The sequence below is a fragment of the Mauremys reevesii genome, linkage group 14 (genome assembly GCF_016161935.1).
Source record: "Mauremys reevesii isolate NIE-2019 linkage group 14, ASM1616193v1, whole genome shotgun sequence".
Classification (NCBI taxonomy): domain Eukaryota; kingdom Metazoa; phylum Chordata; order Testudines; family Geoemydidae; genus Mauremys; species Mauremys reevesii.
Window position 1 is genome coordinate 43,215,702 of NC_052636.1, and position 60,948 is coordinate 43,276,649.

The window sequence follows — 60,948 nt, forward strand, 5'->3', positions numbered from 1 at the left end:
GGTTCACCAAGCAGTGACAATCCAAGGAGATTCCCTGAGTCAGTCTCACTCCTGAGGAGATTCTGCACCAAAAAAATTCTGTGCACAATATTTTAAAATTCTGCAAATTTTATTTGTCAATAAATAAATGTGGAGGCTCCAGCATTGAGGGGGGAGCACAGGCTGCTGGATGCACAGAGGTGGGAGATCACCCTGCAGCCCCCACTCTCCTCCAGTGAAACAGACTTGGTGGTGGGGCTGCACCTCTCTGCTGCCTACTTTAGGAGCCCCAAAAAGAGTCCCCAGAACTGCTCATGAGGGACACATGTGCCTTCCCTTTGCTTCCCCATCAGAAAGTCAGAAAGCCTGAGCAGCAAGCAGGAGCCCCTGGGCCCGGGCAATTTGAAAGGGCCCGGGGCTCCTGCCACCACTATCGGCAGCAAAGTGGGACTAAAGTGGATTCCTGCCCACCCTCGCTCCGCACGGCGCACCACTCCCAGAAGCATCTGGCACATCCCTGCAGCCCCCATGGGGTGTGTCTCTTGCACGCTGCTCCCAACCCAAGTGCCAACTCTGCCATTGGAACTGCAGCAATGGGAGCTGCAGGGGTGGTGCCAGCGGGCAGTGGTGCTAGGAGACCCACGCCCCCCGGGCCTCCTCCATGTAGGAGCTGCTCCCAGATGGGGGTGTGGGTCACTTTCGGGAGCTGCCCAAGATAGGTGCCACACCCCAGCCCTCTGCCACAGCCCAGATCCCACACCCCGCCCACACCCAAACTCCCTCCCAGAGCCCACCACTGCCCCCCAACTCCCTGCCCCAGCCCAGAGCCCACATCCAAACTCCCTCCCAGGGTCCACTCCCTCCCACCGCTTTGGGGAGGAAGGACAGGCAGGACTTGGACCAGTTCTGGGCATCACCAAAAGTTATATAATCCTGGTGACGCTGAGCTGGAGCCCTAGTCACTGCACATCTCTCTCCTTACGGGGGGGACTCTGTGGGGCAGGGCGCTGCTGGGGATTTATTCCTTCCTTTAATGGCTGTGGAAGGGGGAACAGGGAGAGAATTTGCTCCTCTGTTCTCTGCGGAACACGTGCAGGCAGCGGGATTATTTCCAGGGCTGTAACAAAACACAAGCTAGCAGAGGAGGAAGGGATTTCCTGCATGATCTATTCCCAGTGCAGCTCCCAAGCTGTGCCCTGGTGAGCTGTGCCCAGGGATTTAGATGCTTTATGTAAGGGGACTGTTGCCCCTTACTAACATTCAGTGGGGTGTTTGGTTGCTAGCTCCCAGCACTAAAAAGGAGGGTCGATGGGAAATCAGGAGCCTGAGACTGACAGTCCCCAGGAACAATGTGGAGAGGCCAGTGCTCCAGGGCAGCCTGATTGACAGGGCGGGCAGGCTATTCAAGGAGTCAGGAGGCCAGGGGGGTCCCGTCCTACCTGTGAGCTGGAATTGTCTGAGTCACATGGAGTGGGGCCGAGCTAAGGAGAGAGCAGGGGACCCAAGCTGAGCTGATGGTAGCAGAGCTGCAGCCCCAAAGTCAGAGCACAGCCCAGAGAGAGCAGACCTGCCCTGGGAGCAGAGCTGTAACAACTGGAGCCAGAGAGGCCAGACAAGCAGCCCAGGGAGCTGAAGGCAGAGCAGCAGCAGCAGCCGTGCTGAGGCAGAGCGGAGCTGGAGCAGTCCAGAGCTGGGTGCGGTGAGCAGCTGGGGAGAGCGAGGGGGACCCTGGGCAGTGGGCCCAGCACAGGGAGACGCCTCAGCCAAGAGGCCCTGCAGGCCAGACTTGGAGGGGGATCGTAACTCTGACAGGGCGGGGGTGATGCTGGGGAGAAGGGTCCTGCCACCCAGAGCCTGAGAGTGTGTGGCCACCGCCAGAGCAAGTGTCCAACCTGCAGCGTCCCTGCAGCACAGCCAGGGCCTGAGGAGGCGGCCTGGGACCTACAAGGAACAGACTGTGAAGTGCCCTGATGTCCAGAGACACTTTTTGTGCTGGTCCCTGCCACAGAGCAGGGTGATGTGTTTTCCTTTAACCTTTCCCATTTTTTCTTATTTTTTAAATTTTATTGTTAATTAAATAACTTGTATTTGCTTTAAATTGTATGGTGTTATCAGTGGGTCAGGGAGGTGCGCAGTGCAAAGAGAGGGACACCCTAGCCCCTGTCCTAGGTGACCACAGCAGGGTTGGGGGGGGGTTGAGTCCCCCAGGAATCCTGGGTCCAGCCTTGTTGGGGTTACGAGGACTCTGCCAGACAGGAGAGTGGCAGGGGAGTCCTCAAGGGCAGGGAGGCCTCTGGGTAAAGGAAGTGGGAGCGAGGACTCAGATCCTTTTGCCAGCCCACTTCTCCGGGGTAGTGCAGAAGCCAGGAAAGTTCCCCACAATAGCAGGACCATTCCCCCACTTACATCTAGATACAGCACCAGGCATGTAGGAGGATTTCCCCTTCTGAGTCATGGAAGCAGAAATTCACTTTTCCTTTCCAAATTTAGCTAATGTTCAGAAAGAGACTCTAACACCTGCCTTCCAGATCTGAACACCTCAAAATTCAGGAGTGCTCGAGCTCAATTTGGGCAGCTGTTACTTCATTTCTCCCAAATCAAATATACTGATCCACTGTTATTTGCTGTACAAAAAGTAGGATAAAATTGAGCAAGAAATGCTTCCCAGGGGTTATTAGGACTGGAATTGCTATTTTCAACAGCCATTGCCATTTTTTTTCTAGTTTTGTTTGTTTGAAAGGAAGACAGTGATATTGCAGTGGCAAATTCCCCATAGAAACAAAGAATAATAAAGGCACCTCAACTTTTCCTCATTTATGGAGGACAATCTTATAATATGCATCCAGGTATCCTCCAATCACACAAGCTGAAAATTGTTCCATTTTAATGCAGTTCTGTAACCATATGGGAACCAGTCCTGTCTGTGTTCTGTGCACATCCAAAATTCCTGCTGAATGACCCATCCTGGGAGCAAGTTACCAGTGACCCAGGGCTGGGGTGGAAGGAGGGTGCAGGTGGGGGCGGGGAGCACCCAGGCCTGGGGTGGCAGGGGGTGTGTGGGTTGGGGAGCATTGGTCGGGGGGACGGGGAGAGCCCAGATCTGGGGCAGCACAGGATGTGAGGGGAGCCCAGGGCTGGAATGGCAGGGGGTGTGGCTTGGGGAAGAGCTCAGGGGTGGGGTGGCAGGGGGGTGCAGGTGAGCAGAGGCCCAGAGCTGCGGCGGCAGCGGGTGCAGGTTGGGGGGAGCCCAGGGCTCAGGCAGCAGGAGGGTGTGAGGGGGAGCCCAGGGCTGGGATGGGGGCAGCCAAATTTTTTTTTGTATGGGCGGCAAAAAACCTAGAGCCAACCCTGCCTCCATGCACTGTGAAGTAGGTAGGAGCGGATCATTATTATCCCTACTTGAAAGAGGGAGAAGCTGAGGCTGAGAAAGGAGAATTGACTTGTCTTAGGTCACACAGCCAGTCAGTGGCAGAGTTGGGAATAGGACCCAAGAGCCCTGATTTTCAAACTAACCATCGGATCTTGAATGTCAGACACTGAATGACCTGAATAAAGTGCTCTCAGATGAGCTCCAGACCAATAACAGTGACAGTAATTATTCAGCGAGTATTTGAGGAGAACTGCAATGTTAGAGAGAATCATGAACTGCTCAGAGACAATTAATGCAGAGAAGCAGCAAAATTCATCAAACATAGAACTGGTTCTGACTTATTTCCTTGGTCTTAAAAGAGACCAACAAGGACCTGAGTCTCCTCCCTGTCAATAACCCCCTGCTCAGCCAAGCAGGGTAGAGACTGAGGACGGGAGGCTGAGGGTTCTCACCAGAGAGCCCAAAGGATGGCCCAGGTCACTGGTGGGGGTCACTGCCCGAGCACTATTTCAGCTCCACATTTTTGGGTGGACCTCCCACAGTGAGAGCTGCAGAGCACTCCCCTGCAACACACACAAACACACACACACCCCTCTCCCATAGGCGGCAGGTTTGTATAATTTTTGGTGGGGCCCAAAATGGTGGTGCCCCCCGGCTCCCGCCCTGTAAGCCGATATAAAATGAAGCTACAACGCGTCAGTGCCACAAGATTAGAAAGGTCAATTAAAAGTGGAAAGTCAGAAGCAGCACTTGCCTGCTTCAATATACAGTATTATATTTTGTTGCACCTGTTGTGATGAAGTGGGAATGTCCTTAATATTTTCTCTGAATACTGTATGGGTGCCTCAGTTTCCCCTGCAAGATGCCAACTGAAGGTGTTGGGGACAAAGATCAGGTGGCCTCCTTGACCGGAAGAGACACAGAGGCCAGAGGAGGGAGTGTCAGTTTGGAGCTGGCTGGGGAAATGGGGAGAGACCCAGAACTTGGTTCTGGGCGCCCCACCCCCCAAGATGGACCTGACAGAGGGGTTCTGTTTTCTGTACCTACAAGCTCTGTTTAAACTGTGTTCCTGTCATCTAATAAACCTTCTGTTTTACTGTCTGGCTGAGAGTCACATCTGACTGCGGAGTTGGGGTGCAGGGACCTCTGGTTGCCCCAGGACCAGCCTGGGCAGACTCGCTGTGGAAAGTGCATGATGTGGAAGGGCATGCTGAATGCTCCGAGGTCAGACCCAGGAAGGTGTAAGCTTCTTGCCCTGGAGACAGTCTGCTCCGAGAGAGGAGGCTCCCCCAGAGTCCTGACCAGCTTTGTATGGAGTTGTTCCAAAGCATCACAGCATCCCCTTCCACACCGTGCACTTCCCAGAAGTCCGCACAGGCACTGACACTCCCTCCTCCTGCCTTTGTCTCTTTTCCAGGCATTAGGAGGCCACCCGATCTCTCTGTTCTCCAACACCTTCAGTTGGCACCTTGCAGGGGAAACTGATTTGGGAGAAATGAAGTAAAAGCTGCCCAAACCGAGCTTGAGCACTCCTGAATTTTGAGGTGTTCAAATCTGGAAGGCAGGTGCTGGGGGTGGGAGAGGGCTGTGGGGTCCATGGGGGAGCATGGCAGCAACTGTCTGGAGCTGCAGGAGCCAGACACGCTGGTCTGAGTGGCACAGTAAGCGGTTTGGGGGTTGGAGAAGGGGTAGGGAGTTCCGGGGGGCAGTCAAGGGACAAGGAGCAGGGGGGGTTGGATTTGGGGACAAGGAGCAGGGGGGGTTGGATGGGGCAGAGGTTCGACGGGGCAGTCAGGGGACAGGCAGCAATTGGATAGGCATGGGAGTCCAGGAGGTTTATCAGAGGACTGGTCGAGGGGTTCTGTGGGGATGTTGGGTGGGGTCTCAGGAGGGGGCAGTTGGGGACAAGGAGAAGGGAGGCTTAGATAGGTGCTGGGGTCCCAAGGGGCAGTTAGGGGCAGGGGTCTCGGGAGGGGGTAATCGGGGGACAAGGACAAGAGGTGCTTAGATAGGGGGGGGAGGTTCTGGGGGGCAGTTGGGGCAAGGGTCTGGGGAGGGGGCAATCAGCGGCCAGGGGCTGGGATTCAAAGGACTCTGGGCTGCTGGCAGCTGCGGGGAGCCCTGAGCCCTTTAAATCCCAGCCGCCTCCCTGGCTGGGATTCAAAGGGCTCTAGGCTCCCTGCCCTTGGGGCAGTGCAGAGCCCTCTGACTCCCGGCCGCGGCTGGGATTTAAAGGGTGCTGGGCTCCCCGCACTTGCAGGCAGCCCAGAGCCCTCTGACTCCCGGCCACGGCTGGGATTTAAAAGTCTCTGAGCTCCCCGCGCTTGCAGGCAGCCCAGAGCCCTCTGACTCCCGGCCGCGGCTGGGATTTAAAAGGCTCTGGGCTCCCCCCGCTTGCAGGCAGCCCAGAGCCCTCTGACTCCCGGCCGCGGCTGGGATTTAAAAGGCTCTGGGCTCCCCGCGCTTGCAGGCAGCCCAGAGCCCTCTGACTCCCGGCCGCGGCTGGGATTTAAAGGGCTCTGGGCTCCCCACGCTTGCAGGCAGCCCAGAGCCTCTGACTCCCGGCCGCGGCTGGTATTTAAAAGGCTCTGGGCTCCCCACGCTTGCAGGCAGCCCAGAGCCCTCTGACTCCCGGCCGCAGCTGGGATTTAAAGGGCTCTGGGCTCCCCGCGCTTGCAGGCAGCCCAGAGCCTCTGACTCCCGGCCGCGGCTGGGATTTAAAAGGCTCTGGGCTCCCCGCGCTTGCAGGCAGCCCAGAGCCCTCTGAGTCCCGGCCGCGGCTGGGATTTAAAAGACTCTCGGCTCCCCGCACTTGCAGGCAGCCCAGAGCCTCTGACTCCCGGCCGCGGCTGGGATTTAAAAGGCTCTGGGCTCCCCGCGCTTGCAGGCAGCCCAGAGCCCTCTGACTCCTGGCCACGGCTGGGATTTAAAAGGCTCTGGGCTCCCCACGCTTGCAGGCAGCCCAGAGCCACTGACTCCCGGCCACGGCTGGGATTTAAAGGGCTCTGGGCTCCCCGCGCTTGCAGGCAGCCCAGAGCCCTCTGATTCCCGGCCACGGCTGGGATTTAAAAGGCTCTGGGCTCCCCGCGGCTGCAGGCAGCGTAGAGCCCTCTGACTCCCTGCCACGGCTGGGATTTAAAAGGGGCGAAACCTAGCTCCAACTATTGGTGGAGCAGAGCCCCTGACTGTAAATATTCCTGGGGCTAAAGCCCCAGGAGCCCATATAAGTCGGCTCCCATGCCCTCTCCTGCTGTTGGGAGGGGAACAGGAGAAAGGACAAAAGCAAAAGACAAAGAGAAAGGAGGGAGGGATGGATGGAGGAAAAGATGAAAAAAAAGGACAAACCCCAATGTCCCCAGTGATTCTAAGGGACAGAATCCCAGGTGCACAATAAAATTCTGCCTCCTTAAGCTCGAGTTTTCCATGCCCAGAATTCAACTGTCACCAGATGGATCAGACTGAACAGGTTTCAAACCTCCAGGAGGCTCTTACCTTTTAAACAGGGACGGCTGTTTTCTAGTAAAATCACTAAAAGGGAAGGAGAAAACTTGAAAGAGGTTCCTCCTGGCGCTCACGTCCGTGAACCCGAATACTCCCTCAGTCCTCAAAGAGAGACCTGGAGAAGGAGACTTGCTGGAGCAAAGCCACAGGGGTCTCTGAGGTTTCCCTGGCCCCTTGCCCCTGTCCTGCCTGGCTGATGTCAGCATCTCTCTGTGAGGTCACCACCTCCCCACCACCTTTGACCAATAGTCTGAGGTCCTGCAAAAGGCCTTTGTGATGTCACTGCCACACCCCTCCCTCGCTGTGCCAATGTCCTGCCCCTGGCCAGGCACTTTGCAGGTTTGAGCTACTCCCTGTGGATCACCCCACTCAAGGAGCGTTCGTTCTAGGCAGCAAGCCGGCTAGACAGGGAAACATCAGATGCTGCTCCCAATGCTACACTCAGTTTTTCAGAAATTAGTCGACTTTATGGCCAGAAGAGACCATTAGAGCATCTAATCTGACCCCCTGCGTATCACAGGCCTCCTGTATGACACAATAGTGAGTTTATTACGCAGGGTCCACCCTTCCCTCACTGTGACTAGTACATGAACCAGCCTCGTAATGGAGCTGAGATTTCCCAAGAACTTCAAGCAAAATACACCAGTTTCATAAAACAGATTTATTAACTACAGAAAGATGGAGTTTTAAGGATTTTAAGTGGTAAGCATAAAAGATCAAAGTAAATTACCATGGAAATAAGATAAATTCACAATCTAAACTTTACCCCTTATTACACTAGGCCGTAGTTCGGTTATGCCACAGGAAGGCTTAATGCTTGAGCTGCAGTGCATGCTGGGCAGGCTTAAGGCCGGGCTCCCCATGGCAGGAGAGAAGAAGACGACTCGGCCCCTGGAGGGGCAGGCTGGGGCTTCCTGGATCCCATTTGCTCACAGCCAGCGCCCTGCCCCCACTCCCAAGTCATTAATGGCTCCCCCGGGTCAGCCAGAATGGAGCAGCAGTTTTCACTCCACCAAGTCCACTTATGGCTTATAGGCAACTCCCAAACCCACCACAGCCCACCATTTCGGCCAGAAAGGAGCCCAATCCGCCTCGCCATTGCTGCTTTTCTGTCCCCCTAGAACCCTGCTGCTCCTGGGCTGCAAGGAGCCGCCCCTGGGAAGCCAAGAGGCAGGCACAGGATTCTGCCTTCCAGCAGCCAAACACACCTCCTCAGGCTTTGCAGAACGAATGGTGACGCTCTACTAACCCCACTTAGCCGCACTGAGGTGCTTAGCTTCTGCCCTGCCTTTCTCAGCTCGACTTTCCTCTTTTGCCCCATTCCTGCCTCACTTCCTCCTTTGGCAAGTCACACAGAGGAGGCCAGCAGGAAGAGCCGGCCTCCACCGGCCAACCTCCAACAGCAGAGGAGGCCAAGCCACAAGCCTCCAAAAGGTGACACGCCGCACTCCTCTAGGTTCTCCAGCCTGACGCCAAGGTGCTTTCTCCACTGCTGTCAGCACCCTCTGTCATGCAGGGGTTGGAGTTATCCCAGGGACAGGCCAATAGGAGAAGGAGGAGGCCTTCCTGAACAGCAAGGGGATCTGGGAAAAAGAAGCCAGCATGTTTCTGCCTGGTTTTGAACCAGGGACCTTTTGCGTGTTAGGCAAACGTGATAACCACTACACTACAGAAACTCCATCTGCTTGGCTGTTGCTTACCTTGGCACAGACCGATGGACAAACCTGGAGAAAGTGGTGGCAGCCCTTCAATGGGCCAGCAGGCAGAGCAGAAGACTGGAGCCGGGCTCAGGAAGTCGTCCCACGTCGCCCTTGTGACTCCAGCTTGAGGGAGAGCTTCTTTTCTTCCCCTTGCTGACAAAGAGCAAGAGAAGAATGAAAGGTCAGGTGGGCCAACTCGCTGCAGAAGCCCATGCTGCCTTTTCCTGCTGCATAGCCTGAAATGAGGGACTTGTGGCAGTTAAAGGAACTGCTGCACTTTCAGAAAACATCCCACCCGTGCACAAAGGGGGATAGAAGAGCCTGTTAGTCTAGCATGCTCCCAACTGAACTACTTCAGCAGCTGCTCGGTTTCTTTTTGGCCTCCTGCTTTTCTGTCTGGGATGTTGTTGTCAGCTGTGGCACAGAGAAAGGACGTCATTGCGAGCGGCCCATGAAGACAAGATTCACTTTTGCCTTCCTTGCTCAGCTTTACTTGCTTCCTCGCCCTATTCCTGCCTCAGTTCCTGGGTTACCTGAAGGTGACGGGGGGCCAGCAGTACCAGGAGGAAGTTGGGCAGCTAGACCCTGGTGGCAAAAGTTCTGCCGCCACTTGCCACCCCACTCTCTTCTCCCAGCGTCACATACTGGCCACCAGGGACTTGGGGCCCAGCAGCGCAACGGAAGGCAGTGGACAGAGCCACCCTCGCCTTGGAGCTCCGGCTCATTAAACCACATCTTCAGTCGCTGATGGCTAATGAGAGACAGACATCGCTTGCTATTTTAGCACTTGGAAATGCCATTGGTCAGTCACTGGATCTCTGTAATGCTGTTACAGAACAAAGGAAAATAGAATCTCAGTGTGACATTCTATACCTTTGGGGGAGCGGCTGTAACCCCCATAATCCTCATTTTCATATCATCGTGATCTTACATATAGAGCATGACTTGTAAGGTATCAGGGAAAGGATATGATCTGCTGAAAGTCATTTCTCTACCCATAGATGTATACCATTCATGCATATGAAGTTATGAGAATTGTGCAGTGTGGTTGTCACTGTGCTGTAAGGTGGGGGAGTCAGCCAAATATTAGCTCCCCAGTGGCAACAGCAAGGAAAGTAACCAACACCCGGACAGGGTGTCAAACAACCCATCGACAGCCATTGTCCAGCAAGGGAGCTACAATGCAATGACTCACCTGCATGAGGACACCCCAGGGGAATTGCTCAGACTTGCTTGGAGAGACGCAGTGATGATCACCTGACTCTGAAGGGGGGGGGAAGCCATGAGGGAAGAAAGGACATGATAAAAGGAGAGACATTTGCCAGGCTTTATCTCTCTCTGTCACCTACATCTACAGACACCCCCACACCAAGCAACTGAAGCGCTGATGAAAGGGGAGAGCCTGGCTGAAAAGCCACCAGCCAGCCTGTGGTGAGAAGCATCTAAGTTTGTAAGGGTACTGAAAGGGTTAAGATCAGCTTGGAATTAAAAGCAATGAGGAGTCCGGTGGCACCTTAAGGACTAACAGATTTATTTGGGCATAAGCGTTCGTGGGTAAAAAGCCCACTTCTTCAGATGCATGGAGTGAAAATTGCAGATAGAGGCATAAATATAGATTGGAACATGAAGAGACGGGAGTTACCGTACAAGGGGAGAACCAGTGTTGAAGGCTAATTCAGTCAGGGTGGATGTGGTCCTCTCCCCATAATTGATGGGGAGGTGTCAATACCAAGAGAGGGAAAATTGCTTTTGTCATGAGCCAGCTACTCCCAGTCCTCATTCAAGCTCAAATTAATGATGTTAAGTTTGCAAATCAATTGTAACTCTGCAATTTCTCTTTGAAGTCTGTTTTTGAAGTCTGTTTTTGAAGGGCTACTTTGAATTATTGGGTGTGAATGTGTAAAGGTGCTATTGACTATACAAATCCCATATGGTCTTGTGATCTGAATTCCTGGTTTTCACCCCGGCGGCCTGGGTTCAATTCCCAGTGTGGGAACAATGCAGAGCTTTTGCTCAGAGGGGAGGCAGGAAATGAAAGGAATGGGAAGGGGAGTTGGACAGTGTTGGAAGGGGATCCCAGAAGTGGGGGTGGGGCAGTGGTCCTGGGGGGAGATGAGGGAAGGATCCTAGCTCTGTGGGAAGTTGATATTCTGGAGAGCACAGGCCTGGCATGGGGGGTGGGAAGAGTGAGTGTGTCCCTCTAAACTCACCACCAGGAGACTAGGAAGAATTACGTATTTGTTGGTAAATGTCAATTTCTGTGTAAACACACAACCCAATGGCAAAATCTTTCCATCGATAATCATCAAAACTAACAGATGGGCAAAGTAAGAAACATGTTGCTTGAGAGCTTATCCTGTTCTAATCCTCTAGGGTTCCCTTTGCCTTAGGCACCACCACGTGGGCATTTCATATCCCTCCTCATTTTCACACAGACACACAATTTCCTTTGCACAGATCCATGAACAGCAAAACCTCCCTGTGTCTATTGTCTGAGCCAGGGCATTCGATTCCACTGAAACCTTCTCTCCTGCAATGGCAATGGTCAGACAGAGGGGATGCGTCCACCTTCCCCCTGGCAGTTGAGATATTCACTCTCCTCTTCATGCTGCTGTTGTTATTCCATGAGTCATCAAGGATGGAATAAAAGCTGAGTTTACTCAGGGTGAGGAAAGAAAGGAGCCACCAACGCCCTCAAAAATCTCAGTGCCCAGAGAAAACCTGCCTCTGTTACTGGACTCCCAGAGGTGCTGGCAATACAATGGGAAAAGGGACTGTCTGAATTGCCAAGGCAGGGAATGAACAATCTACAGCAACATCATTAACCACAAACACACTCTAGCCGTGCTCCAGCCACTGGGGAAATGGGCAGGAACTCTGGCTGTTCAGCCATGGCCACACGTACAGAGCTGCACAGCAGTGAGTGTGCTGGGGAAGCTGGTCTGAGCAAACAATTTGTAATGACCCTTCAGTGAGAACAGAACCAGAGTGTAGAAAGGCCTCTGTGTTAAGTGGTTGTGGCTGAGGCCTTAGGGAGCTGGGATAGAAAACCATGGGTGCCTTTCTGTGAAAGTTTGATCCTTGCCAACTAGGCAAGGCTGGTGTGGTGTCTCCATGGCTGTACTTTCAGGGTCTGATCACAACAGTGCCAGAGGAGCCAAGCCTAGACATATTCAGAGGCTAAGGCCAGGTCAATATTTCAAACAGTGAGTCTATGCTGCTGCAGCTCAGTAATGGAGATGCTCTGTGCCAGGGTTTCTCAAACGTCCTTTCACTGCAACCTCCTTCTGCCAAAATAACTTAATACGTAGCCCTGGAAAGACGGACCAAGCCCCTCCACGCGGGGGGAGGAGTGCCAAAGACTGAGCCCCAGTGGGGGGAGGGCAAAACCAAAGCCTGAGGGATTCAGCCCTGGGTTGGGGGGCTCAGACTTTTGGCTTCAGCCTCAGGACCCAACAAGTCTAATACCAGCCCTGGTGACCCCATTAAAACAGGGTCATGACCCACTTTGCAGTCCTGACCCATAGCTTAAGAACCACTGCTCCATGCTGAGGGGGGAGAGTTTTCCTGTTGGTGTAGTCAATCCACTACCCCAGGAGGTGGCAGCTCTGCCATGGGGAGAAGCTATATCAGTGGGTGTGCAAGCTGTAGTGTTGACCACATTTAAGAAGTTTAATCAAACCCCATTTTTAAAACCACCTGTGGTCTGGGAATGGCAAAGGAGCTCGATGAAGCAGGGTCTATCCTTCAAAATCCTGGAGATCATGATTCCATACTCCTGTTGTAATGGGGGTATAGCTCAGGGGTAGAGTGTTTGATTGCAGATCAAGTGGTCCTTTGTTCAAACCCAGTTGCCCTCTTGAAAAAAATTTATTTCCATTCTCCATTATGTTCAGGAGCTCCACCATACAAGGATGCTTGAAATGAATATGAACACTCAACATTTTGCTATCCAAATGCATAAAAACCTAGCACACCTGTCCATTAGCTGAAATCAGTTCCAATCCTCTAAGTGTCTAGTTTATGTTTTCATCAATTAAACAAAGGTATCATTCCCTGAAGCAGAGCACAAGTTTGAAATACAGGCAGCATAGAGCTAATATTCATAATGTCAACTACCAAAAAAATGATACACATCTAGAGATAGCAGCATTATAATCAGCCAATCAGAACCTCTCCATAGACCCCTTACACGACCACTTCTCTGTAATATTGGCTGCAAATATAGAACAGTGGTCGCAATGGTGATCTATACAGTTACAGATTATGTCAATAACGTCACAGGAGGTGACACAGAATCCGTGAGATTGATACTGGAATACTGCCTCCAGTTTTGGTGTCTTGTTTGAAAAAGATGATGGGAAATTGGAGCTGGGGCAGCAAAGAGCCACCTAATGTTCTGAGGACTGGAAAAAATACCTTCTAGTGAGCTACTGAAAGAGCTCAACCTGATTAGCTTATCCAAAGAAGATTGAAAGGTGACCTAATTGAAGTGCCTTAATGGAGAGAAAAGATTGGGTATTTAAGGGCTCTTTAATCGAGCAGAGAAAGGCATAAGAAGACCCAATGGCTGGAAGGTGAAGAAAGACAAATTCATATTACAACTAAGGCACAAAAATTCAAACTGCGAGGATGATTCACCACAAGAACAAGCTACCAAGGAAAGTGGGGAATTCTCCATCTCCTGATGTAATTTAATGAAGACAAGATGCCTTTCTGGAATGTGTTTGTCTCAAAAGTAGCTCTTGTGTCCTACAGGAGGCCTGTGATACGCAGGGGGTCAGATTAGATGCTCTAATGGTCTCTTCTGGCCATAAAGTTGACTAATTTCTGAAAAACCGAGTGTAGCATTGGGAGCAGCGTCTGATGTTTCCCTGTCTAGTCGGCTTGCTGCCTAGAACGAACGCTCCTTGAGTGGGGTGATCCACAGGGAGTAGCTCAAACCTGCAAAGTGCCTGGCCAGGGCAGGACATTGGCACAGCAAGGGAGGGGTGCAGCAGTGACATCACAAAGGCCTTTTGCAGGACCTCAGCCTATTGGTCAGAGGTGGTGACCTCACAGAGAGATGCTGACATCAGACAGGCAGGACAGGGGCGAGGGGCCAGGGAGACCTCAGAGACCCCTGTGGCTTTGCTTCAGCAAGTCTCCTCCTCCAGGTCTCTCTTTGAGGACTGAGAGAGTATTCGAGTTCACGGACGTGAGCACCAGGAGGAACCTCTTTCGAGTTTTCTCCTTCCCTTTTAGTGATTTTACTAGAAAACAGCCGTCCCTGTTTAGAAGGTAAGAGCCTCCTGGAGGTTTGAAACCTGTTCAGTCTGATCCATCTGGTGACAGTTGAATTCTAGGCATGGAAGACACGAGCTTAAGGAGGCAGAACTTTATTCTGCACCTGTGATTTTGTCCCTTAGAATCACTGGGGACATTAGGGTTTCTTCTTTTTGCTTCCAATCTTCCTCCCTCCTCTTTTTCTCTTGCTTCCTTTGTCCTTTTACCTGTTCCCCTCCCAACACCAGGAGAGGGGTGTGTGTGTGTGTGTGTGTGTTGCGGGGGAGTGCTCTGCAGCTCCCAGTGTGGGAGGTCAACCCAAAAATATGGGGCTGAAATAGTGCTTGGGCAGTGATCCCATCAGTGACCTGGGCCATCCTTTGGGCTCTCTGGTGAGAACCCTCAGCCTCCCGTCGTCAGTCTGTATCCCTGATTGGCTGAGCAGGGGGTTATTGACAGGGACGAGATTCTGGTCCTTGGTGTTCTCTTTTAAGAACAAGTAAATAAGTCAGAACCAGTTCTATGTTTGATGAATTTTGCTGCTACTCTGCATTAATGGTCTCTGAGCAGTTCATGATACTCTCTAACATTGCAGTTCTCCTCAAATACTTGCTGAATAATTACTGTCACTGTTGTTGGTCTGGAGCTTATCAGAGCATTTTGTTCAGGTCATTCAATGTATGAAATTCAATATCCCATGGTTAGTTTGAAAATCACGGCTCTTGAGTCCTATTCCCAACTCTGCCACTGACTGGCCGTGTGACCTAAGACAAATCAATTCTCCTTTCTCCGCCTTAGCTTCTCCCTCTTTCAAGTAGGGATAATAATGATCCGCTCCTACCTACCTCACAGTGCGTGGAGGCAGGGTCGGCACTAGGATTTTTGCCGCCCCAAGCAAAAAAAATTTTGGATGCCCCCACCTCAGCCCTGGGGTCCCCCGCCACATGCTCCTGCTGACCGCGCCCTGGGCGGCCCCCCACCCACAGCCCCCTGCCAGCCCAGCCCTGGGCTCTTCCCCCCCCCCCCATACACCCCGTGCCAACAATATAGGTTTGTTCTCCCCAGTCCGCCCAGGCTGAGCTGCTCCCATTTATACTCCGTCTCCAGTCGGAGCATGCCCAGAGAGGGTGAGGGGGTGTGGCCTCTTCAGCCCACATGGCGCAGTTAAACTTATCAGTGCCTGTGCAGGGTGGATGCACCCCAACACAGACCGCAATTCCCAAATTTTGTGATTAGGTGGAGATCTCTTCAAGAGTAACTTCCTGTAGGGACTGGGTCACAAACACCTTGGGAACCAAATACCTGGGCGTTTTCCTAGTTCCAAATCACTTGCTGTGGAATTCTATCCCTGGATCATCTAAGACAATATTGACTTAAACAACTGAACTACTCTGTGACCATGTGCACTAACTTCGGTCAGTTGCACCCATTTGGGGTCTGCTGCTGTTCACCTTTTCAGAGTGGAGATTTAAACATACGACTGTTTCTTTGATAATATGTCCAACAGCTTGGAGTATTCTCTCCTGCTGACTGAACTGCATTTGAATTTTCTCCATGTCATCATGCAGGGATAGGGGGAAAAACAAACCTGAAGTAAAAAAAATGGTAATTTGTCTGAAATTTCCCAAAAAATCTGAGCTACATTCTGTCAAACAAAACTAACATGCAGTTATATGACCAAGGAGCCTTCATGAAAGATAGAAAACCCATCTCACAGAGAGGTAGAAGACACTTTCATTTTAATTTAAAGTGAAATTCCAGACTAGGTTACATCTGATGTCTCAGAATCAGGATGAGAGATTCTCCCATGATCCAGTGAAACCTGCTTCACCCAGCGCTTTCTCATACATCCGACGAAGTGGGTATTTACCCACGAAAACTCATGCTCCAAAAGTCTGATAGTCTATAAGGTGCCACAGGATTCTTTGCTGCTTTTACAAATCCAGACTAACACGGCTCCCCCTCTGATACCTTTCTCATTAGTGTTATTTACAGGAGTTTTAGCACCTTCATAACGGGAGAAAAAACAGTCGACCTTCCCAGAAGCGGCTTTGCCATTGAGGGAAAAGGGGATTTGAACGGTGTTTGGGATCCATTTGAAATCCCCTTCCAAGTCTGACACTTTCATCGCCTGCCAGACTGACTCTGATTTAGGATCAAAGACGTGTACAAGCACCATTCCCAAGCATGGACAGCCAAGAACATGACCCCACCAGACACGTTGGGAAGCGAAGGAATACGAAGGGGTGAACTGTGCATGGCTCAGGCACAAGGTAACAGTTCTGGGGTGATGGGGAAGGATGGAATGTCTGAGTCGCCCCATCTCCTTCCAGTGTCACAGAGCCTAAAATGACCCTTATTTCCCTGACACTGCTCCAGCTCTTCTTCATATTTAAATATATTTTAAATGAGGAAAAAAGTCAACAAAATAACTGCTGTTCTGCACAATCCAGGGTAATGTGAGAACAACTGGGAATGAGACAATCTCTCCTCAAAGAGGAACTTGACGTCTCTAACAGTAACTTTCCACTGGGAGGAGGAGTACAAATGTCAATCTCCAGGTTTGTTTAGAGAAGGAAATGTGATGATGGTTAGCTCAGACAGGAGGAAATGTGCAAGATAACTCCACCAACTATCCATGGCCCATGTCTTTAGTGCAAGAGTAGTTCTCTTTTACATCAGGAAAGTGAACTCAAGCTAGCTAACTCCATGGCAACCACAGTGATGAGACCCAGGTAGATTTTATCTCAACGTAGCTGGTTGAAGACACCCCCCATCTCCCCCACCTGGGGTGATGACATTCCTGGTAGAAAGGACACACACTCCAATGACTCACAGGACAATGGAGTTGATACAAAGGACCACAGGATCCACCCCAAAGACGGGCGGGCTTCAAAAGTGGGCAACTCATGTGTGGGAGCTGAGGAACTACAGTGTGCAAAAGATGCAAACAGCCTTAACACTCACTACTTGGGAACTTTCAAAAGAATTAAAGAAAAAATCTCCTGACAGCTCTAGAGAAGGTTTTTATGAAGTTTATCTCCTTTACGGATTCTCTGATGTTTAGAAAGGCCTGAACTATGAGTGAAGCTTTTCCCACACTCGCAGCATTCATATGGTCTCTCTCCGGTGTGGACTCTGTAATGTATAACAAGGGTTGAGCTCCGAGAGAAGCTTTTCCCGCACTCACTGCATTCATAGGGTTTCTCTCCTGTGTGGACTCTCTGGTGAGAGATAAGAGAGAAGCGGTGAGTGAAACTTTCCGCACTCACTGCATTCATAAGGTCTCTCTCCTGTGTGGATCCTCTGATGCATAGTAAGGTGTGAGCTCCAAGAGAAGCTTTTTCCACACTCGCAACATTCGTAGGGTCTCTCTCCTGTGTGGACTCTCTGGTGAGAGATAAGGGAGGAGAATTGACTGAAACTTTTCCCGCACTCAGGGCATTCATAAGGTCTCTCTCCTGTGTGGATCCTCTGATGCACAGTAAGGTTTGAGCTCCGAGAGAAGCTTTTTCCACACTCGCAACATTCGTAGGGTTTCTCTCCTGTGTGCGTTGTCTGATGAGAGATAAGGGCTGATCTCTGAGTGAAGCTTTTCCCGCACTTGCAGCATTCGTAGGGTCGCTCTTCTGTGTGGATTCTCTGATGAGAGTTAAGGGTATATCTCTGAGTGAAGCTTTTCCCGCACTCACAGCATTCATAGGGTTTGTCTCCTCTGTGTATTCGCTGATGCCTACTAAGGGCTGAGGTATGATTGAAGCTTTTCCCACACTCACAGCATTTGTAAGGTGTCTCTTTTGTGTGGATTATCTCATGTCGAATAAGGGTTGAGCGGTAGTGGAAGTTTTTCCCACACTCACTACACGTAGTCTCTCGCTTTTCCGTGAGGATTTTCTCCTGGGACGTAGTTTCCTTGAGGTCCCTGTGAGTTCCCTGACAATTAATGGGTTCATCCACTCTCTCCTCTGAGTGGTTTCCCTGCTCTCTCTCTGGTCTGTGGTAATTTTCACCAGCTTTTCCCTGCTCACGGGGGCTGGACACGCTCCCTTTGGCTCTTCGCAGTAATTCCCCATGCGCTTCGGCGAGCTCAGCATCTTCCTGGTGAGGATTCTGCTCCTCGCTCTCCCTCACCACCCCATCACCTGCTAGAAGAGAGGAGAAATCTCAGAATTGGGGATGGAAAGGCAGAGAACAAACCCAAGTAAGTGCTGGAGAGACAGAAAATAAAAATCAGGGACTCAACTCCCCCTAACTCTTCCCCACAGGGGACAGTGGAGGGGATCAATTCTGCTCCCCACCCAGGACCGGCCTTTAGGGGGGGCCGTACGGGTGCCCCACCCAAGGGGGTGCCGGGCGCAGGGTTTGGATTCCCACCTGACCTGCTGCCGAGAGGCTCGCTGGGCTGATGAAAGCGGCACAGGGAGGCAGATAAGCAGCTGCGTGGGGGAGTGGGAGAGACCCGAGCTGCAGGGGGAAATTGGACGACCAGCCGTCAGAGCCAGGTGACTGCTCCGGAGCAGAGTGGCCCCTCCACGGCCCTGCTCCACGTGTGCAGCTGCTGCTGTTCCTGTCCCCACCCCCGTTCACCCCCGGAGTCACCCCATCCACCCCCGACTGGGAGCATCCTCCTGACTGCTCTGCAGGGGGGAGGTGCTGATCGATGGCGGGGTGATCCCCTCCCCCCAACCCAGGTACCCAATTTCCACTGAGCTGGGGTGACAGGACGGGGGAATCTGCGTGTGCTGCTGCCTCTCTGGGGCCGGAGCTGCCGGCAGCTGCTTGTGTCTGAACAAGCCTAGTTCAGGCTCCTGACCCTGAGAGCTTTCTTAAAGAGACAGCGCGCTCACTCACTCAGGCACGCACACACACACACAGTCCTTTACACACTCCCTTCAACATTCACACACTCTTTAATATCCTCCCCTCAACACACACACACCAGGGCTCCCCGCATCCAGGTCACTTCCCCACCTGGGCTGTGCTGACACATCAGTGAGGACTGCATTCCTGTACCAAACAGTCACTGGAAGGGGGCAGACAAAGGCCTTTAGGACGAGGCGTCCGTCACTGTCAAAAGATCATCTCCCTCCTGCAGGTCACTGGCAGCCTGAATTTGTTCCTTATCCTCCCAGAGTCTGGGGGCTGGAATCAGCACTACCCAGCCCCTCCGTATGTAGCAGGAACAAACACAAACCTGGTCTTTAAAACAAGCTGTCCCCTTCCTTCTCAGGGAAGATTTTTCTGTGATTGAAGTTGAGCTTCAGTTCCCCTCTCCTAGGGGCGGGGCTGGTGTGGGGCCAGCTCCCAGTGAGATCTGTTTTCACCTTTGCCCCCTTTCAGTCACTCCGTATTTATCGGCGTATAACACGCACAGGCGTATAACACGCACCTTCATTTTAAGGGGGAAATTTCAGGAAAAAACTTAAATTTCAAATAAAGGACTTTGAAGCTTCTTAAGGTTCAGGGCCGGCTCCAGGCACCAGCCTACCAAGCAGGTGCTTGGGGCGGCGCCTTGGGAGGCGGCGGGCGGGCCGCGCCGTTCGCGGGAGGGGGCTCGGGCCGGGCCGCTGGGGTGGGGGACGGGGGCTCGGGCGGGTTCGGGCCGGGCCGCTCGGGAGGGGGCAGGGCTAGGGCCGCTCGGGGGAGGGGGACGGGATCTCGGGTCGCTCGGGAGGGTCGGGGACTAAGGCCGCTCGGGGCTCGGGCCGGGCCGGGCCGCGCCGCTCGGGAGGGGGCGGGGGCTAGGGCCGGGTCGGGCCACGCCGCCGGGAGGGGGCAGGGGCTAGGGCCGCTCGGGGAGGGGACGGGATCTCGGGCCGCTCGGGAGGTCGGGGACTAAGGCCGCTCGGGGGCTCGGGCCGGGCCGCGCCGCTCGGGAGGGGGGGCGGGGGCTAGGGCGGTGCTCCGCGGGTTAGGGCCGCTCGGGGGGGGGGGGACGGGGACGGGGTCTCGGGCCGCTCGGGAGGGGGCGGGGCTAAGCGGCTCTGGCCGCGCCGCTCGGGAGGGGGGCGGGGGCTAGGGCCAGGGCCGCTCGGGGGAGGGAGGGAGGACGGGGTCTCGGGCCGCTCTGGAGGGGCGCGGGGGCTAAGGCAGCTTGGGCCGGGCCGCTCGGGAGGGGGCTAGGGCCGGGCCGCGCCGCTCGGGAGGGGGGGGCACGCGCAGGCCGGGGCGCGGGGCTCAGGCCCGCCGCTGGGGAGAGGGCGGGGCTCGGGCCGCTGGGGCTAGGGCGCTGCTCGGGAGTGGGGCAGGGGCTAGGGCGCCGCTCCGCGCCGCTGGGGGGGGGGCGGCGCTTTTCTTTTCTGCCTGGGGCGGCAGAAATCCTAGAGCCGGCCCTGTTAAGGTTATATCGGCGTATAACACGCACACATCATTTGCCCCCTATTTTCAGGGGAAAAAAGTGCGTGTTATACGCCGATAAATACGGTAACTCTGCTCCCAGCTCTCAGGCAGCTTCCAGCCCATCCACCCTGCTCATTAACTCTGTGGTCATGTGTCACTCCCTCTGCCAGCACTCACAGCTTGCAGGAAAGCTACTCCTGCCAGATGCATTGGTATAGTGGTGTGCATAAGTGCTTTCTAAGCAATTCATCTGGGTTTGATTCCCAGCCAATGCAATAATGGCTTTTCTCTTTTGTTGTTTCCTCATCTGGAAGTGGTACAATTTCAGTCACATTGTGTTACAATCACATTATCTATAGAATGAAACAATAAATGTGTCGAAGTCCAGCAGGTCGTACAGGATGGAGGCACACAAGGGGCTGGAATGTGTCATCTGAGAAAGACAGAACCCTTGGAAACCTGCATCTCCCATCCCCTGGCCTCGCGTGTTATGATTCCAGCTGCGTGAGCTGTTTGTAGGATGTTCCTGCATGTTGGGGAAATGAAGTTTTGAGTCAGTTTTTGCTCCTGCAGATTCCTTTGCTGTTACAATTATAATGACATGAACAAAAGGGAGGCAAAATAAACATAAACCCCAAGTTGCAATACAGGTGGGGAAAGAGACGATCACGGTTAAGCCAAACACGTCAAAATAAAAATTAATACTAAAAAAGGGGAGGGGGGAAGAGATCAGGTATGTGGAGATCCCCTTGATATTTCAACGCACATTGTTAGAATCAAAGTTCAGACTTGACACTGGAAAACCCGCAACTACCTGTCTCTCTGAACACCTGTGATGAGCAAGATGGAGTTGGGACACCTGTTCTGCTTCAATCATTTATTGTCTCTCTGTTCTCTCCTTCGCCCCCCAATTCCTCGTCTCCAATGTCTCTGCCTTTCTCCTCTTACTCCCTCTCCCCTGCCCTTTCCAGGAACTCACAGTCTACAGCATTTAGGAAAAGCCAGAGCTCCCATGTTCTGCACATGAGCCTGTGTCAGAGGACGTGGGACCCCGGTCAGAACCAGTCACTGGATCAATATGACCCTTTATGGGCGACTTCTCTGCCTGCTCTGCAATTTACATCTTCCCCTCCCCCTCCCCCGCAAACAGGGTGGGGTACAGCTCTGACTGAGAGGCCCCACAGGAGAAACTTCAGCCCCAAAGACAAATTTGTGTGAAATGCTGAGAAGTGAAGAGCCCCCTTCCCCTCCCCCCAAATCCCCAGAACTCTAGTGTCACCCCCATGGCACCAGCACAGGGAACCCAGTGAGGTGGGGTTACAGAATACAAGGGGGAGGGAGCAGGGGAGAGAGGTGACAGGGAGTCTCTTGCTTTCCTTCTCTCTTCACTTTCTGTTCTTCTCTTTCCTTTCAGGAACTGCAGTCACAGCAGGGAGGGGTTTGTCTCTTTATTAGGGGTCCCTCTATGTCACGGAGGCTGCACAAGTCATAGATTCTGTGGCTTCTGCAGTGGCCACTGCGGCTGACTCTGTGGCTGCCCCAGCAGCTGGCCTGGGGGCAGCCTGAGCAGTGGTTCCAAGGGTGGCAGGAGCAGCCACAGCTCAGTGGCTCCTGGCACCTGTCCCGAGGTGGCCGGAGCAGGGCTGGCCTCTGGGGCTCCCCTCACCTGGCAGCATCTGGAGTGGCAGTGGGTCCCCGGGGCTTCTCCCCCAGTACATGGTGCCACGGGCCCCCTGGACTCCCTGCACCCACAGCTGGTGCCACGGACCCCCCCTGGGCCTCCCTCCCCAAGATTCAATGAGGGGTATTTATGGTATAAGTCATGGCCGGGTCATGGGCAATGAGCTTTTGGTTTTTGCCCGTGATCTGTCCATGACATTTACTAAAAATACCCGTGATTAAATCTTCGCCTTCCTCATTATCGATCAAATAAATCGAAACGCCTCCACCTGCAAGTGGATTTAGCCCAGGACCCTCAGAGTCAGCAGCTGTTACGCCCCCACTGAGCTCTCTGGTCAGGTGTCCTAGCGCTGGAAGCCTCCTGTTTAGATCCTAAAATAGCGTTTTTGCACCAATGGGGCTGAAATTTTGGACCGGACATTGTAGCTCCACCGTTATTTTACTGAATTGCTTCAAAACAGCAAGTCAAGAAAGTCTCCTAAGTGCCAGGCTCTCTGCCATGGAAACAGCTGCCCCTGCTCTGCAGGAGTCTGTGCGCTCCACACAGCAACGTACACACCTGCTCCACACTGATGGGGGGTCAGACAGTGACAGGGTTGGTAACACAAATACTTCATACTATTAACTACAGATACCTTCCTTTCTTTAACCCAGGATGTGCCAGTCAACTGGTAACCATGGCGTTATCTTCACCTTCAAATACCTCTCAGTACATTTTCAGTGAGCCCTCCACCCCCTGCCCTCCCGGCAGCCAGCCCCGCACCCCATGCCCTGCCTGCAGCCACCCCGCACCCCCTGCTCTGCCTGCAGCCAGCCCTGCAGCCCATGCCCTGCCCGTAGCCAGCCCCTGTCTGCAGCCAGCCCTGCACCCCATGCCCTGCCCGCAGCCAGCCCCTGTCTGCAGGCAGCCCCGCACCCCATGCCCTGCCTCCAGCCAGCCCCGCACCCCATTCCCTGCCTGCAGCCCTGCACCCTCTGCCCTGCCCGCACCAGCCACGTCCTCCCTGCCCTGCCTGCAGCCAGCTCCACACCCCCTGCCCACAGCCAGCCCCTGCCACACCCCCTGCCCTGTCTCCAGCTAACTCCTCCTGCAACCCCCTGTGCCCCGCCCAACGCCAGCCAGCCCCCACACACCCCCAGCCGTGCACACCCTGCCCTGTCTCCAGCCAACTCCTGCTGCACCCCCCTGCCTGAAGCCAGCCAGTCCTGCACTCCTCTGTCTCCAGCCCTGCCAACCCCTGATGCACCCCCCTGCGTCCCTGCCTGCAGCCAGCCTGCCCCACACACCCCTGTCTCCAGCCAGCCCCGCACCCCTTGCCCTGCCTGCAGCCAGACCTTACCTCCAATCAGCCCCTGCCCTGCCTCCAGCCAGCCCCATGTCCACTGGTGCCCTGCAGTTCCCAGGGCAGTAACCCTGCACACCTGCTTCAATGAGGGGGGCAGGGAGCAGCTGGGACCCCACATGTGCACACCCGAGGGTGACCAGACAGAGAGTGTGGAAAATCAGGACAGAGGGTGAGGGGTAATAGGATCATAGATAAGAAAAAGACCCCAAAATTGGGACATCTGGTCACCCTAGCACACCCCCAGGACTCCTGGGTTCCATTGCTGGGTTTCCTATTGGTTCCACTGCTGGTTGTTTTCCTTTTCCTGGGGGACTCTGGGCAAGTTGCTCCCCACTCTAGGGCTCCGTCCCCAGCAGGCAAATGGGGATTTAATACCTTCCCGCTATTGGAAAGTGCTGGGAGAATCCCCCAGCCAAAGCTGCTCTGACAGCGCTAAGCAGCATCTGACCATTCAAGGTCGGAGCGCACTGCCCAGGAGGAGGAGAGTCTGGCTCTGGGGTTTCACTTCAGCCCAGTCTAGAGGGAGGGGCCCAGCCATGGGGTTTGGCTCAAGAAGACCAAGTCTCCAATTCGTTAAGGGCGTTTTGAATTCCAATCCTGAGCTCCAAAGTGCTTGGTGTCAGTTGCACATTTTAGAACGATACTCTCCACTCCCTTTTCCAAATCATCATTCATACTGTTTACCCACCTCCACTAGGCCTGTGACCCTGCCAAAGAAGGAAAGAGGATTGGTTTGGAATGATTTGTTTTTGACAAATCCATGCTCCCTCGTCCTAAGAATCAAATTATCCTGTAGGTGCTGCTGACAAACTGAGTGTTTAAGAATGTATTGCAGTATCTCTCCAGCTATGGAAGTGAGGCTGGCTAGTCTGTAAGGCCCAGGGGTCTCTTTGTTCCCCTTTGAAAGATAGGTCCTGTCTTGTTCATGGATGGGAAGATGTTCTTTTTCAGGGATCTCAGATGAGAACTGGGGCACAACACCTGATTTGTTAAGGCCACAAAAATGGAGGCAGGAACCTCTTCTCTCCTGCTGGCAAAGAACCCCAGGTACCTAAAAGACAGAGACTCACATCCCTGAATGGGCTTTAGAAAAGGCAATGGTTAAAAAGTTTGGCCCCGACCATTTCTTGTTTCCACATACTAGACATTTTAGCAAACTTTAGAATTCCTTGTTGCTAAACACCGTGAAACTCCCCTTTCTCCTTCACAGAGGGCTTTATCGCCCCTTATCTCACTCAGGCTCACAACTGCCCGGAGCTCGAGAACTGTCCCTGTTCTCATTGGGCAGATGGGGAGGAGCCTGAGGTATAGAGAAGGGAAGTGACCTATCACCAGATGGATCAGACTGAACAGGTTTCAAACCTCCAGGAGGCTCTTACCTTCTAAACAGGGACGGCTGTTTTCTAATAAAATCACTAAAAGGGAAGGAGAAAACTCGAAAGAGGTTCCTCCTGGTGCTCACGTCCGTGAACCCGAATACTCTCTCAGTCCTCAAAGAGAGACCTGGAGAAGGAGACTCACTGAAGCAAAACCACAGGGGTCTCTGAGGTTTCCCTGGCCCCTCCCCCCTGTCCTGCCTGGCTGATGTCAGCATCTCTCTGTGAGGTCACCACCTCCCCACCACCTTGGACCAATAGTCTGAGGTCCTGCAAAAGGCCTTTGTGATGTCACTGCCACACCCCTCCCTTGCTGGGCTAATGTCCTGCCCCTGGCCAGGCACTTTGGAGGTTTGAGCTACTCCCTGTGGATCACCCCACTCAAGGAGCGTTCGTTCTAGGCAGCAAGCCGGCTAGACAGGAAAACATCAGCCGCTGCTCCCAATGCTGCACTCAGATTTTCAGAAATTAGTCGACTTTATGCCCAGATGAGACCATTAGAGCATCTAATCTGACCCCCTGCATATCACAGGCCTCCTGTAGGACACAATAGCTACTTTTGGGGCAAACACATTCCAGAAAGGCATCTAGTCTTCATTAAATGACATCAGGAGATGGAGAATCCATCATTTTCCTTGGTAGCTTGTTCCTGTGGTGAATCATCCTCGCTGTTGAATATTTGTGCCTTAGATGTAATATGAATTTGTCTCTTTTCACTTTCCGGCCATTGGGTCTTGTTATGCCTTTCTCTGCTCGATTAAAGAGCCCTTTAATACCCAATCCTTTCTCTCCATTAAGGCACTTCAACACTTCAATGAAGTCACCTTTCAATTTTCTATTGATCAGCTAAACAGGTTGAGCTCTTTCAATAGCTCCCTGGAAGGCATTTTTCTCCAGCCCTCAGAACATTTGGTGGCTCTTTGCTGCCCCAGCTCCAATTTCACAACATCTTTTTCAAACGAGGACACCAAAACTGGAGGCAGTATTCCAGTATCAGTCTCACTGATGCCGTGTCACCTCCTGTGACATTATTGACATAATCTGTAACCGTATAGATCACCGTTGCGACCGCTGTTCTATTTGCAGCCAATATTGTAGAAAGGTTGTCGCATAAAGGATCTATGGAGAGGTTCTGATTGGCTGATTATAATTATGCTATTTCTAGATGTATATCATTTTTATAGTTGACGTTATGAATTCCTGCCCATTTCCCCACTGGCTGGAGCATGGCTAGAGTGTGTCTGTGGTTAATGATGTTGCTGTAGATTGTTCGTTTCCTGCCTTGGCAATTCAGACAGTCCCTTTTCCCAACATATCTCCAGCACATCATTAGATCCAATAACAAGGGCAGCTTTTCTCTGGGGCACTGAGATTTTTTTGGGAGATGGTGGCTCCTTTCTTTCCTCACCCTGGAGTAAACTCAGCTTTTTATTCCATGGTTCATGTTTTATGGAATAACAACATCAGCATGAAGAAAGAGGAGAGGGAATATCTCACTCTCAGGGCTGAAGGTGGCCACGTCCCCTCTGTCTGACTGTTGCCATTGCAGGAGAGAAGGTGTCAATACAATTGAATGCCCTGGCTCAGACAAGAGACACAGGGAGGTTTTGCTGTTCATGGATCCATGCAAAGGAAATTGTGTCTCTGTGTGAAACTGAGGAGGGACATGAAACGCCCACAGGGGGGCGCAATGCCCTAAGCTAAGGCAGGAGGGTGAAGGAATCGGGCTGAGGAATGACTGAAGTGGACTCACCTGGGATTGAAATGACATTTGTTTCTGACAGGCAGTGAGAAATTGACATTAATTCAGATGCGGGGTTGAGGCTTCTTTAGCTCCTTGTAGAACTTGAACTTGATTTCCCAGAAGGGAGAAATGGAAAGTCTGGGGCGGCCTTGAGTCCCTGGCTGGGTCTCCTGAGCAGTGGAAAACATCCCTTGATTGGCCCTGCCAAGGGGATCATGGAGGCTGAGACGCCCCTCGGCTTGGATCAAAGGGGGAGTTGGATGGAATTTATCACACAACCCTCCCTGCTCCCCAGAGCCCCACGGGGAGAAGCTAGAGAAGGGGGAGTCATTCCTCCCCTGCGCTCCCAGAAGAGCTGCTAGCAGGGCCGCCCAGAGGCGGGGACAAGTGGGGCAATTTGCCCCAAGCCCTGGGTCTTGCAGGGGCCCCCACAAGCAGGAGCGTAGCTGGGGGGAGCAGGGGGGGCTGCCGCTCCCCCACTGAGCACATTCCCCCAAAGTGGTGCCTTAGTAGGAATTTGGAATAAGGTGGAAAGATCTGGATTTCTCCCCCACCTCCATCCCCCCCCATGCAGAGTGCAGCACTGCTGATTGGCTGCCGGGGCCTGATTGAGCTGCTCCCATTGGGCCTCCAGCAGCCAGACCCCCCCTTGCACACACACACACACACCCGCTGTCTCAGCACGCTGCGGGGGAGGGGCTATGTGCTGGCACGTGTTTAACTTTGGCTCCAGAGGCAGCCAGCGGCTCGAGCTGCCGGGTGGTAAGAGGAGTCCTGGGGGGCAGTCAGGGAGCAGGGGGAGGGTTGGATGGTTCGGGGGGGGACTTTCTGGGGGCTGGGGCAGTCAGGGAGCAGGGGGGGTTAGATGGGAGGAAGTCTCGGCCTCTGTCCAACAGCAAAACACAAGCCTAGAAAAGCAGCCATTAGCGGGAAGTGCTATCAGCTGGCCCGGGCAGCCTGCATGGCCCCCGGCCTGCTTGCCTGAGCTGTATTGTTAATGCATTTGAGTTGGAAGATGCAGCCTGAGTGATTTAAAGGCCCCAAACGTGGCTGAAAGAGCTGGAACAGTTGCAAGCTTTCTCTGCTGGGCTTTTCATCCGGGTCACACAATGCAAACCTGCTTGAGGCGCCGCACAAGAGAGATTTCTTGAGGCCGTCCATGCAGCTCACAGCTTAAGCTCTTCTAAGCTCACGGCCGTGGCACAAAAGGATTTGGGAGCAGTTAACAATTCTCTGTGGTTAAGAGATTTTTCATTTCCTGGGCCCTGTTACCCAATGCCACAGGGGAGACTGAGGCCTGGTCTACACTAGGACTTTAATTCGAATTTAGCAGCGTTAATTCGAACTAACCGCTCAACCGTCCACACCAGGAAGCTATTTAATTCGAACTAGAGGGCTCTTTAGTTCGAATTTGGTACTCCACCCCGGCAGGTGGAGTAACGCTAAATTCAACATGGCTAGCTCGAATTAGGCTAGGTGTGGATGCAAATCGAACTTAGTAGCTCCGGGCTATCCCACAGTGCACCACTCTGTTGACGCTCTGGACAGCAGTCCGAGCTTGGATTCTCTGACCAGCCACACAGGAAATGACCCGGGAAAATTTGAATTCATTTTCCTGTCTGGGCACTTTGAATCTGACGTCCTGGCTGGACATCGGGGCGAGCTCCGCAGCACCTGCAACGATGCAGAGCTCTCCAGCAGAGGAGTTCATGTTATCTGTGAATAGAAAGAGGGACCCAGCATAGACTGACTGGGAACTCTTCGATCTGATCGGTGTGTGGGGCGAGGAGTCTGTGCTTTCGGAGCTGCGCTCCAAAACAGGGAATGCGAAGACCTACGAGAAGGTCTCCAAAGCCATGAGAGACAGAGGATACAGGCGGGATGCAACGCAGCGCCGCGTGAAAATCAAGGACCCCAGACAAGGCTACCAAAAAATCAAAGCGGCAAACGGACGCTACGGAGCCTGCCACCACTGCCCCACCAGTGACCGTGGACTCTGACGATGGGACAGTGTCGACGGCCAGTTCCTCGGTGATGTTCGCGGACGGGGAAGATGAGGAAGGGTTTGTGGAGGACGAGGCAGGCGAGAGCGCCACAACGCTGGTTTCCCCGACAGCCAGGATCTATTCATCACCGTCACGGAGATCCCCCAACAACCCTCCCCGGCCATTAACCCGGACCCTGAATCAGGGGAAGGAGCAGTCGGTAAGTGCTGTAACCATGTTAACTTTTATTCTTAATATAACAGGAATCTTAACTGTGTGAAAAGGAGGTCTCTCTAGATATGGGGATAGAACAGAAATCATCCTTGGAGATCTCCACGAAGCTCTCCTTGCGTTAATCGAAAAGCATCAGCAGGAGGTTCCTGGGGAGAGCTGCCTTATTGGGTGCTCCGTGGTAGCACAGTTTTCCGCGCAAGGCTTTCATGAGGAACTCAGGGAGCACTGCCTCCCCGAGCACGGCTGCATCGGGCCCTGGTTCATGCTAGCTTTCACGCAGCATGCGCTCTCTATCTCCTTCAGTGACCCTCCTCAGGGTGATCTCGCTCGGAGACTCCTGCATCTAATTAGGGTAATTACTGTAATTTTACGCCTGGTCCAAAGTATTTTTAAAAAATCTACGGACAGACGGCATAGCACAGACTCAGCACGCAGCTGCGTGACGAGCGTAACGGAAAGCCAAAGAATATAATGGACGCTCATGGAGGGAGGGGGGAATGAGGACGCAAGGTATCCCACAGTTCCTGCTGTCTCCGAAAAGTATTTGCATTCTTGGAAGAGCTCCAAATGCTTCTAGGGTCAAACACAGTGTCTGCGGTGGGTCAGGGCATAGTTCGGCAATTTGCGCACCCACCCCCCCACCCCCAGAAGTGAAAACAATCCTCTGTTGACTCTTTTACATGTCACCCTATCTTTACTGAATGCTGCAGATAGACGCGATGGTGCAGCACTCAATACCAACATCCTTGCTCCCCCCACGCTATGGATGGCTAATGGTACAAAAAGATGGAAATCCGTCCTCATCATCAGCCTATTGGCACATGGGGCAGTGCAAAAGGGCTGGTAACCATGCCGACTAGTATCAGTAAGGTCGATCAAGGGCGCCTGTCCCTAATTTTTGATGGCTGATGGTACAATATGGCTGGTAACCGTCCTCATCATTGCAACAGGGGGCTGAGCTCCATCAGCCCCCACCCTTCATTGTAAATAAAAGATTCAATTGCCCCTGGACTAGCAGAGGGATGATGGGCTTCTTCATCCACACTCCTTAATGTCCTGCCTGGACTATCATTGCAGCTGGAGGCTTCCTTCCAGTCATTTCTCACAAACAAGTCACTGTGTCTTATTCCTGCATTCTTTATTACTTCATCACACAAGTGGGGGGACAATGGTATGGTAGCCCAGGAAGGCTGGGGTAAGAACGGAATGAACAGGTGGTGTTGTTGCAGGAGCACCCCCTGTGACTAGCATACAGCTCATAATTTATGCAGGATCGGACACAGAGCAGCTGTGCTCTCTGGTTCTATGATACAGTGGTTCTCTAGTACACTTGCCCATAATCTAGGCAGGACTGATTCTATTTTTAGATACCAAAAAGGAGGGATTGACTCAGGGAGTCATTCCCAATTTTTGCTTTTGCGCCCCTGGCTGCTCGGCCAGGGGCACTTATGACAGCAGCAAATGGTGCAGTGCAAAAGGACAGGTAACCATGCCCATGTTATTACCATCTTATTACCAATTTATGGTATGGTTGATGGTACAATATGGCTGGTAACCATCTCTGCTGTCATGCAAAAGAAAAAGCATGCTGCTGTGTAGCGCTGCTGGTCCGCCTCTGTCAGCGGCATCCAGTACACATACGGTGACATACACAAAAGGCAAAACAGTGTCCATAGTTGCCACGCTATGGCGTATGCCAGGGCAATTCTGGGAAAACGGGCTTGAAATGATTGTCTGCCATTGCTTTCCTGGAGGAAGGAATGACTGGCGACATTTACCCAGAATCCACCGCGAAAATGATTTGTGCCCCAGCAGGCACAGGGGTCTCAACCCAGAATTCACAGAGACAGCCTAGACTCAGTTAATTGTTCGCAAAAATGTATCTTTGCAAGGAATTCACTCCCTGTTTCCCATCTCACAGCTTCCACTGTCTCCAGACCTGCCACAGCATCCCCCTCGCAGAGGCTGGCAAAGATTAGGCGGCGAAAGAAAAAGACAAGGGACAAGATGTTCGAGGAACGTATGGGCTGCTACCTAGCAGAGGCGGACCAGCAGAGCCAGTGGAGGGAGACCGTCTCTCTGTGCCAGCGCTCACACAGCGAACGGGAGGAGAGGTGGCGTGAGGAAGACAAGCAGGCGACTGAAACGCTGCTTGGACTAGTGAGGGAGCAAACGGACACGCTCAGGCGCCTTGTGGATGTTCTGCAGGACCGCAGGAGGACAGAGCCCCCCTGCAGTGTATCTGCAACCGCCCTCCCCTGCCACAAAGTCCCATATCCCCCTCACCCAAAGTAACCAGGAGGAGGGGCGGCCGGGGACGTGAATACTGTCACTGCACCACAGCACAGTGCTCAAGTACCCAAAAGCTCTCATACCCTACATTTGCCGAAGTCCTTCACTTCCAGACTCACAGTAGTCCCAATCCCAGTCCCATCCCCTACATGTCTACTTAATTAATAAAAATGCTTTGCTGTTAATTACTGTTTCCGTTATGTTTTTTCAAAGAAGACTGTGTTTGAATGGGGGGCGTGGGGAAGGGGGTGGTTAATTGCATAGGTCACCTTTCCCAGGGTACAGACACGGGGGCAGGATCAGCAGCGGGTCACACACACGGTGCAGTCAGTAGGCACCCTGGTCGGTTTTTGGAGGTGGTTTCCAGGATCTGTGTGGGCGGGGGAGATGTGACTTTGCAGCGGGGGAGGGCGGTTACAGATCTTATACAGCGGTCTTTGTCCTGGACCGCTGAGTCACGCAGCTGAGGAATCTGTATCCGTCCTCCTCCAGCACAAGGTCACATATCCGCCCGCAGACAGAATTCCATAAAGAGGGATGGCAGGCTCCGTTGAAAGAAGCATTCCGGCACTGCGGACCGCTCTAGGAGCAGGAGCCTGTCATTCCTTGAGTTTAGAGGCAGTCTTTACATCACCGCACACCCTACCCAGCACAGCCTGCGTCCCAGTTTCAACCCTTTCACGAAAAGTCATGAATAAAGAAACCTTTGTTAAGTAATAATGGGACATGTATTTTATTTTTACACGTGTGCTGGAAGTGGGGTAACGGGTGAACGGGTATGTAACCGAAGAGGAGAGTCAACAGTAACTGGGTAAAGAAACAGGGGCAGGTTCAGCTTCTCTGTAAAGAAACTGAACAGTCACAGGTCACGCTGCTCGCTGCTCGCTGGTATTTGAAGAGTTCCTTGTCGCTGTCCCAGGCGCCTGTATAGGGCTTCATGAGCAAGTGCATTAGCGGGCAGGCTGGGTCCCCGAGGATGACTATAGGCATCTGCACATCCACAACAGTTATTTCGTGGTCCGGGAAGAAACTACCTTCCTGCAGGCGTCTGAGCAGCCCACAGTTCCTGAAAACACACGCATCATGAACCTTGCCCGGCCACCCGACGTTGATGTTTGTAAAATGTCCCCTATGGCCCCCAGTGCTTGCAGCACCATTGAAAAGTAGTCCAATTTCTCAGCAGCTGACTGTGGAAGAGGTGGACGATAAAGTGCGAGGAGGAGAAAACGGCGATGATCGCAGCGGGCTCCATGCTTGCAGTGCTATGGCGTCCGCGCTGTCACTGACCAGAAAAGTGCACGAACAGATTGCCCGCAGGCGCTTTCAAGGAGGGAGGGAGGGAGGTTGTGATTGACGGTTCAATGACAACACTTACCCAAAACCACCCTCGAAACATTTCTCCCCCCAGCAGGCATTGGGGGCTCTACCCAGCATTCCAATGGGCAGCGGGGACTGCGGGAACTGTGGGATAGCTTCCCACAGTGCACCGCTTCCAAAGTCGACGCTGGCCCCGTGAATGTGGACTCAGAAATTCGAATTAGTGTATTTAGTATGGATACACAAATTCAACTTCATAAGGTCGAATCCACAAATTCGAACTAAGTTGATTGGAAATAGTCTTGTAGTGTAGACAAGGCCTTAGAGCTTTTTCTCTTCAAACCCCTTATCCCAATCTCTGGGCCAACCTCCGCATTTCAGAGTTTAGAATTTACTCTCATCACCCTCCTATGGCACTTTCCATGTGAATTGGGCAAAGCAAGTAGGGGAAGCTCTGTGGCTAATGAAAACCAATGCTCTGGGTGAGGCCTGAACTCACACCCACAGCTGTATTTCCCCCTGCATGAGCCACTATAGGTGCTGCTTAGACAAACTTGGGCTGTAGGTGGTTATGCATGTCTGTGCTTCACCACTTTGGCTGCTCTGTGAAAAGCTGATGGTTCAAACAGAAGCTGGTGGGTTTTTGTTTTGTTTTCAGCAATTAGAGTCTAGTACATTTTAACAGGCAGAAAATGTCCTATTCTGGTCTAGCCCCATTTGACTCCTTCTGCCCATCTTCTTCCTTCCCCCTCAGTGTCTTTCCTTCCCCATTGGGGACATGCAGAGATGAACCCCAGTCAGTCTGTGTCACAGAGAGTCTGTATCTCCTAAGGAATGTGGGTGAAGGATTCCAGCTGAATTAACGCTGCTCACCTGGGTTAGAAACATTTGTTTCTTTCGAGCAGATAGTGGGAAATGGGACATTAATTCAGACCCAGGAGGCAAGGCAGAGGCTTCATGATCTTGATCTCCATGAAGGGAGAGAGGATCCCCAGGAAGGAACAGAGCTTCCTTTAGTCTCAAGCTGGGTCTCCTGGAAATTGGAAAAGACCCTTGGTCACTGAGGATCTCATGGGATGCGCTGCTCCAGAGGCTCGAGAGTCCTGGGTGCAGGGAGGGTGTCACTGCACAGTCTGAAATGGAAGGGAGGACCCTGGAAGGTAAGGGGAGGAACAGAAAATGGAGAGGAATGAAACAGAATGAACGCCTCTTCTCTCTCCCATCCCCAACCCAGCAAGAACTGTTATCAGTGGGGAAACTCCCCATGATGAATGGCAGAGACCACAGAGACATTCGCCTCATGCTGAGAAGTAAGGTGACCAATCACCAAGTGTGAAAAATCAGAGACTTTCACCAGATGCATTGGTGGTATAGTGGTGAGCATAGCTACTTTCCAAGCAGGTGACCTGGGTTCAATTCCCAGCCAATGCAATGATATGATTATTCCTGCCCTGCGAATTGGTTTACTTTCAGTCACCTTGTATCAGTTTATCAATGGAATGAGAGAATCAGTGTCCCAAATCCCAACAGGTCATTAAACACCCAGTGGAGGAAGAAAGGGGTGGGACTATATAATAAGCAGTTGGAGTCATCCTGGTATTACAATGCTTGGTTTATTATTTTTTTTAATTTCCTTTACTTCCCTCTCCCTTTTAGACTCAGAGCCTTTAAGGTCAGAAGGGATCAGTGTGATCATCTAGTCTGACCTGCTGCACCTTGCAGGCCAAAAGACCCCACCCACCCACTCCTCGAATAGACCCGGGAGGGGAGGCAGCTCCGTGCTCTGCCCCTACCCCAGGCAGCACATGGAGGCCCTCTGCTCCCCTCCTCCCCCAACGGGTGTGCAGAGATGTGCCAGCAGCACTAAGGTGGCTCCATGCCCACTCTACCTCCGTCCCTCCGTGCCGCTCCCAGAAGTGGCTGGCATGTCCCAGCATCCCCTGGGGTGGGGGGAGTGTCTCCACGTGCTGCCCCTGCCCCGAGCACCAACTCTGCAGCTCCCATTGGCCAGGAACTGTAGCCAATGGGAGCTCTGGAGGCAGCACCTGCAGACAGCAGCACATGGAGATCCCCTGGCCCCACTCATCTACGAGCTGCTGCCAGAGGGTTGTGTGTACCGGTCACTTTGGAAGCTGCACCACCCCTCCTGCACCCCACCCCCACCCCCAGCGCAGAGCCCAAACCCAAATTGCCTCCCAGTGCTTTGCTTGTCTTCCTTTCACCAGAACCATCCTTCTTCTCCTGGGCTGCAAGTAGCCACCCCTGGGAAGCCAAGAGGCAGGCACAGGATTCTGCAAGGTAAGTGTCCCCCAGCGCCGCGATGGGCGGTGCGATGAAGGTAAGTCTTCCTGAGGCGCGATGGAATGTAACGCAGCAAACCACTGGCCAGGCGGTCGGGGCGAAGGGCATTCACTGGAGGTACAAGCTTGTGAGTGACTCCTGAGCACAGGGCCCCTTCCCCTTTTAAGGACCTGCTCCTCATGGCCTGTGACTGGAGATGACTCGGCTGCATCTGGTGGGTCACACTCCACCTTGGGCAATGTCCATGCTCTGGGTGTGTGATCGCTGCCTAATGAGAGTCCCAGACACCTTGTCTATCTAGGAGCTCTTCTGATCTTCCAGCTGTTCAACCAGCCCATTCATCCCACAAGCATTGCAGGAGGGAGCGGGAGGGGGAGGGGGAAAGCCACTTCACAGGCATTCAGAGAGGGAGAGGAGACAAAAATGGGAATGGGGGAAGTATAACAGACCTATTGAGCAATAGAAATCACTGCTGCTCCTACAACAGCAGGGACAGGCCACTCGGAGTTGGGAAAAATTAAGCCATCATGTTTCTACCTGGTTTTGAACAAGGGACCTTTTGCATGTTAGGCAAACATGATAACCACTACACTACAGAAACTCTGTTGCAGGGCTCTGCCCCTCCCTTCATAAGAACAGAAGAATGGCCAGACTGGGTCAGACCAAAGGTCCATCCAACCCCATATCCTATCTGCCAACAGTGGGCAATGCCAGGTGTCCCAGAGGGAGTGAACCTAACAAGTAATGATCAAGTGATCTCTCTCCTGCCATCCATCTCCACCCTCTGACAAACAGAGGCTAGGGATACCATTCTTACCCAGGCTGCCTAATAGCCATTAATGGACTTAACCTTCATTAATTTATCTGCAAAAATAATGAGGAGTACTTGTGGCACCTTAGAGACTAACAAACTTATTTGAGCATAAGCTTTCGTGGGCTAAAATCCACTTAATCAGATGCATACAGTGGAAAATACAGCAGGAAGATATATATATATATACACAGACAACATGAAAAAATGGGTGTTGCCATCCACAGTGAGCAGTTAAGGTGAGCTATTATCAGCAGGAGAAAAAAACTTGTAGTGATAATCAGGATGGCCCATTTCCAACAGTTGACAAGAAGGTGTGAGTAACAGTAGGGGGACAAATAAACATGGGGAAATAGTTTGACTTTGTGTAATGACTCACCCACTCCCAGTCTTTATTCAAGCCTAATTTAATGGTGTCCAGTTTGCAAATTAATTCCAATTCAGCATCTCTTGTGGGAGTCTGTTGTTGAAGGTTTTTTGTTGTAATATTGCGACGTTTAGGTCTGTAATCGAGTGACCAGGGAGATTGAAGTGTTCTCTGGCTGTGTTTGAATGTTATAATTCTTGATGTCTGATTTGTGTCCATTTATTCTTTTATGTAGAGACTCTCTGGTTTGGCCAATGTACATGGCAGAGAGGCATTGCTGGCACATGATGGCACATATCACATTGGTAGATGTGCAGGTGAATGAGCCCCTGATGGCATGGCTGATGGTGATTAGGTCCTATGATGGTGTCCCCTGAATAGATATGTGGACAGAGTTGGCAATGGGCTTTGTTGCAAGGATAGGTTCCTGGGTTAGTGTTTTTGTTGTGTGGTTGCTGGTAAGTATTTGCTTCAGGTTGGGTGGCTGTCAGTAAGCAAGGACTGGCCTGTCTCCCAAGATCTGTGAGAGTGGGGGATTGTCCTTCAGGATGGGTTGTAGATCCTTGATGATGCACTGGAGAGGTTTTAGTTGGGGGCTGAAGGTGATGGCTAGTGGGGTTCTGTTCCTTTCTTTGTTGGGCCTGTATTGTAGTAGGTGACTTCTGGGTACTCTTCTGGCTCTGTCAATCTGCTTCTTCACTTCAGCAGGTGGGTACTGTAGTTGTAAGAACGCTTGATAGAGATCTTGTAGGTGTTTGTCTCTGTCTGAGGGGTTGGAGCAAATGCGGTTGTATCTTAGAGCTTGGCTGTAGACAATGGATTGTGTGATGTGGTCTGGGTGAAAGCTGGAGACATGTAGGTAAGTATAGCGTTCAGTATGTTTCCGGTATAGGGTGGTATTTATGTGACCATCACTTATTAGCACAGTAGTGTCCAGGAAGTGGATCTCTTGTGTGGATTGGTCCAGGGAGAGGTTGTAGGTGGGATGGAAATTGTTGAAATCATGGTGGAATTCCTCAAGGGTTTTCTTTTCCATGGGACCAGATGATGAAGATGTCATCAGTGTAGCACAAGTAGAGTAGGGGCATTAGGGAACGAGAGCTGAGGAAGCGTTGTTCTAAGTCAGCCATAAAAACGTTGGCACACTGTGGGGCCCTGTGAGTACCCATAGCAGTGCCGCTGACTTGAAGGTAAACATTGTCCCCAAATGTGAAATAGTTATGGGTGAGGACAAAGTCACAAAGTTCAGCTGTGACATTATCGGGGATACTGTTCCTGACGGCTTGTAGTCCATCTTTGTGTGGAATGATGATGGAGCGTCTACATAGCCAGACAATCCTGCTGTCAGGGTGCCAATGCCTGAGATGATGGGGCGTCCAGGATTTCCAGGTTTATGGATCTTGGGTAGCAGATAGAATAACCCTGGTTGGGGTTCTAGGCTGTCTTATTGCCAAGAGACGGAGAAACTCAGCCAGCAACAGGGGGTGCATAACACCGCCCTAGTGTGGGGGTGACAGCGCCTCCAAGATCCTGACACCCCTATTGGTTCCACTGCTGGTTGTTTTCCTTTTCCGGTGGGACTTTGGGCAAGTTGCTCCCGCCTCTAGGGCTCCATCCCCAGCAGGCAAATGGGGATTTAATACCTTCCCGCTATTGGAAAGTGCTGGGAGAATCCCCCAGCCAAAGCTGCTCTGACAGCGCTAAGCAGCATCTGACCATTCAAGGTCGGAGCGCACTGCCCAGGAGGAGTGTTTGGCTCTGGGGTTTCACTTCAGCCCAGTCTAGAGAGAGGGGCCCAGCCATGGGGTTTGGCTCAAGAAGACCAAGTCTCCAATTCGTTAAGGGCGTTTTGAATTCCAGTCCTGAGCTCCAAAGTGCTTCGTCACATTTGCACATTTTAGAAGCATGATCTCCACTCCATTTTCCAAATCATTCATGAAACTATTGAATAGTACTGGACCCCGGACTGATCCCTGACGGACCCACGAGGTGCCCCCTCTCTGTTGGGCAGCCAACCATGGAGAAGGGCCCTTGGAGTCTGGGCTTTCAACCAGCTCTGCACCCACGTGACACTGATTGCATCTAGACCGCATTTCCCTCGTTTGCTTGTGAAAATGTCCTGCGGGACTGTGTCAAAAGCCTTAGTATTCCCAAGATAGATCCCATCTACTGTTTACCCACCTCCACTAGGCCCGGAACCCTGCCAAAGAAGGAAAGAGGCTGGGTTTGGGATGATTTGTTCTTGACAAATCCATGCTCACTTGTCCTAAGAACCAAATTCTCCTGTAGGTGCTGCTGACAATCTGTTTAAGAATGTATGGCAGTATCTCTCCAGCTATGGAAGTGAGGCTAGCTAGTCTGCAAGTCCCAGGTGTCTCTTTGTTCCCCTTTGAAAGATAGGTCCTGTCTTGTTCATGGATGGGAAGATGTTCTTTTTCAGGGATCTCAGACGAGGACTGGGGCACAACACCTGGTTTGTTAAGGCCACAAAAATGGAGGCAGGAACCTCTTCTCTCCTGCTGGCAAAGAACCCCAGGTACCTAAAAGACAGGGACTCACACCCCTGAATGGGCTTTAGAAAAGGCAATGGTTAAAAAGTTTGGCCCCGACCATTTCTTGTTTCCGCAGACTAGACATTTTAGCAAACTTTAGAATTCCTTGGTGCTAAACACCGTGAAACTATCCTTTCTCCTTCACAGAGGGCTTTATCGCCCCTTCTCTCACTCAGGTTCACGACTGCCCAGAGTTTGAGAACTGTCCCTGTTCCCATTGGGCAGATGGGGAGGAGCCTGAGGTATAGAGAAGAGAAGTGACCTGTCACCAGATGGATCAGACTGAACAGGTTTCAGACCTCGAGGAGGCTCTTACCTTCTAAACAGGGACGGCTGTTTTCTAGTAAAATCACTCAAAGGGAAGGAGAAAACTCGAAAGAGGTTCCTCCTGGCGTTCACATCTGTGAACCCGAATACTCCCTCAGTCCTCAGAGAGAGACCTGGAGAAGGAGACTTGCTGAAGCAAAGCCACAGGGGTCTCTGAGGTTTCCCTGGCCCCTCGCCCCTCTCCTGCCTGGCTGATGTCAGCATCTCTCTGTGAGGTCACCACCTCCCCACTGCCTTTGACCAATAGGCTGAGGTCCTGCCAAAGGCCTTTGTGATGTCACTGCCCCACCCCTCCCTTGCTGGGCCAATGTCCTGCCTTTGGCCAGGCACTTTGGAGGTTTGAGCTACTCCCTGTGGATCACCCCACTCCAGGAGCGTTCGTTCTAGGCAGCAAGCCGGCTAGACAGGGAAACATCGGACGCTGCTCCCAATGCTACACTCAGTTTTTCAGAAATTAGTCAACTTTATGGCCAGAAGAGACCATTAGAGCATCTAATCTGACCCCCTGCAAATCACAGGCCTCCTGTATGACACAAGAGCTACTTTGGGGGCAAACACATTCCAGAAAGGCATCTAGTCTTCATTAAATGACATCAGGAGATGGAGAATCCATCACTTTCCTTGGTAGCTTGTTCCTGTGGTGAATCATCCTGACTGTTGAATATTTCTGCCTTAGTTGTAACATGAATTTGTCTCTTTTCACCTTCCAGCCATTGGGTCTTGTTATTCCTTTCTCTGCTCAATTAAAGAGCCCTTTAATACCCAATATTTTCTCTCCATTAAGGCACTTCAAGACTTCAATGAAGTCGCCTTTCAATCTTCTTTTGATAAGCTAAGCAGGTTGAGCTCTTTCAATAGCTCACTAGAAGGCATTTTTCTCCAGCCCTCAGAACATTTGGTGGCTCTTTGCTGCCCCAGCTCCAATTTCACAACATCTTTTTCACATGAGGACACCAAAACTGGAGGCAGAATTCCAGTATCACTCTCACTGATGCCATGTCACCTCCTGTGACGTTATTGACATAATCTGTAACCGTATAGATCACCGTTGCGACCACTGTTCTATTTGTAGCCACTATTGTAGAAAGGTTGTCGCGTAAGGGGTCTATGGAGAGGTCCTGATTGAATGATTATAATTATGCTATTTCTAGATGTGTATCATTTTTATAGTTGACGTTATGAATTCCTGCCCATTTCCCCACTGCCTGGAGCATGGCTAGAGTGTGTCTGTGGTTAATGATGTTGCTGTAGATTGTTCGTTTCCTGCCTTGGCAATTCAGATAGTGCCTGTTCCCAACATATCTCCAGCACATCATCAGTTCCAATAACAAGGGCAGCTTTTCTCTGGGGCACTGAGATTTTTTTGGGAGATGGTGGCTCCTTTCTTTCCTCACCTTGGAGTAAACTCAGCTTTTTATTCCATGGTTCATGTTTTATGGAATAACAACATCAGCATGAAGAAAGAGGAGAGGGAATATCTCACTGCCAGGGCTGAAGGTGGCCATGTCTCCTCTGTTTGACCGTTGCCATTGCAGGAGAGAAGGTGTCAATGGAATCGAATGCCCTGGCTCAGACAAGAGACACTGGGAGGTTTTGCTGTTCATGGATCCATGCAAAGGACATTGTGTCTCTGTGTGAAAATAGGGAGGGAAATGAAACACCCACCTGGTGGTGCCCAAGGCGGAAGGGACCCCTATCGGATTAGAACAGGACACGTTCTCAAGCAGCATGTTTCTTACTCTGCCCATCTGTCAGGTTTGATGATTATCGATGGAAATATTTTGCCATTGGGTCCTGTGTTTACACAGACATCGACATTTACCAACAAACACGTAATTCTCCCCGTCCTGCCTAGCCTGCCGGGGGGGAGTGTAGAAGGACAGAGTCACTCTGCCCAGTGCCCGTGCCAGGCCTGGGCTCTCCATGCTGCCCACTTCCCACAACGCTGGGATCCTTCCCTGACCTCCCACAGACCTCTGCCCCCGACCCCCACTGCTGGGCTCCCCTCCCCACACTGTCCAACTCCCCTGCTTCCAGGATCCCTCCCCTCTGCCCTCCTCCCCACTGAGCAAAAACTTGACATTATTGCAGGGCCGCCCACAGGATTCAGGGGGCCTGGGGGCAAAACAATTTTGGGGGCCCCTTCCAGACAAAAAAGTTGCAATGCTGTAGAATACTGGATTCCCGTGGGCAGCGGCGTAGCCAGGGTCTCACATGAGGGGAAGCGAACACATAAAAAAAGGCACCACCCAACATATCAAATTACTAATTACATCCGCTCCATCCCACTTCCTGCCCCCTTCAGAACCCCCAACACCCCCCCACTCCTTGTCCCCTGACTGCCCCCTCCTGGGACCCCGGTCCCTGACTGCCCCCTAGAATCCTACCTGTCCCCTGACTGCCCCGACCCTTATCCACACCCCTGCCCCCAGACAGACTGCCAGGACTCCCACACCTATCCAACCACTCCCCGCCCCCTGACAGGACCCCCAATATACACCAAGACACACCCCGTAATCCAAAGTGTGTGTGGGGGGGGGGGACGAGGGACCACGCACCACTCCTGCCATTGAGGGTACATGGGCAGCTGCTTCTGCCCTAGCACCTGGCTCTAGTGTGTAGCCAGAAGCCCTTGTGAGCAGGCGGAGGGATCCTGCTAGCAAAGGGAGCGTTTGATTTTAGAGTCTGATCCAAACAGACCCAGCAGAGAACTCAACAATAGCCCTGCCTCTGCCATCCCAGCACAGAGCCCATAAACAAGAGAGGCAGAGATGTGCTTGATACAGTGCATGGGGTGGAGAGGGAGCACAGACCAGAGACGGGGCATGGAGAAAAACCAGAGAGGGAGAGAAGGAGAAAGTGAGGAAGGAGGAGAAGCCAGGACTGTGTCTCTGGAGGGAAGGTGTGTTCGGATGCAGCATGTTAATGAGCCCCTTGCAAACACAAGGGAAAGAAGCAGGGAAGGGATTGCAGAGGACAAGCAGGGCTACTCACTCAGTCTCCCCTGTGGCATTGGGTAGCAGGGCCCAGGAAATGAAAAATCTCTTAACCACAGAGAATTGTTAACTGCTCCCAAATCCTTTTGTGCCACGGCTGCAAGCTTAGAAGAGCTTAAGCTGTGAGCTGCATGGACGGCCTCAAGAAACCTCTCTTGTGCGGAGCCTCGAGCAGGTTTGCATTGTGTGACCCGGATGAAAAGCCCAGCAGAGAAAGCTTGCAACTGTCCCAGCTCTTTCAGCTGCGCTTGGGGCCTTTAAATCACTCAGGCTGCATCTTCCAAATAAAATGCATTAACAATACAGCTCAGGCAAGCGGGCTGGGGGCCAGGCAGGCTGCCCGGGCCAGCTGATAGCACTTCCCACTAACGGCTGCTTTTCTATGCTTGTGTTTTGCTGTTGGACAGAGGCCCAGACTTCCTCCCATCTAACCCCCCCCGCTCCCTGACTGCCCCAGCCCCCAGAAAGTCCCCACCCCGAACCATCCAACCCTCCCCCTGCTCCCTGACTGCCCCCCAGGACTCCTCTTACCACCCGGCAGCTCGAGCCGCTGGCTGCCTCTGGAGCCAAAGTGAAACACATGCCAGCACACAGCCCCTCCCCCGCAGCGTGCTGAGGCAGCGGGGTGTGTGTGTGTGTGCAAGGGGGGATCTGGCTGCTGGAGGCCCAAAGGCAGCAGCTCAATCAGGCCCCAGCGGCCAATCAGCAGTGCCGCACTCTGCAGGGGGGGAGAAATCCAGATCTTTCCACCTTATTCCAAATTCCTACTAAGGCGCCACTTTGGGGGAATGTGCTCAGTGGGGGAGCGGCAGCCCCCCCTGCTCCCCCCAGCTACGCTCCTGCTTGTGGGGGCCCCTGCAAGATCCAGGGCCTGGGGCAAATTGCCCCCCTTGCCCCTGCCTCTGGGCGGCCCTGCTAGCAGCTCTTCTGGGAGAGCAGGGGAGGAATGACTCCCCCTTCTCTAGCTTCTCCCCGTGGGGCTCTGGGGAGCAGGGAGGGTTGTGTGATAAATTCCATCCAACTCCCCCTTTGATCCAAGCCGAGGGGCGTCTCAGCCTCCACGATCCCCTTGGCAGGGCCAAACAAGGGACGTTTTCCACTGCCCAGGAGACCCAGCCAGGGACTCAAGGCCACCCCAGACTTTCCCTTTCTCCCTTCTGGGAAATCAAGTTCAAGTTCTACAAGGAGCTAAAGAAGCCTCAACCCTGCATCTGAATTAATGTCACATTTCTCACTGCCCGACACAAACAAATGTCATTTCAATCCCAGGTGCAGGGGCGGCTCTAGGCACCAGCAAAACAAGCTGGTGCCTAGGGCGGCAAAATCTAAGGGGCGTCCCCTGCGGCCGGGGTGGGCGGCAGGCTGTGCCGGCGGACCTGCCGCAGTCATGCCTGCGGGAGGTTCACCGGAGCCCCGGGACGACCGGACCTGCTGCAGGCATGACTGCGGAGGGGGCGCTCGTCCCGCGGCTCGGCTGGACCCGCAGCCGCGGGAGGTCCAGCCGAGCCACGCAGGACCAGCGGTCCCTCTGCAGTCATGCCCGCGGGAGGTCCGCTGCTCCCGCGGCTCCGGGGCGCCTCCCGCGCATGACTGCTTGGGGTGGCCAAAAACGTAGAGCCGCCCCTGCCCAGGTGAGTCCACTTCAGTCATTCCTCAGCCCCTTTCCTTCCCCCTCCTGCCTTAGCTTAGGGCATTGCACCACCCTGTGGCCGTTTCATGTCCCTCCTCAGTTTCACACAGAGACACAATTTCCTTTGATCCATGAACAGCAAAACCTCCCTGTGTCTCTTGTCTGAGCCAGGGCATTCAATTGTATTGACACCTTCTCTCCTGCAATGACAACGGTCAGACAGAGGGGACGTGGCCACCTTCAGCCCTGGCAGTGAGATATTCACTCTCCTCTTTCTTCAGGCTGATGTTGTTATTCCATAAAGCATGAACCATGGAATAAAAAGCTGAGTTTACTCCAGGGTGAGGAAAGAAAGGAGCCACCAACTTCCCAAAAAATCTCAGTGCCCCAGAGAAAAGCTGCCCCTGTTATTAGAACTAATGATGTGCTGGAGATATGTTGGGAAAAGGGACTGTCTGAATTGCCAAGGCAGGAAACAAACAATCTACAGCAACATCATTAACCACAGACACACTCTAGCCATGCTCCAGCCAGTGGGGAAATGGGCAGGAATTCATAATGTCAACTGTAAAAATGATACACATCTAGAAATAGCATAATTATAATCAGCCAATCAGGACCTCTCCATAGACCCCTTACGCGACAACCTTTCTACAATATTGGCTACAAATAGAACAGTGGTCACAACGGTGATCTATACAGTACAGATTATGTCAATAACGTCACAGGAGGCAACACGGCATCAGTGAGACTGATACTGGAATAGCCTCCAGTTTTGGTGTCCTCGTTTGAAAAAGATGTTGTGAAATTGGAGCTGGGGCAGCAAAGAGCCACCAAATGTTCTGAGGGCTGGAGAAAAATGCCTTCTAGTGAGCTATTGAACGAGCTCAACCTGTTTAGCTGATCAAAAGAAGATTGAAAGGTGACTTCATTGAAGTGTTGAAGTGCCTTAATGGAGAGAAAGGATTGGATATTAAAGGGCTCTTGAATCGAGCAGAGAAAGGCATAACAAGACCCAATGGCTGGAAGGTGAAAAGAGACAAATTCATATTACAAATAAGGCACAAATATTCAACAGCGAGGATGATTCACCACAGGAACAAGCTACAAAGGAAAGTTATGGATTCTCCATCTCCTGAAGTCATTTAATGAAGACTAGATGCCTTTCTGGAATGTGTTTGCCCCAAAAGTAGCTCTTGTGTCATACAGGAGGCCTGTGATATGCAGGGGGTCAGATTAGATGCTCAAATGGTCTCTTCTGGTCATAAAGTCGACTCATTTCTGAAAAACTGAGTGTAGCTTTGGGAGCAGCGTCTGAGGTTTCCCTGTCTAGCCGGCTTGCTGCCTAGAACGAACGCTCCTTGAGTGGGGTGGTCCACAGGGAGTAGCTCAAACCTCCAAAGTGCCTGGCCAGGGGCAAAACATTGGCACAGCAAGGGAGGGGTGTGGCAGTGACATCACAAAGGCCTTTGGCAGGACCTCAGACTATTGGTCCAAGGTGGTGGGGAGGTGGTGACCTCACAGAGAGATGCTGACATCAGCCAGGCAGGACAGGGGCGAGGGGCCAGGGAAACCTCAGAGACCCCTGTGGCTTTGCGTCAGCAAGTCTCCTTCTCCAGGTCTCTCTCTGATGACTGAGAGAGTATTCGGGTTCATGGACGTGAGCGCCAGGAGGAACCTATTTTGAGTTTTCTCCTTCCCTTTTAGTGATTTTACTAGAAAACAGCCGTCCCTGTTTAGAAGGTAAGAGCCTCCTCGAGGACTGAAACCTGTTCAGTCTGATCCATCTGGTGACAGGTCACTTCTTTTCTCTATACCTCAGGCTCCTCCCCATCTGCCCAATGGGAACAGGGACAATTCTCGAACTCTGGGCAGTTGTGATCCTGAGTGAGATAAGGGGCGATAAAGCCCTGTGTGAAGGAGAAAGGGGAGTTTCACAGTGTTTAGCACCAAGGAATTCTAAAGTTTGCTAAAATGTCTAGTCTGCGGAAACAAGAAATGGTCGGGGCCAAACTTTTTAACCATTGCCTTTTCTAAAGCCCATTCAGGGGTGTGAGTCCCTGTCTTTTAGGTACCTGGGGTTCTTTGCCAATAGGAGAGAAGAGGTTCCTGCCTCCATTTTTGTGGCCTTAACAAACCAGGTGTTGTGCCCCAGTTCTCGTCTGAGATCCCTGAAAAAGAACATCTTCCCATCCATGAACAAGACAGGACCTATCTTTCAAAGGGGAACAAAGAGACCCCTGGGACTTACAGACTAGCCAGCCTCACTTCCATAGCTGGAGAGATACTGGAATATATTCTTAAACAATCAGTTTGTCAGCAGCACCTACAGGATAATTTGGTTCTTAGGACAAGTGAGCATGGATTTGTCAAGAACAAATCATCCCAAACCCAGCCTCTTTCCTTCTTTGGCAGGGTTCCAGGCCTAGTGGAGCTGGGTAAACAGTAGATGGGATCTATCTCGGGGTTACTAAGGCTTTTGACACAGTCCCGTAGGACATTCTCACAAGCAAACAAGGGAAATGCGGTGTAGATGCAATCAGTGTCATGTGGGTGCAGAGCTGGTTGAAAGCCCAGACTCCAGGGGCCCTTCTCCAGGTTTGGCTGCCCGACGGAGAGGGGGCACCTAGTGGGTCCGGCAGGGATCAGTCCTGGGTCGGGTACTATTCAATAGTTTCATGAATGATTTGGAAGATGGAGTGGAGAGCCTGCTTCCAAAATGTGCAACTGACACCAAGCACTTTGGAGCTCAGGACTGGAATTCAAAATGCCCTTAACAAATTGGAGACTTGGTCTTCTTGAGCCAAACCCCATGGCTGGGCCCCTCTCTCTAGACTGGGCTGAAGTGAAACCCCAGAGCCAGACTCTCCTCCTCCTGGGCAGTGCGCTCCGACCTTGAATGGTCAGATGCTGCTTAGCGCTGTCAGAGCAGCTTTGGCTGGGGGATTCTCCCAGCACTTTCCAATAGCAGGAAGGTACGAAATCCCCATTTGCCTGCTGGGGACGGAGCCCTAGAGGGGGGAGCAACTTGCCCAGAGTCCCCCAGGAAAAGGAAAACAACCAGCAATGGAACCAATAGGGATGTCAGGATCCCGGAGGCGCTGTCACCCCAACACTAGGGCGGTGTTATGCACTCCCTGCTGCTGGCCGAGTTTCTCTGTCCCTTGGCAATAAGACAGTCTAGAACCCCAACCAGGGTTATTCTATCTGCTACCCAAGATCCATAAACCTGGAAATCCTGGATGCACCATCATCTCAGGCATTGGCACCCTGACAGCAGGATTGTCTGGCTATGTAGACGCTCCATCATCATTCCACACAAAGATGGACTACAAGCCGTCAGGAACAGTATCCCCGATAATGTCACAGCTGAACTTTGTGACTTTGTCCTCACCCATAACTATTTCACATTTGGGTACAATGTTTACCTTCAAGTCAGCGGCACTGCTACGGGTACTCACATGGCCCCACACTATGCCAACGTTTTTATGGCTGACTTAGAACAACGCTTCCTCAGCTCTTGTCCCCTAATGCCCCTACTCTACTTGTGCTACACTGATGACATCTTCATCAGCTGGTCCCATGGAAAAGAAAACCCTTGAGGAATTCCACCATGATTTCAACAATTTCCATCCCACCTACAGCCTCTGCCTGGACCAATCCACACAAGAGATCCACTTCCTGGACACTACTGTGCTAATCGATGGTCACATAAACACCACCCTATACCGGAAACATACTGAACGCTATACTTACCTACATCTCCAGCTTTCACCCAGACCACATCACACAATCCATTGTCTACAGCCAAGCTCTAAGATACAACCGCATTTGCTCCAACCCCTCAGACAGAGACAAACACCTACAAGATCTCTATCAAGCATTCTTACAACTACAGTACCCACCTGCTGAAGTGAAGAAGCAGATTGACAGAGCCAGAAGAGTACCCAGAAGTCACCTACTACAGGACAGGCCCAACAAAGAAAGGAACAGAACCCCACTAGCCGTCACCTTCAGCCCCCAACTAAAACATCTCCAGTGCATCATCAAGGATCTACAACCCGTCCTGAAGGACAATCCCTCACTCTCACAGATCTTGGGAGACAGGCCAGTCCTTGCTTACTGACAGCCATCCAACCTGAAGCAAATACTTACCAGCAACCACACAACAAATACACTAACCCAGGAACCTATCCTTGCAACAAAGCCCATTGCCAACTCTCTCCCCATATCTGTTCAGGGGACACCATCATAGGACCTAATCACATCAGCCATGCCATCAGGGGCTCATTCACCTGCATATCTACCAATGTGATATGTGCCATCATGTGCCAGCAATGCCTCTCTGCCATGTACATTGGCCAAACCAGAGAGTCTCTACATAAAAGAATAAATGGACACAAATCAGACATCAAGAATTATAACATTCAAACACAGCCAGAGAACACTTCAATCTCCCTGGTCACTCAATTACAGACCTAAAAGTCGCAATATTACAACAAAAAACCTTCAACAACAGACTCCCACAAGAGATGCTGAATTGGAATTAATTTGCAAACTGGACACCATTAAATTAGGCTTGAATAAAGACTGGGAGTGGGTGGGTCATTACACAAAGTCAAACTATTTCCCCATGTTTATTTGTCCCCCTACTGTTACTCACACCTTCTTGTCAACTGTGGGAAATGGGCCATCCTGATTATCACTACAAGTTTTTTTCTCCGGCTGATAATAACTCACCTTAACTGCTCACTCTCATCATAGTGTGGATGGCAACACCCATTTTTTCATGTTCTCTGTGTATATATATATATATATCTTCCTGCTGTATTTTCCACTGTATGCATCTGATTAAGTGGATTTTAGCCCATGAAAGCTTATGCTCAAATAAGTTTGTTAGTCTCTAAGGTGCCAGAAGTACTCCTCATTATTTTTGCAGATAAATTAATGAAGGTTAAGTCCATTAATGGCTATTAGGCAGCCTGGGTAAGGAATGGTATCGCTAGCCTCTGTTTGTCAGAGGGTGGAGATGGATGGCAGGAGAGAGATCACTTGATCATTACCTGTTAGGTTCAGTCCCTCTGGGGCACCTGGCATTGGCCACTGTTGGCAGATGGGATATGAGGTTGGATGGACCTTTGGTCTGACCCAGTCTGGCCATTCTTCTGTTCTTATGAAGGGAAGGGCAGAGCCTTGTAACAGAGTTTCTGTAGTGTAGTGGTTATCACATTTGCCTAACATGCAAAAGATCCCTGGTTCAAAACCAGGCAGAAACATGATGGCTTAATTTTTCCCAGCTCCTAGTGGCCTGTCCCTGCTGTTGTAGGAGCAGCAGTGATTTCTATGCTCAATAGGTCTGTTATACTTCCCCCATTCCCATTTTTGTATCCTCTCCCTCTCTGAATGCCTGTGAAGTGGCTTTCCCCCTCCCCCTCCCGCTCCCTCCTGCAATGCTTGTGGGATGAAGGAGCTGGTTGAACAGCTGGAAGATCAGAAGAGCTCCTAGATAGACAAGGTGTCTGGGACTCTAATTAGGCAGCGATCACACACCCAGAGCATGGACACTGCCCAAGGTGGAGTGTGACCCACCAGATGCAGCCAAGTCATCTCTAGTCGCAGGCCATGAGGAGCAGGTCCTTAAAAGGGGAAGGGGCCCTGTGCTCAGGAGTCACTCACAAGCTTGTACCTCCAGTGAATGCCCTTCGCCCGGACTGCCTGGCCAGTGGTTCGCTGTGTTACATTCCATCGCGCCTCGGGAAGACTTACCTTCATCGCACCATCCATCGCGGCGCTGGGGGACACTTACCTGGCAGAATCCTGTGCCTGCCTCTTGGCTTCCCAGGGATGGCTACTTGCAGCCCAGGAGAAGAAGGATGGTTCTGGTGAAAGGAAGACAAGCAAAGCACTGGGAGGCAATTTGGGTTTGGGCTCTGCGCTGGGGGTGGGGGTGGGGTGCAGGAGGGGTGGTGCAGCTCCCAAAGTGACCGGTACACACAACTCTCTGGCAGCAGCTCCTAGAAGAGTGGGGCCAGGGGATCTCCATGTGCTGCTGTCTGCAGGCGCTGCCTCCAGAGCTCCCATTGGCTACAGTTCCTGGCCAATGGGAGCTGCAGAGTCGGTGCTCGGGGCAGGGGCAGCACGTGGAGACACTCCCCCCACCCCAGGGGATGCTGGGACATGCCAGCCACTTCTGGGAGTGGCACGGAAGGGCGGATGTAGAGTGGGCAGGGAGCCACCTTAGTGCTGCTGGCACATCTCTGCACACCCGTTGTGGGGGGAGGGGAGCAGAGGGCCTCCATGTGCTGCCTGGGGTAGGGGCAGTGTACAGAGCTGCCTCCCCTCCCGGGTCTATTACAGGAGTGGGTGGGTGGGGTCTTTTGGCCTGCAAGGTGCAGCAGGTCAGACTAGATGATCACACTGGTCCCTTCTGACCTTAAAGGCTCTGAGTCTAAAAGGGAGAGGGAAGTAAAGGAATTAAAAAAAAGAAAAGAAATGAAGCATTGTAATACCAGGATGACTCCAACTGCTTATTATATAGTCCCACCCCTTTCTTCCTCCACTGGGTGTTTAGTGATCTGTTGGGATTTGGGACACTGATTCTCTCATTCCATTGATAAACTGATAGAACATGACTGAAATTAAACCAATTCCCAGTGGAGGAATCATCACATCATTGCATTGGCTGGGAATTGAACCCAGGTCACCTGCTTGGAAGGTAGCTATGCTCACCACTATACCACCAATGCATCTAGTGAAAGTCTCTGATTTTTCACACTTGGTGATTGGTCACCTTACTTCTCAGCATGAGGCGAATGTCTCTGTGGTCTCTGCCGTTCATGGTGGGGAGTTTCCCCACTGATAACAGTTCTTGCTGGGTCGGGGAGGGGAGAGAGAAGAGGCCTTTATTCTGTTTCATTCCTCTCCATTTTCTGTTCCTCCCCTTCCCTTCCAGGGTCCTCCCTTCCATTTCAGACTGTGCAGTGACACCCTCCCTGCACCCAGGACTCTCGAGCCTCTGGAGCAGCACGAGATCCTCAGTGACCAAGGGTCTTTTCCAACTTCCAGGAGACCCAGCTTGAATCTAAAGGAAGCTCTGTTCCTTCCTGGGGATCCTCTCTCCCTTCATGGAGATCAAGAGCATGAAGCCTCTGCCTTGCCTCCTGGGTCTTAATTAATGTCCCATTTCCCACTATCTGCTCGAAAGAAACAAATGTTTCTAACCCAGGTGAGTGGCGTTAATTCAGCTGGAATCCTTCACCCACATTCCTTAGGAGATACAGACTCTCTGTGACACAGACTGACTGGGGTTCATCTCTGCATGTCCCCAATGGGGAAGGAAAGACACTCAGGGCGAAGGAAGAAGATGGACAGAAGGAGTCAAATGGGGCTAGACCAGAATAGGACATTTTCTGCCTGTTAAAATGTACTAGACTCTAATTGCTTAAAACAAAACAAAAACCCACCAGCTTCTGTTTGAACCATCAGCTTTTCACAGAGCAGCCAAAGTGGTGAAGCACAGACACACATAACCACCTACAGCCCAAGTTTGTCTAAGAAGCACCTATAATGGCTCATGCAGGGGGAAATACAGCTGTGGGTGTGAGTTCAGGCCTCACCCAGAGTGTTGGTTTTCATTAGCCACGGAGCTTCCCCCACTTGCTTTGTCTCAGTAACATGGAAAGTGCCATAGGAGGGTGATGAGAGTAAATTCTAAACTCTGAAATGCGTAGGTTGGCCCAGAGATTGGGATAAGGGGTTTGAAGAGAAAAAGCTCTAAGAGTATAAAACCAGACGGTCTACAGGGGCAGGTTCGGTACAACGCCTCAACAGGGAGCCATTTGGGGGGGTTCACTCCCTCTGTTCAATGTCCTGAGAAGTATTTGAAGATGAAGATAACACCATGGCTAACAGGTGACTGGCATGTCCTGGGTTAAAGAAAGGGACCTTGGTTAATAGTCTGAAGATTTGCGTTACCATCACTGTCTGACCCCCCTTCAGTGTGGAGCAGGTTTGTATGTTGCTGGGTGGAACGCACAGACTCCTGGAGAGCAGAGGCAGCTGTTTCCATGGCAGAGAGCCTGGCACTTAGGAGACTTTCTACACTTGCTGTTTTGAAGCAATTCAGTAAAATAACAGTGGAGCTACAACGTCCGGTCCAAAATTTCAGCCCCCCTGGTGCAAAAACGCTATTTTAGGATCTACATCGGAGGCTCCCGGCACTAGGACACCTGACCAGAGAGCTCAGTGGGGGCGTAACAGCTGCTGACTCTGAGGGTCCCGGGCTAAATCCACTTGCAGGGGGAAGTGTTTTGATTTAATTGATGGATAATGAGCACCAGCTACCAGGGGAGAAGCCCTGAGAGTCGCTGCCACTCCAGCTGCTGCTAGGGCACGGGGGAGCCCCAGGGGGCCAGCTGCTGCTCTGGCCACCCCAGAAGTGCTGCCAGAGGCCACCAAGCTGTGGCTGCTCCTGCTGCCCTCGGGACCACTGGTCAAGTGGTCCCCAGGCCAGCCGCATTGGCCGCTGCTTGGGCGGCCCCTGGAGCCAGTTGATTGAGTGGCCCTGGAGTCAGCCACTGTGGCCACTGCAGAAGTCACGGAGGTTGCAGGAAGTCACAGAATCCATCACTTCCACCACCTCCGTGACAGACACGGAGACAAACCCCTCCCTGCTGTGACTGCAGTTCCTGGAAGGAAAGAGAAGAACAGAAAGTGACAAGAGAAGGAAAAAGAGAGAGTCCCTGTCACCTCTCTCCCTGCTGCCTCCCCCATTGTATTATGTAACCCCATCTCACTGGTTTCCCTGTGCTGGTGCCATGGGGGTGACACTAGAGTTCCGGGGATTTGGGGGGCTCTTCGCTTCTCAGCATTTCACACAAATTTGTCTTTGGGCTGAAGTTTCTCCTGTGGGGCCTCTCAGTCAGAGCTGTACCCCACCCCCTTCAGTGGGGGTGTGTGTAAAATGCAGAGTAGGCAGAGAAGTCGCCCATAAAGGGTCATATTGATCCGGTGACTGGTTCTGACCTGGGTCACACGTCCTCTGACACAGGCTCATGTGCAGAACATGGGAGCTCTGGCTTGTCCTAAATGCTGTAGAGTGTGAGTTCCTGGAAAGGGCAGGGGAGACGGAGCAAGAGGAGAAAGGCAGAGACATTGGAGACGAGGAATTGGGGGGAGAAGAAGGAGAGAAGAGAGAGACAATAAATGATTGAAGCAGAACAGGTGTCCCAACTCCATCTTGCTCATCACAGGTGTTCAGAGAGACAGGAAGTTGCAGGTTTTCCAGTGTCAAGTCTGAACTTAGATTCTAACAATGTGCGTTGAAATATCAAGGGGATCTCCACATACCTGATCTCTTCCCTCCTCACCTTTTTAGTATTAATTTTTATTTTGACGTGTTTGGCTTAACCATGATCTTCCCTTTCCCCACCTGTATTGCAATTTGGGGTTTATGTTTATTTTGCTTCCCTTTTGTTCATGTCATTATAACTGTAACAGCAAAGGAACCTGCAGGAGCAAAAACTGACTCAAAACTTTATTTCCCCATCATGCCAGAACATCCTACAAACAGCTCATGCAGCTGGAATCATAACACACAAGGCCAGGGGATGGGAGATGCAGGTTTCCAAGGGTTCTGTCTTTCTCAGATGACACATTCCAGTCCCTTGTGTGCCTCCATCCTGTACGACCTGCTGGACTTCGACACATTTATTGTCTCATTCTATAGATAATGTGATTGTAACACAATGTGAGTGAAATTAAACCACTTCCAGGTGAGGAAACAACAGAAGAGAAAAGCCATTATTGCATTGGCTGGGAATCAAACCCAGGTCAACTGCTTGGAAGACACCTACGCACACCACTATACCACCAATGCATCTGGCAGGAGTAGCTTTCCTGCAGGCTGTGTGTGCTGGCAGAGGGAGTGACATAAGACCATGGAGTTAGTGAGTAGGGTGGATGGGCTGGAAGCTGCCTGACAGCTGGGGGCAGAGTTACCATCCCACAGTGACTGAAAGGGGGCAAAGGTGAAAACAGAGCTCATTGGGAGCTGGCCCCACACCAGCCCCGCCCCTAGGAGAGGGGAACTGAAGCTCAACTTCAATCACAGAAAAATCTTCCCTGAGAAGGAAGGGGACAGCTTGTTTTAAAGACCAGGTTTGTGTTTGTTCCTGCTACATACGGAGGGGCTGGGTAGTGCTGATTCCAGCCCCCAGACTCTGGGAGGATAAGGAACAAATTCAGGCTGCCAGTGACCTGCAGGAGAGAGATGATCTTTTGACAGTGACGGATGCCTGGTCCTAATAGGCCTTTGTCTGCCCCCTTCCAGTGACTGTTTGGTACAGGAATGCAGCCCCCACTCCTGGGTCTCTCCTGGGGAAATAATGTTCCTGTGCAAAACACCAAAGCTTTTAACAGAAAGGAAGAAAAGAAAATGGCCACATGATGGGACTATGGGCAGGTCTACACTACGGGGGGAAATCATAGAATCATAGAATTCAAGATCAGAAGGGACCATTATGATCATCTAGTCTGACCTCCTGCAAGATGCAGGCCACATAAGCCGATCCACCCACTCCTTAGCAAGCGACCCCTGCCCCATGCTTCGGAGGAAGGCGAAAAACCTCCAGGGCCATTGCCAATCTTCCCTGGAGGAAAATTCCTTCCCGACCCCAAATATGGCGGTCAGCTGAACCCCGAGCATGCGGGCAAGACTCTCCAGCCAAACCCTCTGGAAAAGGTTATATCATACCAGGCACATAATTGACCTATTGACTAAGCCCGTTATCCTATCATACCATCCCCTCCATAAACTTATCTAGTTTAATCTTAAAGTCATGGAGATCCTTCGCCCCCACTGTTTCCCTCGGTAAACTGTTCCAGTATTGCACTCCCCTGATGGTTAGAAACCTTCGTCTAATTTCAAGCCTGAATTTCCTGACTGACAGTTTATATCCGTTCGTCCTCGTGTCCACATTAGCACTGAGCTGAAATAATTCTTCTCCTTCCCTGGTATTTATCCCTCTGATATATTTAAAGAGTGTAATCATATCTCCTCTTATCCTTCTTTTGGTTAAGGAAAACAAACCAAGCTCCTCAAGTCTCCTTTCATACGAAAGGCCTTCCATTCCTCGGATCATTCTAGTCGCCCTTCTTTGTACCCGTTCTAGTTTGAATTCATCCTTCTTAAACATGGGAGACCAAAACTGCACACAATACTCCAAATGAGGTCTCACCAGCGCCTTATATAACGGGACTAGCACCTCCTTATCCCTACTAGAAATACCTCGCCTAATGCAACCCAGGACCGCATTAGCTTTTTTAACGGCCACATCACATTGCCTACTCATAGTCATCTTGCGATCAACCAGGACTCCTAGGTCCTTCTCCTCCTCCGTTACTTCCAACTGGTGCGTCCCCAGCTTATAACTAAAGTTCTTGTTAGACATCCCTAAATGCATAACCTTACACTTCTCACTATTGAATTTCATCCTGTTACTAATACTCCAGTTTACAAGGTCATCTAAATCTCTCTGGAGAATATCCCGATCCTCTTCCGAATTGACAATACCCCCCAACTTGGTGTCATCCGCAAACTTTATCAGCCCACTCCTACTCTTGGTTCCCAGGTCAGCAATAAATAGATTGAATAAAATCGGACCCAAAACCGAGCCTTGAGGAACTCCACTGGTAACCCTCCACCCGGACAGTTCCCCCTTCAATAAGACCCTCTGCAGTCTCCCCTTTAACCAGCTCCTTATCCACCTCTGGATTTTCATTTCGATCCCCATCTTTTCCAATTTAACCAGTAATTCTTCATACGGTACCGTATCAAACGCCTTACTGAAATCCAGATATATGAGATCCACCGCATTTCCCTTGTCTAAAAAATCTGTTACTCTCTCAAAGAAGGAGATCAAGTTGGTTTGGCACGATCTACCTTTCGTAAATCCATGCTGTAATCTATCCCAGTTGCCAGCGGCCTCATGCTCCGGAACCACTCTCTCTTTTAAGATTTTTTCCATGACTTTGCATACTACAGATGTTAGATTAACAGGCCTATAATTCCCCGGGTCACTTTTTTTCCCCTTCTTGAATATAGGAACTACATTAGCTAATCTCCAGTCAGTCGGTACAATCCCCGAATTTAGGGATTTATTAAAGATTATCGCTAACGGGCTAGCAATATCCCTCGCCAATTCCCTTAATATTCTAGGATGAAGATTATCCGGGCCCCCCGATTTACTTCCGTTAAGCTGTTCCAGTTTGGCTTCTACCTCAGCTACCGTAATGTCTACCCCCATATCTTCATTCCCATCGGTCCCTCTATCACTATTCCTTAGCCCTTCATTAGCCTCATTAAAGACCGAGGCAAAGTATTCGTTCAGATATTGTGCCATTCCAAGATTATCCCTAATCTCCACTCCATTCAGAGTTTTAAGCGGTCCCACTTCTTCTTTCTTGGTTTTCTTCCTATTTATATGGCTAAAAAACCGTTTGCTATTGGTTTTAATCCCCTTCGCTAGATCCATCTCCACTCGTCGCTTTGCCTTTCTCACAGCTTCCCTGCACCCTCTGACCTCAATAAGGTAGGTTTCCTTGCTGATCCCTCCCATTTTCCAGTCCCGCACGCTTTCTGCTTTTTCTTAATGACCCTCTAAGACGCTTGCTCATCCAGCTCGGTCTAAAACTGCTACCTACGAGCCGTTTCCCCCTTCTCGGGATACATGCCTCTGACAACTCCTGCAACTTCAACTTGAAGTAACCCCAGGCGTCATCTGCCCTTAGATCCCTAAATATGTTAGCCCAGTCCACTTCCCTAACTAGTCGCCTTAATTTAGTAAAATTAGCCCTTTTGAAATCATACACCCTAGTCTCAGATGCACTATTGATTATCCTCCCATTTATTTGGAAACGAATTAGCTCATGATCACTCGAGCCAAGGTTGTCCCCTACAACAATGTCCTCAACAAGGTCCTCGTTACTCACCAAAATCAAATCTAAAATGGCATCCCCCCTCGTCGGTTCAGCAACCACTTGATGAAGGAATTCATTAGCTATCACGTCTAGGAAAAGCTGAGCCCTATTATTATTACTAGCATTTGTTTCCCAATCTATATCCGGGAAGTTAAAGTCCCCCATGATCAAGCAGTTCCTATTAGTGTTTACCTCCTTAAAAACATTAAAGAGCTCTCTATCCATCTCTAAGCTAGATCCCGGCGGTCTATAGCACACCCCAATCACTATCCTGGATGAGGCTCTGGTAGTTTTCTTCCCCAATGTGACCATTGCCCAAACAGACTCCGTATTGTCCCTTGCAGCGCTAGTTATCTCATTACATTTTACCTCATTATTGATATACAGTGCTACTCCCCCACCTTTACCTTTGCATCGGTCTTTCCTAAACAGCACATACCCTTCCATACCTGTACTCCAGTCATGGCTACCGTTCCACCATGTTTCTGTTATTCCTACGATATCCGGTTTCAAATCCCGGACCAGGAGCTCCAGTTCCTCCATTTTGTTACCTAAGCTTCTCGCATTGGTGAACAAACATCCTAATTTTTCCTGTTGGGCTCCTCTCACTCTTTTCACCCAACTCGGTAGGGACACAGTACTTCCAGTATGACTTGTAGATCTAGAATCTGTCCCCCCCCTCTTCCTTACACGTAACCGCCCCCCTCTGGCTATATCTGTTGTTATCTTGTTGTCCTCACTCCCAATGTGAAAATTTGGCGTGGAGAGCACCAGGACCTCTCCGACCGTCTCCCCCAGTGTCTAGTTTAAAGCTCTTTAATCAGATGAGCCAGCCTCCCTCCTAGAAGTCTACTTCCTTCCCTACTTAGGTGGAGCCCATCCCTTGAGAACAGTTGTCTGTCCCCAAAGCCTCCCAGTGCCCATACATCCCAAAGCCCTCCTTGTAACACCTCCCTCAGCCAACTATTAATCATCAGGATCCTCTCCCCTTTGGCGCCCTTCCTAGGGACAGGTAGAATCCCACTGAAGATCACCTGAGCCTCAATTTCCTTGAGCGTCTTACCCAACCTGGCATAGTCTCCTTGATCCTCTCTAGCGAGAATCTAGCCGTGTCATTTGTTCCCACATGAAGGATGATCAAAGGGTTCTTACCCTCCTCTTAGGATCCTTTTCAACCTCAGGTCCACATCCCGTATTTTAGCACCCGGTAGACAGCACACCCTTCTGTTCTCCGGATCGGCCCTGGTCACAGGCCTGTCCAACCTTCGCAGTATGGAATCCCCAATCACGTAGACCTGCCTTCGCCTGGGGACAGCACGGTCCTCTAACCTATCCCCCGTTCCCCCTGGTTGCAAGCTCCCTCCATTCCTATCATCCCTTGTGGTTCCCCTTAAGCCATCCTGTATCTTCCCTGGGCCCAAACTTGGTGCTACTTCCATAGACTCCTCCCCTTTATCTATGGGACTGGCCGCTCGCCTCTTTTTCTTTGGCCTCCCACTGTCAGCTACCACCTGCTTTACCCCTTCCTCATTCTCCAAACCTTCAAACCTGTTCCTTAGCTCAATTTCCCCCTCACTGGCTCTCCTTTTCCTTGGCCTGCTTCTCACGGTCACATGCTTCCACCGCCCTTCTTCCTCCTCTGGTGGTCCCCCTTCCTTGGCCTCAGCCCCTGCTCCCCCCTGTGCCCCTGGGCATTCCCCCTCTTTTACTGCTTGCCACTGCTCCATCAGCCTCTCAAACCCCCTTCTATTCTCTATCAGGGTTTCCACCTGCAGCTCTAGGCCCTGGATCTTTTCCTCCAGCAGCTCTATTAGGCGACACTTCATGCATACATAGTACTGTTCTGGGTCCCCCGCTAGGACCAGGTACATACCACAGCTGCTGCATGCTCTCATCCTCAGTGTGTCCTCTGCTGCTTGGCTCATGGCTGCTGGCTGCTGCTGTCTTGGCTCCGCTCAGTGTTCTTCCCTGGGGGGTGCGGGGCCTCCCCTTCCACCTCCCCCTGCCAACTCCCACGCTAACTCCCCTGTTGGCAGCCCTGTTTGCTGCCTCCTGTGCCGCTGCCTGGCTGGGCGGCCGCTTTTATAGGCCCCTCCTAGCCTGGCTCCTCCCCCTACTCAGGGCTCAGCCAATCCTGGCTCAGCTGCCCCTTCAGCAGCCTGCCCCTCTGGGCCTCTACAGCGAGATACAAACACTACACAAACAGACGCAAAGACACTCACCTGCTCCTCCAATGGCAACTCCCACGCTAACTCCCCTGTTGGCAGCCCTGTTTGCTGCCTCCTGCGCCGCTGCTCGTGAATAACTTAGCTGAAGTCGAAGTATCTTATATTGAATTACTTACCGTCCTCATGGCGCGGGATCGACGTCCATGGCTCCCCATGTCGACTCCGCTACCGCCGTTCGCGTTGGTGGAGTTACGGAGTCGACATGAGCGCGTTCGGGGATTGATATATCACGTCTAGATGAGATGCGATATATCGATCCCCGAGAAATGGATTGCTACCCACTGATACGGCGGGTAGTGAAGACGTACCCTATGACATAAGGAATGAAACACAAGATCCTTCTCCCCTGTGCATTGACTTTTAACCTTGTTTGTGGTGGTGTTGTATCCATGTTGGTCCCAGGGGTCCTCTGGGGCGCCGGGCATTGGCCACTTTCGGGAGAGTGGGTTAGATGAACTGGTCTGACTCAGTGTGGCTGTTCTTATGTTCTAACTGCTGGTTATGGAGGAGACGACCTTCCAGGCTACACAGAACTGAAGAAGGGTGCTGGGTTAGCTCCACAGCTTGTCTCTTTCACCAACAGAGGTTGGTCCTCTGCAAGCTCTTACCCTCACCCGCCTTGTCTCTCTCGGACTCTGAAAAGTGCTTTCTCTCCACTCCCCTTGGAGAGAAGTTAGTTTCCCAAAGGGAAAACTTATCAGGCTGAAGCAATTGTATTGACTGCGACACTAGAACTGAAGATTTAATATTATAAATAAATGAGTCTAAACCTGAGGTTCTGGTTTTCACATTGGATTTTCTAACTCCGTTCCCAGTGCTCTTCTAGAAAGGTCTCCAGGCTCCCTGCCCAGCCCAGCAAAAGTGGCAAGGAGAAAGCCCACACTGCTGCTCTTTCAGGTAGTTGAAGGCTGCTATCAAACCCCCCTCACTCAGTCAGTCCCCAGGCTGTGGCAGTGCATAGGATTCTTCCATCCTAAGTGCAGGACTCTGCACTTCTCCTTGTTGAACCTCCTCAGATTTCTTTGGGCCCAATCCTCCAATTTGTCTAGGTCGCTCTGGACCCAAAGCCTGTCCTCCAGCACTTGGGATTCTTTACATGCTTTCACAAGGCTGGTCTACACTGGGGGGGATCAATCTAAGATGCACAACTTCAGCTACGTGAATAGCGTAGCTGAAGTCGAAGTATCTTAGATCGATTTACCTCTCGCTCTCATGGCGTGGGATTGACATCTGCGGCTCCCTCTGTCGACTCCGCTACCGCTGTTCGCACTGGTGGAGTTCTGGAGTCAACGGGAGCACTTTCGGGGATCGATATATCACATCTACATGAGATGCGATATATCAATCCCCGAGAAACCAATCATTACCCACCGATATGGCGGGTAGTCTAGACGTACCCACAGAGCGAAAAGCACATGTTCTATGATTTCATAGGGCAGAGTTTTATGCTACAGGGAGCTTTCCCTGTGTGAATTTGACAGGTGGATCAACATAGAGACACATTATGACCCTTCTCAGGGTGCTGAGGGCTGTGAGTCTCCTTGTTGCCACCTGCCACAAGGAAGAGGGAGTTTTCCATTTGGATGTTAGTGACCAAACTCACCAGCCTGCTGGAACTCAAGCACCCTCCTCTGAGCTACAGCAGCCACCCTAACCCTGAGTTCCTTCAACGTGTCCCCCTCTGGGGTCCAGCTTGGATCACCAGATACTCAGTGAAATCCCAGATCCTCTCTTCCCCAAGTATCCCAAGGTTACTAGTTTTACTGTGGACCATTGCTACTGTATCTCACACAGCACCTGAGTACAGTTATCGAACAAGCAAAAAAATTATTTAACAATGGATAGAGATTTAAACAAATGTACATGAGTGATGGAAACCAACTGTTACCACTAAACAAATGCAGAAAGTGATAGTATAGAAAGGCCAGCACTAAAAACAGAGAGAGGAACAATAAGATACTAAAAGGACAATGATTGGAACTCTCCATTTCTCTCAGTCTTTGGATTGATGGGTAGTAGAGCTGTAGCAACAGTTGAGGAACCAGGGTAAATTAAATCTAATTAACTTTTCAAGATTAGCCATCATTTCCTGTACGACTAACAAAACACAAAAACAAAACAACTTTCAGTTTTCCAAAATAATTCAGATTATCACACAGTCTCTTACTCTTTAACCAATAACTTCACCTATCATTTCATTTTAATTGGTAACAATAACATATTCAAAGATCACAAATTCTTGTCATATATGTTAGTTTGCTTTTAATCCCCATTGCCAACAACTGAACCCTGGTTCCTGTTGTGGTTTGTCCCAACATAGGTCCCAACCACTTCTGTGAGTGCATATATCTCAGGATCTTCTGCCATGTGTGTTGGTAGAAGGGGTCTTCTATGTCGGAATGTTTGCATCATGGAGAAAAATACCTCTCTTTTCACACTTTTTAATCTTTCAAAGTAGGAGGAGGTAGAGAAGTAATGTAAATGCATAAAACACAAGAGAAAACTAAGACTAAAGACATTTATCGGGATAACTATATTGCTTAGGGGTTTGAAAAATCCACACAGCTGAGCAACGTAGTTACACAGCCCTAACCCCGTGTGTATATAGTGCTAGATGAGCGGGAGAGTTT

At 51.5% G+C, this 60,948-nt stretch overlaps 4 non-coding genes across 4 annotated transcripts; 2 read left to right on the forward strand and 2 right to left on the reverse strand.

Annotated features, from left to right (window-relative positions):
- Positions 1–8,453: 8,453 nt before the first annotated feature.
- TRNAV-AAC lies at positions 8,454–8,526 on the reverse strand. The gene has a single exon. It is a non-coding gene; the product is annotated as a tRNA-Val (tRNA).
- Positions 8,527–33,487: 24,961 nt separating this feature from the next.
- On the forward strand, positions 33,488–33,559 carry TRNAG-UCC. The gene has a single exon. It is a non-coding gene; the product is annotated as a tRNA-Gly (tRNA).
- A 14,756-nt stretch (positions 33,560–48,315) lies between these two features.
- TRNAV-AAC lies at positions 48,316–48,388 on the forward strand. Its single transcript has one exon. It is a non-coding gene; the product is annotated as a tRNA-Val (tRNA).
- A 1,398-nt stretch (positions 48,389–49,786) lies between these two features.
- Positions 49,787–49,858, reverse strand: TRNAG-UCC. Its single transcript has one exon. It is a non-coding gene; the product is annotated as a tRNA-Gly (tRNA).
- Between the last annotated feature and the right edge of the window lie 11,090 nt (positions 49,859–60,948).